The following is a 54,969-nucleotide window of genomic DNA, read 5'->3' on the forward strand; positions in this document are numbered from 1 at the left end:
CTGCGCCGCATATGCATGCGCAGAAGTGCCGTTTTTTTACTTAATCGCTGCGCAGCGAACATTTTCAGCTAGCGATCAACTCGGAATGACCCCCACTGTTCTGAAAAACTTCATTTCCACTCGTGGGATTCCAGCCAAGGCTGCTGCACATGTTGTGGATCCAGAAATATGAAACATTTCATTTTCTCAATAAACGCTCCGTAAGTTCTCCCATACATTGCACAGCGAGGACACGTCTGAGCCTCTGCTTTCAATTTGCTTGCTGGAACTTAGTGGAAAAACATGTGTTCCGTTATGACCAGTTAATGAAACTTTTGCAAGAACTTTTTTTTTTATATTGCAAAAAAATCCAAGCCAATTAGTTTGGATGAAAAAGCCAAGCGAGCTCTCTATGGAATTACACAGCCCACGTTCTGTATGCACAGTGTCAAGTGCTAGTAACCTGCAAACGCTGATCAACGGTGAGGCATGAGATTCTGAGGCTCAGTTACTGGCAGTGTCAGCGTGGGCCATGAAGGGACCACGGGGGGAATTCAGTGGTAGGGGCCCATGCATAAGGTGTGTGTCCAGTTACCAAAGGGTGAGACCAGCTCGCAAAGTGGCTAAGACAGTCATTAGAGACCGTTTAATAGAGTAATAACGTATAATTTGAGTGCACTGTCTCAGACCTAACATTAGTGGAAGGGGTGGGGCCCTTTGGCAGTGAGGCCCACAGGAGATTTCCCCTGTATCCCTATGGACCAGTCGGACACTGGTTACTGCCAGTAAAATTAGTGGGCTTAGGCACAACCCCTTTAGCACCTAAAGTCATCCCTGCCCTGTTTGAAACGGGTAGTAGTTATATTGCCGGCACCTACCATAGGCAAACGCAGGGGGGTTTCCGGTTGCCCGGAAACCCCCCTTCTCTTGGCAAGTGGCTCACATTTTGACAATAGCAACGGTATATAATAAGATTACTAGAGCTGCTGCCACATCACGTAAGTTAAGAGACAAAGCAGAGCTGCTGCACATGCCCAGTGGTAGCAGCTTCTTCTACCACGTTTGCTGTGTGTGGATCTGAGGCCTCAATCAGTGCACTGGACCAGAGAGTAGCTACCAGGAAGAAGAGACAGGAGCCTTACCATGAGGTGGGAGAATGTGTGCTTATAAAGTGCAGTACCGTACAGGCTCCATTATTATGTTTGTGTATTTCTTTATTATGGTATGTTTAACCTATTCCTGACTACTTATTTATATTATTTAAATGTTTGATACATTCTATATTATAGACCATCTATAGTGTTACATATTAATACTGTATTCCATGTTCTGCAGAGTAGTAGACTGTGGATTACATTTGGAAACCCCCCTCTAGAAATCCTACGTTTGCCACTGCCTACATCCCGCTCCCCCCTAATCCCGACAGCCGGCATGCCGACTAGCAGTGACTATTCCCACTCATGGGTGTCCACGACGCCCATAGAGTGGGACTAGAACTTGTGGCGACCACAGCTCGCCACCGTGCCCGCAAGGGGACTCATTGCGCTCGTCCCCCCAGCTGGCATTCCGAGGCCAGGATCCCATACCCAACCCGTTTGAAACACCCCCTTATATTAATTGCAACTTTTAAAATGGTTTCCCTAAAAATACTGCAGATTCCATATTCATGTGTTACATAAAGCGTGAGACTTAGGTAACTCCGGGACTGTCTTTTTTATATGTGCAGCATTTGTGTGTATTATATAAGTAGCTTTCCCGTATAAACTGCACCTGGGTGGTGTAAAAGGTGTCCCATTTATAGCATAGGGGTAACTGCACCTGGGTGGTGTAAAAGGTGTCCCATTTATAGTATAGGGGTAACTGCACCTGGGTGGTGTAAAAGGTGTCCCATTTATAGTATAGGGGTAACTGCACCTGGGTGGTGTAAAAGGTGTCCCATTTATAGTATAGGGGTAACTGCACCTGGGTGGTGTAAAAGGTGTCCCATGTATAGTATAGGGGTAACTGCACCTGGGTGGTGTAAAAGGTGTCCCATTTATAGTATAGGGGTAACTGCACCTGGGTGGTGTAAAAGGTGTCCCATTTATAGTATAGGGGTAACTGCACCTGGGTGGTGTAAAAGGTGTCCCATTTATAGTATAGGGGTAACTGCACCTGGGTGGTGTAAAAGGTGTCCCATGTATAGTATAGGGGTAACTGCACCTGGGTGGTGTAAAAGGTGTCCCATTTATAGTATAGGGGTAACTGCACCTGGGTGGTGTAAAAGGTGTCCCATTTATAGTATAGGGGTAACTGCACCTGGGTGGTGTAAAAGGTGTCCCATTTATAGTATAGGGGTAACTGCACCTGGGTGGTGTAAAAGGTGTCCCATTTATAGTATAGGGGTAACTGCCCCTGGGTGGTGTAAAAGGTGTCCCATTTATAGTATAGGGGTAACTGCACCTGGGTGGTGTAAAAGGTGTCCCATTTATAGTATAGGGGTAACTGCACCTGGGTGGTGTAAAAGGTGTCCCATTTATAGTATAGGGGTAACTGCACCTGGGTGGTGTAAAAGGTGTCCCATTTATAGTATAGGGGTAACTGCACCTGGGTGGTGTAAAAGGTGTCCCATTTATAGTATAGGGGTAACTGCACCTGGGTGGTGTAAAAGGTGTCCCATTTATAGTATAGGGGTAACTGCACCTGGGTGGTGTAAAAGGTGTCCCATTTATAGTATAGGGGTAACTGCCCCTGGGTGGTGTAAAAGGTGTCCCATTTATAGTATAGGGGTAACTGCCCCTGGGTGGTGTAAAAGGTGTCCCATTTATAGTATAGGGGTAACTGCACCTGGGTGGTGTAAAAGGTGTCCCATTTATAGTATAGGGGTAACTGCACCTGGGTGGTGTAAAAGGTGTCCCATTTATAGTATAGGGGTACGATCTTCATCACCTTGAAGTTTGTGTAAATGGTTGTGAACGGGGATCCGACCAGATCTCTTTACTCGTGTCGGCTCACTCACTGCGCCTGTGTGAACTCCGGTCAAGCTTGAGCACTAACACCCGGCAGTGTAAAGTAACACTGCAACTAATCAGCGGAGTGACTGTCAGAGATAGGGATCGCGGGGACAGCTGCTTATTGGAGACACTGTTCCCACACCAGAGCAAACTTGATTGGCTTTAGTAATATGGAGGTCTATGTAGTAACCTTGGAGAGAGATAAAGTACCAGCCAATCAGCTCCAAAATGCCATATTACAGGCTGTGTGTGAAATAAGACAGTTACATACCTCCCAACTTTTCAAGAACAGGGGTCAGGACCCTCGCACAGAGGAAGGGGGCATGGCCTCTGGGTGGGGCTTCTGTTTAGTGGGCGGGGCCTCGTGACGTGGCCCCCTACTTACCTCCCAGCACCGAATACATGCCATCCACATGCGCACGGCATCTATTCAGCGATCACGGCTGCTTTGCAGAGCAGAGCAGTGGGTGATCAAAGGCTCCCCCAACTGCCCCCCCACCCGCGTGACGCTGAGACCCACGGGTGGGACAGCGGGACAGTGTCCGAATAGCGTGACTGTCCCTCTGGAATCGGGACAGTTGGGAGGTACGCAGTTAGGAGCTGGTTGGCTGGAACTTTATCTCTGTCCTCTTTATCTCTCTCCAAGGCTTAGTAAATAGACACCCATGATATCCGAAGCTGCAATTCTCCTTGAGTTAGATACCAAAGTATCAAGGGGCATTAGAGGCATGTTTATGACCCAAACTGATGACACCAGATTGTGTTGGTCACATATTATTCTACACATTTATACAGTTAACAACGCTAAAAAATAACAATTATCAAGCATGAACCCCAACAATTAATACAATGAGAGTAAAATAGAGAAAACCCGCAGTCACAGAAAAGGCTGGAAAAGAGCTAAAAAACAAGCGATCACTGATGCTGCTTACAGAAAGAAAAGAAACATTTGCGGCAGGAAATTAAAAAATTCTAAATGCAAACACTGGAGGCAAATAGAAAGATAAGGAATCCAGCATGAAATGTTCTCATATATTTCAAGAAAAGGAAATCTCATAATAAAAATGAAAACTTGTGGAACAAAACAAGTCTCGGTCATCTGGAAGAGGACTTGAGACGGCTAAAAACTTCCCTGGAAGCAGAAAGAGCAGCACTTAGAAATAGACTAATCCCCCTTTTCCACCTACAAGCACGGGTCGCAGCCGAGAGCCTGACCCGTGCTCAGCCCCTTTGCCATCAGCAGTCACCAACCCAGCATATTGCCGGGTAGGTGACGCTGCTAGTGACGCGGCAGGGGCGGCGCTGGGAGATCACATGATCTCCCAGCGCCGCCCTTCCATACAGTGTAAACGGGAGCCGTGTCCTACCCGGATCATTCCCGTGTCCTACCCAGGTAGATAGCCGGGTAGAATTCACGGGTCACTTGATCAGGGTTTTTGCAGGTGGACCCTTTTCCACTTGCAAAAAACACAGATAAAGCACCCCCGTGCATTTACCCGTGTTTTTTGAGCTAGTGGAAAAGGGGTATAAGAAGCTAATGCCACAGAAAGAATTTGAAAGTGGAACAAGGAAAGATAGTTAAATTATCAGAAATAATTGTGACTCTCACAAATACTCTAGGGCAGGGCTGGCCAAACCGGTCCTCCAGACCTACCAGCAGTTCATGTTTTCCAGGCCTCCCGGAGATCAGTAGAATTGTCAGTTAGGAATGAAAGCAGGGTTGGACTGGCCCACAGGGGTACAGGGGAAACCACTGGTGGGCCCCACTGCCTGGGGCCCACCCCCTCCTCTAGGAATCAGGTTCCAGACTGTGCTGTTACTAATCTAGTACATTATCTTGCATGCAATACTACAGTATTCACTGTATATATTTTTTCTAGGGGACCAACACTTGCAAAATGGTTAGGCAAACCAATGTGGCAGCTGGGCACCCCCCCTATAGAGACTAGCCACACCCCTAAACATGGTACCCTACCACTGTATTCCCCCGGTGGGCCCTACATGCCCCAGTCCGGCACTGAATGAATGCAGAACGTCTTAATTAGTAATGACTACACCTGTGCACCAGCTAGGTGGTCTGGAAAATGTGAACTGTTGGTAGATCTTGAGGACCGGTTCGGCCAGCCCTGCTCTAGGGGATGGGAGGCAATTCAGAAGGACAGCTGGGCAACCTCTGTGGCTTCAAACAAGAGTTCGGTGAACGTAACAAAGGGCCTAATTCAGATCTGATTGCTGGACTGCATTTTTTGCTGTCCTGCAATCAGATAGTCGCTGCCTACAGGGGGAGTGTAAATTCACCTGCGATCGCATGTGTAGCTGAGTTGCAAAAATCCACTTTGTGCAGACTCCTCCAGTGCGATGAGAACGGGATGATTAGGTCCGGAGCCGACGTCAGACACACTGCCTGAAACGCTTGGGAACGCCTACGTTTTCTCGAACACTCCCAGTAAACGCTCAGTTTCCACACACAAACGGCCTCTTCCTGTCAATCACCTTGCGAACGCCCGTGCGATCGGATTTTTCGCACCATCCCGTCGCTGACCGGCAATGCCTATTGTTGCTGTCCAACGCGAGTGCGCATTGCGGTGCATACGCATGCACAGTTAGGATCTGATCGCCCGCTGTGCGAAAACGTACAGCACCGATCAGATCTGAAGAAGGCCCAAAGTCCTTTTCTGGACAGAGATACAGGCGTGATACTGCAGCGGCTGAATGTACTGACAGTACAGTTAAAAGATAGGGAGACTTTACAGACTGACATGTTCAGTTTGCAGAGCTGGAAGCACAGTTTGCAGAACTGAAGGAGGAGACTATGAGAGTTTGAGAAACGGGGGGTCTACGATGTACCCACATCACCAAGATAATGAGCAGCAGTTGGGAGATAACAGTATCATTAGCGTTTAGAATTTACAGGCCCAAGCATGACACTAGCCGAGGCAAGAAAATGCAGCGTGTTAGTGCCATAAACGGGAAGCCACTGGCTCACTGCTATCCACTTACACATCTCAGTCACCTGTCATCATACGTCTATGACTCAATTCCCCGTTCTGCTGATCCGATGATCGGCGGACATCGATGATTGGCGATCCGTCTTGGAATCGGCAAAAAACAGCATGTTAAACATCCCAGACTCGCCGATCCCGATCAGTTTTGGCCGGAATAGGCAAATCAAGGATTTCCAACATGTTGGATTTCCCCAATCATCACCAAGGACCAAGACATCAGCAGAATGGAGAATTGCCCGATACCTGCCTGATGTATGAGCTCCTTTAGTTGCACTGATTCTGATGTCTGTTTTAGCTGCAAATTAACAGGTGGAAACTGTGGAATATTGGGACGTGGCTACACCTTTTGTTTTACTCATGTGCTCCATTCTTACGATTATTTTATTTCTGTGGTTTATATTGTTCAAATACATACTAAATGAAAACAGAAAACGCAGTTCAGTCTCCAATTGCTGTAGAACAATCCCTTTCATTAAATTTAATTAAACAAATTACATTTTTGTTTATAAAATACTACTTGGCTCAGCCTGATTTCTGCCTTGAGTTAATTATGTAAGCAAGGGGACTTTGTGACTTTATTTATTACATGTGGCAATAATAATAGAATAACAATAATATAAAAAAGCTTAAAAAACACAAAGGGCCTGAAATAGCCACAGAATGTGCAGAATTTGGGGTGTAAAACTGTGTGTGTGTGTGTGTGTGTGTGTGTGTGTGTGTGTGTGTGTGTGTGTGTGTGTGTGTGTGTGTGTGTGTGTGTGTGTGTGTGTGTGTGTGTGTGTGTGTGTGTGTGTGTGTGTGTGTGTGTGTGTGTGTGTGTGTGTCCTGTGATCCCCTCAAAACTGTAAGTTTGGTTCTGCATATTACATTTCTCCTCCATTTTATTGACATCACAGTTTTTTCCCCCACCTGTACCACAAATACTGGAGTGCAGTGGGTATATTTACTAAAGTGTCGGTTTACAGAAGTGGAGATGTTTTCCATAGTAACCAATCAGATTTTACCGCAGCGCTGGCTATGCCCCCCACAGTGATGGAAAATGGGGGCGTGGCTAACGATCGCAGCATTTCATTAAGCCCATGCCAACTAGCCGTGAAGCCGCAACCTCCTAATTTTGTTAGACAAAATAGTTTTGGACAGGTAAGCAATCTTGTACAGGAAAACATTTCTTTATCAAACACATTAAGGTTGTATTAATTACGTGATGTATTGTTTTACGTCTTTTTTAACTTGTACATATTATTAAAATATTTTTTTTTCCTTTCAGAACAAAATAGGTTCAGTGATGATCTCCCTGATACTCCTAGTTTGGGCTGCCCAGTGTGCCGCTGAGAACCTGCTTACCAGTGCTGCTAAAGGAGAAACCCACTACGACAAAGACAATTCTCAGCTTTTCTGCAGCTTACCGGGTCCCCCAGGGCCGCCAGGAGTTCCGGGACATCCTGGAAATACTGGCACCATAGGAAGGATGGGCTTTCCGGGAAAAGATGGGAAAGATGGAAAAGATGGCGATAAAGGAGAACAAGGAGAGGAAGGTAACTGACCTGTAGCGGAAGCATGAATGTATGAGGTGTACCTTGTGAGGTATCACTGGCATCCAGAGTATGTCTGAATTGTGTTCAGCTGACAAAATGGCTACCTCTACCTCATGTAGAAAGCATGAGGTCGGAGGCAGCCATTTTGTCAGTTGAAAAATTACTATTCATTAGATTGCACCCAATTCTACAGTGATATCCGTGAGACATCAGGGCTTCTGCCTCTGCAAGTGGGAAGCTGTGCCACCCATTTATTCTACCCCAGCTGCTGCAATCATCATCATTAGTAATGGCACTTGCACCAGCCTCATGATAGGTACAAGTGATCCATCAGAAACAGGCTTCTCTTCCCCATACGCGCTACTCAGAGCAAGTCAGGATAAATACATGAGCCTGCATTGTTGCCGCCTTGAAACGCCCAATTTTACAGAAAGACAGATCCATCCAAGTTCCGCCAGACCTGGACAGATACACAGACGTGTAAGTTCGCATCTGCACCTGTGCTGCGTGCAGAACTATCCATTTGTGTCTGTGCACAGAGATCCGCAGCAATCAGAATAAGTCCCAAGTTACCACTGTGGCAGTGCTACAGGTCAGTATTGAAAAAAGGAAAGATGACAAATAATCTAAGAAACAGAGCAGAAACTGTCTCTGTGAATCATTACAGATAGATAAGCAAAGAAATATAAAGTCAAAACAAATGCAGGAACCTACAGTATCTGAGACTAGTAGATCAGTGATATCAGAAGCGAATCCAAGCGCAGCGTTTTCCTTTTTGACCAACATAAACATTAAACTTGTACCTTCATCAGGCAGCTAATAAGGGAGTGATGCAGCTGCTGCAAGATGGCCATAGATCTGATTGGCTATAATAAATTGTAATTTTTTACAGTGATCACAGACATATTTCCTTTGTCTATTTCCTAATTATAGCATATTTTCTATCAGCTACCCTTGTTTAGTAGACTTGGAAATGTAATGCTATTTTTGTTGTTGTTGTCGTTTTAAATAAGACTAAAGAACTGGGAGGTAACAGAGGGGTGGCTAAACAGACGCAGACCTGTCGCTGATACGCCCAAGATGCACAACCGATTATATGGGAGACCATACTCAAATGAAGAAACTGCACCTATCCTAGGGCTGGTGCAAATTCCAATAGTGTGTCCGATGGTGTACTGATGGTGTGCCCGGTGGTGCACTGATGGTACACAGAGATGGGACGGCGCAGCAGCAAGCTGCTTAGTATTAATAAAATCAGCTGCGTCATTAGTATAAGACCTTTCGTGGCTCAGAATTAGCCCCAGTGTGTGCAAAATACCAGTGATATCACTTAAACAGTAATAACCATTACTTTCAAAGGGTCATTACTGGTACAATTAAGTTTAGTTTTACCCAATCTATATATATGAGATGTCTCTGGTATCAGTAGACTCATTGGCAGACATAAAGTTAATATGTCACTGGTGAGGTCTGTCTGTCTAGTCTATACATTAATGCTATAGCAACTCACTTCTCTGTGATGTGCCACCTGGAGAACATTGTGGTTACGTGCAGTGGCACACCGCCAATAATTGAGTTATACCTTAATGTCCTCTTTACACTAAAGATAGATCATTGAAGTACATACCCAACATGTGAATATATTTCTTCCATAGGTACACATGGCAGAGTTGGAAATCCTGGAAAACAAGGTTTCAAGGGGAAGCTAGGTGCGATAGGAAGAGCTGGGCCAAGGGGTCCAAAAGGTATTCGCGGTGACACTGGCAAGGCAGGGGAAGGAGGAACTAAGGGGCCAAAAGGAAAGAAAGGTGACACAGGACTGCCAGGGCCATGCAGTTGCGGCTCCAAGAAAGCAAAGTCAGCGTTTTCTGTCGCCATCACCAAAAGTTACCCCAAAGAGCGCTTGCCTATCAAGTTTGACAAAGTCCTTATGAATGAAGGAAGACATTACAATACGTCAAGTGGGAAATACATATGTAGCATACCCGGTATTTATTTCTTCACGTATGATATCACGCTGGCCAACAAACACTTGGCCATTGGTCTGGTTCACAACGGTCAGTACAGGATAAAGACTTTTGACGCCAACACTGGGAACCATGACATTGCCTCAGGCTCCACCATTCTTCCTCTGAAGGCCGGAGACGAAGTGTGGCTGCAGATTTTTTACTCGGAACAGAACGGGCTTTTTTACGATCCATACTGGACAGACAGTATATTTACCGGCTTCCTCATCTACCCTGAGCAAGAGTATATCGATGAAATGAAGGAGAAGATGATCAAGGTCAAGGAAACAACAGGTGTGAGTTGAGAAGTGTAGAGTGGACATTTGTTGACCTCTAGAACTCCAGAGGTACGCTCACACTGACCTCCTGTAAAAAAGCAAAAACCTAAGAGTAATATGACATTTTATAAATCTGTATTACACGTCTAGGATACCTGTGGATCTGATGTTTTTAACCCACAAGGTCCACCATGCTTTGGTAATTCAGGGACCTTTGGGCCTTCCCTGAAGTGAAAGTGGACCCTTTCACCCTCATGTAAATCCATCTTGGTGTCTAGATGATTGTGTGCTAATAACAGAGAAGAACGGTGTTATTTACACTGTGCTGTAATAGTAATAAATAAATAATGCTGAGTATGTTTACCACTGCTATTGAGTATGTCGGTATTATCTGCAAGATCGGAAGGTCCATTTCCTCCCCAATCAGTCCTCATGAGCTTTGATTACCGTTATCAAACAGAAAAAAAGAGAAAATGTAGATGCACACTTTAAATACTAAACTCTGCTAATCAGAACAATTATAATAAACTCTTCAATATAACAGAGTAAATTTGAGGTGCTTAGCATAATTTCGGCCAAAATATGGTCATACCATCCGCGACCAGGTGACCTCACCTAGAGGGTCCCTATCACTAAGGTTCAAGTTCAGAGCACGGTACCCCCCCAGGCCAGCACAAGCCAACCGCCCCAATGCATCACACTAGTGAGAGTTTAAGTGTTAAAAGGTATTATATTAGTAAGAAGCAGAAGCTATGTGTTGAGAGTGTTACATAGGTGAGAGGTAATAATTACAGTGCTAAAAAAGTGTTACGTAGGTGAAAACAATTTAGGTGCTAAAAAAGTGATAATTATAAATCTAGCACTTTTTTTTTAGCGCCTAAATTGTTTAACTTAAATTGATGCAACTTCGGCACAGTCTGATTATGTTCCATCTATAACAACCCTTTGTGTTCTATCCATCTTTTAAGGCTTTACCAATGTACATAGGGGGTCATTCTGACCTGCTCGCACTCTGCCGTTCATCGCAGCGCAGCAATCAGGTCAGAAGTGCGCATGGCTGACAGCCGACGGCTGTCGTTGCCTAGCGATCGCCTCTGCCTGATTGACAGGCAGAGGCGGTCACTGCAGCCGTTTTGTGGGCGCGGTCCGGCCAACGCAGGCATGGCCGGACCGTGCGGGGGGCGGGCTGCAGCGGCTGCATGAGGTCACACGCAGCCACTGCGACTCGGGCAGCGACAAGTAACTCCCGGCCAGCATGCAAAAGCTGCGCATGTCAGTGTGCCTGATCGTAGCCCTGCAAAATTTTGCAGGGCTACGATCAGGTCTGAATTAGGCCCATATTTCACAGATGCCACTGAAACACAATGCTGTGTCACCTCCTAAGAGTCTTATGGGGGTAATTCAGAGTTGATCGTAGATGTGCTAAAGTTACTTGGGGTGACGCCCAGCACAGGGCTAGTCCGCCCCGCATGTCAGGCCCTGCCCCCCCCCCCCCTACCAGGTACAAAAGCATTGCACGGCGGCAATGCTGTTGTACCTGACAAGTAGCTCCCTGCCGGCGCAGCCCCTGTGCACTGGCAGGGAGCTACTGGCCGCGTCCCAGGTCGCAGCAGCAGCTGCGTGTGACATCACGCAGCCGTCGCGGCCAGCCCAGCAGTCTAGACATCCCTCCGTTGTCCTGACCGCGCCCCACCAACGGCGTTCTAATGCCGTTGGCATGCCCCTTCCCGCCCTGCCTCTGCCTGTCAATCAGGCAGAGGTGATCGCAGCCCAGAGATGTTCATAGCATCTCACTGGGGTCCTGGGGTGCGCACGTGCAGTGCGGCCACTGTGCGTGCACACTCCACAAAAAGATTCAGACTGCGATCGCTGCCGCCATCCAGTCTGAATTAGCCCCTAAGGGTATTCCTTGATTCTGTCATTGCACTTAATGGTCATGTTTGCGAGTCGGGCACAATGGCGAATTGAGACGCAGTGGAGCGATGCTTTTCTGTGCGTGCCTCTGAGTTGCACATATTTAGATGCATGGTAGTAGAAATGTAAGGGGTATTCCTAGACAGTGACAGAGAGGTAACTGGGGGGCTACAAAGGCACCCGGAAATGCATATTTTAGGAGTGTCACTGAAAGAAGTTACGCACAGAGATGCTCAACCGCTTACATAGGCTATTCTGTGACTATTAGATGGTGCATCTTCTAGGGAAGGGCTTTGCAGCAGTAATAGCATAAAGTCGCAACTGCGGCATTACACGCCATTGAATTCGACTCAAATGCTCCAAATCAGGCCATTGGGTATAAAATGTGCCCAAGCTATAGTACGTTGGAGAGTAAACGCTCAGAATATCATCTCACCCACGTCTGAAGCCAAGTTTACAACCTACGATGTACTTGTTCCAATTAGGGGGGGTCATTCTGAGTTGTTCGCTCACTAGCTGTTTTTAGCAGCCGTGCAAACGCTAGGCCGCCGCCCTCTGGGAGTGTATCTTAGCTTAGCAGAAGTGCGAACGAAAGGATCGCAGAGCGGCTACAAAAAAAAAAAAATTGTGCAGTTTCAGAGTAGCTCCAGACCTACTCCTAGCTTGCGATCACTTCAGACTGTTTAGTTCCGGATTTGACGTCACAAACACGCCCTGCGTTCGCCCAGCCACACCTGCGTTTTTTCGATCACTCCCTGAAAACGGACACCCAGAAACGCCCACTTCATGTCAATCACCCTGCCAACAGTGCGACTGAAAAGCTTTGCTAGACCTTGTGTAAAACTACTTTGGCCGTTGTGAAAGTATGTTGCACGTGTGCATTGTGCCGCATGCGCAGAACTGCCTTTTTTTTTTTGTATCATCGCTGCACAGCGAACATTTTCAGCTAGCGATCAACTTGGAATGACCCCCTAGGTCTACTCCTAAAAAAACGGCACAACGGCTGGTTCCAAGCACTCTGGCGTAACTTACGTCGTTGTGAGGAGCTCCATAACTAGAAGCAGCGGTCTATCAATGTCTGAGCTTAGGGGTCTACATACTAAGCCTCGGAGAGATACAGTGGACGGAGGCAAAGTACCAGCCAATCCGCTCCTAACTGCCATGTTACAGGCTGTGTTTGAATAATGACAGTTAGGAGCTGGTTGGTTGGTACTTTATCTCTCTCCAATGCATAGTACATAGAAACCCCCAAAACACGTGTCGACCATTGTTGTGTCAAGCTCTTGTACCTGTCGACCTTTTGACCATACGGTGTCAACCCACTGACCATCTATCCAGTGTAGATCTTTTATACCCACCCTTGCCACCTCCCAAATAAGTAACATTATTTTCTGAAATTTTTCCCTACATTTTTTAACTAAAAAATATAAAGCATTTATATGTTCAGCTTTCTCTTCAATTGTTTCCCCAGTTCATGATTAAGGACCACGGTTATCAGTGTTCATTTTAATACAGTTTAGGTACCTGTGGTTATATTTGCTAAAGCTTCTACAACCGACAAAGGGGGTAATTCCAAGTTGATCGCAGCAGGATTTTTGTTAGCAATTGGGCAAAACCATGTGCACTGCAGGGGAGGCAGATATAACATGTGCAGAGAGAGATAGATTTGGGTGGGGTGTGTTCAATCTGCAATCTAATTTGCAGTGTAAAAATAAAGCAGCCAGTATTTACCCTGCACAGCAACAAAATAACCCACCCAAATCTTACTCTCTCTACACGTTATATCTGCCTCCCCTGCAGTGCACATGGTTTTTCCCAATTGCTATCAAAAATTTTGCTGCGATCAACTTGGAATTACCCCCAAAGCCCATAGCAACCAGATTCTGCCTATCGTTTTCTAGGATGTAATAGATAAATGATAGGTAAACAGCACCACTTGTCTGTTGTAGAAGCTTTAGTAAATCTACATGCTGATGTTTTCTGTACGGGCACTTTTACTACTTACCACCTTCTTCCACAATATGCCAAACCCCAGCCCCTGGAGACAGCAGTTGCCGACATTCCTGGTCCTGGCCACAGGCCACTTCCTAATAATTACACCCTTTGGCAACAGATGAAGCAGTGTAGTCCGCATGTGGCCCCAAACCTACCACGTTGTCCCAACGTGGACCCTGGCTCCTCCCGGCTTTATTGTCAGATTTGTTTGTTATAGCTGTGGCACTTGTGTAACGCCTGCCGATACGTAATTACACATAGGCGTCTTTTTCTTTAATTAAATGTAGTTTTAATATATTATTGCGATTATGTGCAGCCGTTATACAGGGCTCAGTATGATTTACCGACGGACACAGTACCAACGATCAAAATCCCAAATGCCATTAACCTACAGTTCAAAATACCAACATTCATTATGCCCACACAGTCAAAATACCGACATAGTCAGAATACCGACATTTGAAGTGCCAACACAAGCTTTTCTGGGGGGTTTTGTGTCAATGTTGACTTGGACACAGTCTAAAGGGCCCCATACACTAGAACGATAATGCCCGATTTCATCCGATTTCGACCTTTCGGGCCGGTAAATCGGATGAAAAGTGGCAAATCGGATGTTTTATATTCGATCCAATTTCCTGTGAGCATCAGATCGGAGCCCCTAGGTCGTTAGTGCAGCACTCGTGATATGTCGGATCCCACAGGCATGGCTGGGATCGCATACGATACATTGTATTCAAAAGGACCGCATACAATGTATCGTATGTGATCCTGCCGCACGGGAGGCTGCCGGGCGGTTCAAGGGATATTGCCTCCAACTTCAGCCTCAGACACATCGTTGTAGTGTATGGGGCCCTTAAGTGTATCGCGTCCCCTGCATGGCTCGCGCTTTGGGCACGGTACCTCGCTGCGCTCGGCACACTATTATATTCCCCCTACAGGCCCACTGGGATGGTAAAGTATCAACAAGTCTGTTTTGGGGCAAAAATTCCCTAAAAATGCATGTCAGCATCACATGTCGGTATTCTGACTGTCGGCATTTTGAACACGTCAGTATTTTGACCATAGCGGTATTGTGTCCGTCAGTCAATCAACTGCTAGCCCTTATACAGTGCCTAATACTGACCTTGCTCCTCACACTACACCCCTGTTCCCAGCAGTCACTGCTAGAGAAAGCATCCCGCTGCAGCAATACTGCAAATCTCTACCATTTATTAGGGTGTATTAGAGCTGGACAAACCTCGGGGACACCATACACCTTCTGTTACCCAGCTTATGGTGAATAAGAATAATTATATGCATATATCTCAGAAGGAAATTATGTATTTCATGCTCATGTCCATAACTTGGGTTGAGTAAATGAAAAAGTGAAGAGCCCATTATCAAGCAAAACACCACAAGGGTGGAACAATACATTTTCATTTACACAGCATTTCTTTGTTTTCAAGAAACTACAGCATCAGACTATGCAAGCTAGCTATTGTGCCCAGCATTGCAGGATGTTATTATTCTCTCCACCTCCTTCCCCGTCTCTCTCTCATATATGTCCCTCCTTTCTCTGTCTGTCCATCTCTGTCGCCAGCTCCAGCAGCAGCCCGGAGGGAGCAGTCACAACCATCCAATCAGCACTCAAAAGAAGACAGGCTGTATCCAGGAGTCAGGCAGCCATTGAGAGCTGTGAGGGGAGGGGGTGGGGCCTCTGTCCAGCTCTCACTGCACTTGTGCAAGACAGACATTTAGTGGGATTATAAAACAGATAAGATCATAATGAAAGTATATTTGCCTATTAGAGAAAAAACAAAAAACAAAACATGCAACTTGTACAGCAGGGTCATATTTATATTGCATTTGCCCGAAGGCGATATTTATCATGTCCCAAGCTTGTAAGGTTGGCAACTGTAGATAATCTGAATAGTAAGTGGACGCGGTCATTGCTTTAGAGGCCACAGTCACAAATAAAAACAATGGGCCTAATTCAGACCTGATCACTTTTGTGCAAAATTGCAAGGCGGCTGCTTATCGAACGACTGCGCATGAGTACGGATTGTAATGCGCAGGCACGAGGCCAAACTGAAAAAAATCTGCGTCTTTTTTTCATCGCTAGGCGAACGCAGGCTGATTGGCAGGAAGCGAATGTTTGGGGGTGGTAACTGGTCATTTTTTCTGGGAGTGTCAGGAAAAACGCAGGCGTTCCCAAGCGTTTTCAGGGAGGATGTGTGACGTCAGCACCGGCCCCGGTCAGCCTGTTTCCTTCGCACTGTAGGAGTAAATCCTGGGCTACGCACAGACTGGAAAAATAATTTGTTGGTGAATGATTTGCGAATGGATTTGCAGCTGACCAGCGTTTGCAAAGATTTTTTGCAGAGCCTACGGGGCGGATATTCAGTCTATGTGGGCGGCGACTATCCGATCGCAAACCTCTGCAAATTCGTAGAAGAGCGATCAGGTCTTAATTAAATGCGTGTCACTGGATTAACGTCTTACTTCGGAGCTCTTTATCCTGCATTTGCCTACAGAATAATCGCTTTATTTGATTTTTGCTCTTATTTTTTTATTGTATTTTTTTTTTTGAAATTCTTTATTTATACGTGGTCAGGTACATAGAGAAGGCATTCTAGAAATACATGGGACAAGCGGCCAACATAGCCAGTATCCAAGATAGACCACACTTTTTCAGATAAATAGCAGGGTTAATTGGTGTGGGGAATTTATTGTATTTTTTTCTAATCAACCTAAATAAAAATATATAGAACACATTTACAATTGTAACCAAATTTATTTAAAAATAACAGAATTATTCCAATAAAATAAAGGTGCAGTTTCCACAGCAAAGGCGATACAAACTCTCAAATATTCCGATGGTGAAACCAGATTCCATCATCTAAAATCACTCAACTGCAATATTTTAGTGCTTTCACTGTATATAAAAAGTTAGCCAGCGTTATCTTCAGGTTCCTGTGAGAAACTAAGCATTTAACTTGAATTCCAAGTAGGAACAGGATATGGTCTTGGTTTCCTTCATAGCCAGTAGTGGCTCAGAAATCGTGGATCGGTTACGTTTTCCATAGGTCTGTAGCAGCAGTGGGTAAACACATTAAAGTGCAGAGTGGAGGGAAACCATTCTGTGGGATGAACCATGAATGGCCACAGTAGTGTCATGGGTCCTTGTGAAATTATAGGCTGCAATCTCCAGGAACTCTGGCCCGGCAAACAAGATGGCTGCCTGTAATGTATGTATGTGACAGGTATAATTTAAGACAGTTACTATGGGAGGAGGGGGGGGGGGGATACCAAAACATGAATAAGAACACTAGGGTGGTAATTGGTAAATAGAATAATTTGATACTATGTACCAACCAACTGCATAGCAATACTTGACGACACCTATTAAACCGGCTTCCTAACACTCCTGGTTAACACTGTCCGCGGTGCGGTCTGTTGGTGTGTCATCTTCTGAAGGCAGAGTATCCTGAGGTAAATTTCGAGCTTCTGCAATCAAACGTTTTACTCCCACCATCCACTGCCCGACTTCATTGACGTGATCTACCATAAGAGACCTGTGGATTTCGTCGGCGGAATCCCAGTTCTGACACTTCAGCTCTGAAAAATAGCGAGATATTTACTGGAGTGCTACTTATAATACACAAAGAACAAGCGTTCCACCAACCTAGGCAAAAATGGCAGAATGTGCACCACCGTTTTCCCTATTCCAGCCGTTTGTAACACCTGTACGTTCACGGGCATGGCTCGGGGCATTGGGGGAAACCAAAGTACCTCCACCTTCCAACACTGTACAGGACTACGGCCATGTGATACAAAGCACTGCTAGCATTGGGTGGACTGCACAGTACTTCATGCTGACATCCATCTCCGAAACAGCTGGTGCACCCAGGTGGGCAATCAAAAAATGATGCAAAATTTACTCAATTCAAACAGGCGCTCTTCCTATGCTCACCACAGGGGACACCACATGAAAAACCCAACCTGCAGTCACCAAGAGATGGACTCAGTGGCCCAGACATGATAAGTGACAGCTATGGCTGAGGCCTTGTGTTGGGATTTCCATAGGTTCAAAAGATAGATTTTGTTTCTCAAAGACAAAAGCAGCAAGTGCTCTATTCATAGCACGCAGGAGGTTCGCTTACCTCTCACTAATACACCCATTCTCTTGCACACAGAAGGAGACAGCTTCTCACTGGTCCACATTTCCTCCAGCAAGGTCAGCCTCCGCCCAATGTCAGCATACACTTGTTTCTGGAAAACATATAGAAACATAGAATTTGACGGCAGATAAGAACCACTTGGCTCATCTAGTCTGCCCCTTTTTTTTATCCTTTAGGTAATCTAAACCCTTTTTGAACCTTAATTCTTTGTAAGGATATTCATATGCCTATCCCAAGCATGTCTAAAATTGCTCTACAGTCTTAGCCTCTACCACCTCTGATGGGAGACTATTCCACTTATCCACTACCCTTTCTGTGAAGTAATTTTTCCTTAAATTTCCCCTGAACCTCCCCCCCTCCAGTTTCAGTGTATGTCCTCGAGTTCTAATATTTCTCCTTTGAAGAATGTTTCCCTCCTGAACTTTGTTAAGACCCTTGATATATTTGAAAGTTTCTATTATGTCCCCCCTTTCCCTTCTCTCCTCCAAACTATACATGTTAAGATCTTTTAGCCTTTCCGGGTACGTTTTGTGATGTAGGCCATGCACCATTTTAGTTGCCCTTCTTTGTACACTCTCTAATGTATTTATATCCTTCTGGAGATATGGTCTCCAGAACTGGACACAGTATTCCAGATGGGGCCGTACCAATGACCTATACAGTGGCATTATCACTTCTTTTTTCCTACTACTGATTCCTCTCCCTATGCAACCAAGCATCTGACTTGCCTTTCTCATTGCTTTGTTGCATTGCTTTCCTGCCTTCAAGTCACTTGAAAGTGAAATAGTGACTCCTAAATCCCTTTCCTCCTCAGTAGTTTCCATTATAGTACCCTTGATACTATATTTAGCCTTCCAACACTCCAGTCATTAAATGTACAGTGAAGGGGGGGGGGGACAACAATGACATGGTGACATTTACAACACTCCCTGGTGGTTGCCCAATTGCATTCTACAGGGAAAGCACAAGAAAATAGTTATTTTTATGTATCTTGTGCTAAAAGATAAGCGACACATTGGTTGTTTATCCTGTCTATTTATACACTGTGGCTCAACTCGCGCCAAATGGGGATCTCTGCTGCAGCATGCAAAATTTGTGAAAAAGTCACGGGTAGGTGCCCTAAAACACAAGTGTCCACACCCTACAGTACACAACTTGACCACTAGGTGGCCGGTGCCCCTCTGATGAGAACTACAATACCGTATCCAGGTAGCAGTATGATTTACCGACGGACACAATACAGACTGTCATAATCCCGACACCCATTGACAGTCGAAATATTAACATTCATTATGCCGACATGTTCAAAAAGCAGACCGTCAGCATACCTACATTTGAAATGCCGCATATGAAAATGCAGACATGCGTTTTTAAGGAATTTTTGCCCAAAAACAGACTTGTTCATACTTTATCATCCCAGTGGACCTGGAGGGGGAATATAATAGTGTGCCCGAAGCACCGCGAGGGGACGCGGTACACTTAGACGATGTCCATGTTGACCTATGTCGACATTGACACACACACAAAAAAACACAGAAAAACTCATGTCGGTATTTTGACATATCGGCATGTCAAATGTTAGTATTCTAACCATGTCGGCATAATGAATGTCGGTATTTTGGCGGTAGGCCAATGGCTGTCAGGATTATGACAGTCGGTAAATCCTACTGAACCCCTGTATACAACAGCACAGCGGCCCTGACTGGCGGACAATCCTGTAGGACAGTAATCAGTCGCAGAGGTGAACATGCAGTAATCCAAATAACTAATGTGCAAGACCCTGTATAATAAATGGGCAGACAAGAGTGTCTGTGGGGAGTATTTGTCCCGCCATGTTTAACTTTATTTAGAAGTCAACGGGAAGCCTGCGGCAATGTACAATTAAGCTGGGGGGGGGGGTGGGGGGGGTGCAATTTTTTTTTTTATTACTGTCATCATCCTCAGAATTCATTCATTTTAAATTGTTTTATTATTTTTAATTCTTTTTTTTTTTTACAGCAGCTATATACTGGACGTGTACTGCATGTGCGACACTTTCAGCAGCGAAGGGTGACACATACTGTAAGTGTGTAGTGACAATCTGTGAATACTGAACACACTACGGACATTCTCTATAAAATGAATAGGGGGGGGCTAACATTTTACAATATTATACATTACTTTTTTTATTTTACTAATAATTTCTTTTAGATTTAGTTATTTTTTATTTTCTTATACAGACTGTACAGAAGCTAAATCAATGTACTGCATGTGCGACAATGCATTTTTCTTTCTAAGCGCTGCGCGTCAATTTCTGAGTGAGGATTGAACACACACACACACACACACACACACACACACACACACACTCTCTCCATAGAAATAAACAGGGGGCCTGCGACAATTTACATGAAGTTGTGCCACAATTTACAATTAAGTGGGGGCAATCCATCATTACTATTATTAATATTAGTATCATCATTATAATTTTATTTGCACTTTTATTTACTGTACAGTGGCTAAATAAATGGGGTGTGGATCATTAGATCGACAGTGTCTAGGTCGACAATGTTTAGGTCGACAGGGTTTGAAGGTCGACAGGGTTTATAGGGTGACATGTTCTAGGTCGACAGGTCAAAAGGTCGACATGAGTTTTTCATGGTTTTTTGGTGTCGTTTCCTCCGTACAGTGACCGGGAAGCCTAATTAGCGCACCGTGTCCCCTCGCATGCCTCGCTCCGCTACCCCTGCGCTCGGCACAGGTTACTAATACAAATCATAGTCTGCGTGGATCGTTAAGTAAGAAAAAGTTCACAAAAAATAATTTTTTTTTTTAAAAACTCATGTCGACCTGTCGACCTAGAACATGTCGACCTAGAAACCCTGTCGACCTAGAAACCCTGTCGACCTAAACATTGTCGATCTTCAGACCGGATCCCAAATAAATGTACTGTATGTGCGTCAATTTCAGCAAGGTTGAACAAACTAGAGAAATGAACGAATGGTCTCCGAAAATTTACAGAATTATGCGAGGCAATTTCTGAGTGATGGTTGGACTCCTTGCAGATACTCTACATAGTAAGGAATGGGGACGCGCTGATTGGTCAGTTAGCCGGCAGGTCCCATGTCCTGACCAATCAGCGTAGCCACATTCATTCCTACAGAGAGTGTCTAAGTGACCTCTAAGTTGCAGCGGGGGCCCAAAAGGGACACGTTACATCGGGATACAGTTACACTGCCGGGAGTCGGGATCCCGAGGGTCAGGATACCTACGCCGGAATCCTGACCTCTGACAATGCGATCCCAGCGTCCGTATGGTGACCGCCGTGATCCCATACCCAACGCGTTACATCGCCTGTTTTTTTTTTTTGCCAGAACCCCATGGGTCAAATAACAAACATGAGAGACCCCAAAGTCTACACTGAAGTAATAATGTATAAAACTAATAAAACAGCAGCATTATATTAATTACCTACGATTTTGAGCAGATTCTTAAACTCGCAAACCAATTAAATAATATATAAACACATATCTGTCCAATAGTGGTTTAACGGACCAGCTTAACTGATCTCTCACATGACGAGAGGAACATTAGTAATTACCGCCTTTTTCCTGTACACAAAATTAATGTAAGCCACCAGACAGTCTGCTACGCCTGTCATTTCCATACGTTTTATAAAGAACATCCCTATCATTACAGAGTAGCGGCAAGAACATGGAGAGAAAAACAGACAACAGAAAAAGATCTATAGTCAAATGTTAATAAAGAATGTATAGCATGATTTTTCTTCCTAGGTGATGAAATAACAAAAGTAACTGGCGATGAATGATATACTGTACTTGGAACAGAATTAGAATCACCTTGATTAAATCTTTGCAGGCCCCCAAGGTCTGGTTCAGTGGAGACAAAACGTCCAATAGATCTACAGGAACGTCGGAGTCTGTGTGACCGGAACACTGCTTGGTGCCATCTGTTCTCAGCGGTGACATCACCTGTCCTGCAGGAGAGGGACCAGTGCCACCCACAGGGCACAAAGGAGGCATCTTTGGTGGGGTGGAAGCTGAAAGGGACTGCGGCGCCGGAGGACCTAAAGCGGAAAGGAAACATGTTGCAATGGCTAATAAAGCAACATATAAAATCTGGCTGGTTACTTTGTATTAAAGCTCACTTCAGCTGGGCAAAGACTGACAGAAATAGTGCAGCTGACACGGACATAGCTGCCCCATCCGGAGATTCTCTTAAAGGGGCCCTACACACTTGGCGATGATTCCGATTTGGATTATGCTCGTATTCAACGATTAACGACCATCGTCCAAAATGGCTTGTTATGCTAAACGAGGGAAAACCAACGATGAACGACCGCGGGGACACACCTCATTCATCGTTGGTGCATACACTCTGAGCAATATGAATGATTTATCGTTCATTACTGAACGAGATCGTTCATATCGCTCATACACATCGGCAAGTGTGTAGAGCCCATTAGTGGAAAGCTATCCCCAATCACAGCCTGAAGTTGGTGGAAAGACGCTTGGGTGCACTGAACAGGTGTGATAACCAAATCACACAATCTAGGCTGTGATGATGATCATTCAGGCCGTACGCAGGACAATAATCATTCAATCCACTCATTTGGTTGGCTGGTTTATACGATCCTTGTGCAGTGTGTGGCCAGCGTAATACTTAGCTTAGTAATTAACCTCCGATGTGAGGAAAATATGACTTCAAGGTACTGCTGTGGGTCTTCCTTGACTGAACGATGACTCACTCGGCAATCACATTGCGTTGCACTGGGATTACGATTCACAATGTTTACTCTGAGTCAGCGCTGGAGAGTCTACTACTGACTACTGAGGGCCTCCTACCTGAGAGAGGACCTTGTAACGGAGCAGGCACTCTCTTATTCAGAGGTGTGCGTTTTCCACTTCCCGAGGTCTGCAAGCCGTATGAGAACTGGGGAGGGTCATTCCAACCCCTCTCTTTGTTGCCTGTTGGGGGGGGGAAAAACACAAAATACAAAGATAATTTAATTACTCTGCAGGTACAGTCAATATTTTTTGCAATCACTGTAGCTCCTGCGGGAAGGGGGGGGGGGGGGGGGGGGGGGGAGGGGAATTCAATACGGAGCAATGCTCCACCTGACATCATCAAAACGTCCAGCTGCGCACTTTATGGTCTCCCACGGTGGCCAATCTCATCTGCCCTTTTCTGAGGCACTGCATGGCCATCGCACAGAATTCCACCAGATTTTCATAAACCTCAGAAACGACATCTCATCCTCGCCAGCCTAAAAGCACTTACAGGCCCGATTCTGAGTCACATACCGAAACTTATGTGGCCGCGTTCAGGATACGGATATGCCGATGTGACTATACACACGCCTTCACAGGTTGCGTCCTGCTGCTAACATTCACAACCTGTCATCCCTAATATTGGCTCTAGCACGTACCCTATGCTGGCTGCAAGGAATCCATACTAAATAGGTGTCTCTTGGCATATCTACGACTCAGAATCGAATGCAACTGTCATTCATCTAACTCTGAATCGCAAAGATGAACAGTTTGCTAAAAGGAGCTATAAGCAGCTGCATAGGGGCTGCGTGTGACCAAGAGCCATGCCCAATACTTCCTACACTAAAGCCAAGTACACACTGAAGCTATGTCGGCTTATCTTGCGGTCTCGTAATGACAAATTGCCTACATCGCTCAGCGTGTGACCCACGGTAACATGTGACGTCGTCAGGTTAGATGTAACCTAGTAATATCACTAGCCATTTGGCATCTACCATGCAGTGTGTACAGCAAACCGGACGACGAACCATATACCGAAACGCTTTGACATCACTTGCATGCCAATCCCTAGAACGGAGTGGCAGGAAGGTTGTTCTAGTGTGTACAGGAGCAACGATAAATCGCATGTGACCAAACAATGCGATAGATCGATCAGCTGTTAGGAAGACTGCAGTGTGTGGACGCACAAATCCCACTTGTTCTGGACGCAAGGGAAATCGTCAGTAAAACCGGAACGGTTGCTGGTCCTTCCAGTGTGTAGCCAGCCGAAAGCAGACCATACAGTCATGCAACGTAGTACAAGAAGGCAGATGATCATCAAACTGAAAGTACGCCGGGCACTAAAATGGAACATGGGTTAGAGTGCAAGCTCTTCAGAGTTACTTGACTTCTGAAGATGCAGAACTCCAATCGTCTCTCATTACTATGTTAAATAATAAGATTTTAAACCTACCGGTAAATCTTTTTCTCCTAGTCCGTAGAGGATGCTGGGGACTCCATAAGGACCATGGGGTATAGACGGGCTCCGCAGGAGACATGGGCACTATAAAGAACTTTTAGTATGGGTGTGCACTGGCTCCTCCCTCTATGCCCCTCCTCCAGACCTCAGTTAAAGAACTGTGCCCAGAGGAGATGGACAATACGAGGAAAGGATTTTGTTAATCTAAGGGCAAGATTCATACCAGCCCACACCAATCATACCATATAACCTGGAATATACACAACCAGTCAACAGTATGAACAAAAAACAGTATCAGTTAAATACCGATTCCAACTGCAACATAACCCTTATGAAAGCAATAACTATATACAAGTCTTGCAGATTTAGTCCGCACTGGGACGGGCGCCCAGCATCCTCTACGGACTAGGAGAAAAAGATTTACCGGTAGGTTTAAAATCTTATTTTCTCTTACGTCCTAGAGGATGCTGGGGACTCCGTAAGGACCATGGGGTTTATACCAAAGCTCCAAACCGGGCGGGAGAGTGCGGATGACTCTGCAGCACCGACTGAGCAAACGGAAGGTCCTCCTCAGCCAGGGTATCAAACTTGTAGCACTTTGCAAAAGTGTTTGAACCCGACCAAGTTGCTGCTCGGCAAAGTTGTAATGCCGAGACGCCTCGGGCAGCCGCCCAAGAAGAGCCCACCTTCCTAGTGGAATGGGCCTTTACTGAATTTGGTAACGGCAATCCAGCCGAAGAATGAGCCTGCTGAATCGTGTTACAGATCCAGCGAGCAATAGTCTGCTTAGAAGCAGGAGCGCCAACCTTGTTGGCTGCATACAGGACAAACAGATCCTCTGTTTTCCTAACCCTAGCCGTCCTGGCTACATAAATCTTTAAGGCCCTGACTACATCCAGGGACTTGGGAGTCCTCCCAGTCCCCCGTAGCCACAGGCACCACAATAGGTTGGTTCATATGAAATGAAGAAACCACCTTAGGCAAAAACTGAGGACGCGTCCTCAACTCAGCTCTATCCACATGGAAAATCAAATAGGGGCTCTTGTGGGACAAGGCCGCCAATTCGGACACCCGCCTTGCAGATGCCAAGGCCAATAACACGACCACCTTCCATGTGAGAAATTTTAATTCAACTGTTTGAAGAGGTTCAAACCAGTGAGACTTCAGGAAGTTTAAGACCACGTTAAGGTCCCACGGTGCCACTGGGGGCACAAAAGGTGGCTGGATGTGCAGCACTCCCTTCACAAACGTCTGAACCTCTGGGAGAGAAGCCAATTCTCTCTGAAAGAAGATAGACAGGGCCGAAATCTGAACCTTAATAGAGCCTAACTTCAGGCCCATATCCACTCCTGTCTGTAGAAAGTGGAGAAAACGTCCCAGATGGAAATCTTCCATAGGAGCATTCTTGGCTTCACACCAAGATACATACTTCCTCCAGATACGGTGATAATGCTTTGCCGTCACCTCCTTCCTAGCCTTGAGGAGAGTAGGGATGAATTCCTCCGGAATACCTTTCTCAGCTAGGATCCGGTGTTCAACCGCCATGCCGTCAAACGTAACCGCGGTAAGTCTTGGAACACACATGGCCCCTGCTGTAACAGGTCCTCCCTGAGAGGAAGAGGCCACGGATCTTCTGTGAGCATTTCCTGAAGATCTGAGTACCAGGCCCTTCGAGGCCAATCTGGGACAATGAGTATTGCCTGCACTCTCTTTTGTCTTATGAGTCTCAATATTTTTGAGATGAGAGGAAGAGGAGGAAACACATAGACCGACCGAAACACCCATGGTGTCACTAGGGCGTCACAATACCTCCGAAGCTTCTTGTTGAGGCGTGACGCCATCATGTCTATTTGAGGAATTCCCCAAAGACCTGTTATCTCTGCAAAAACTTCTTGATGAAGTCCCCACTCTCCTGGATGGAGATCGTGTCTGCTGAGGAAGTCTGCTTCCCAGTTGTCCACTCCCGGAATGAAGACCGCCGACAGAGCGCTTACGTGATTTTCCGCCCAGCGAAGAATCCTGGTGGCTTCCGCCATCGCCACTCTGCTCCTTGTCCCGCCTTGGCGGTTTACATGAGCCACGGCTGTGACGTTGTCTGATTGAATCAGAACCGGGAGGCCCCGAAGAAGATCCTTCGCTTGTCGTAGGCCGTTGTATATGGCCCTTAATTCCAGTATGTTGATGTGCAGGCAAGCCTCTTGGCTTGACCATATTCCTTGAAAATTTCTTCCTTGTGTGACTGCTCCCCATCCTCGGAGGCTCGCGTCCGTGGTCACCAGAACCCAGTCTTGAATGCCAAACCTGCAACCCTCTAGAAGGTGAGCACTCTGCAGCCACCACAGGAGAGACACCCTGGCCCTGGGGGACAGGGTTATTTTCTGATGTATTTGTAGATGAGACGCGGACCACTTGTCCAGAAGGTCCCACTGAAAAGTCCTCGCATGAAACCTGCCGAAGGGGATGGCCTCGTAGGCTGCCACCATTTTTCCCAGAACTTGAGTGCATTGATGAACAGACACTCTTTTTGGTTTTAGCAGGTCTCTGACCATGTTCTGGAGATCCTGGGCTTTTTCCAATGGAAGAAAAACCCGCTTTTGTTCCGTGTCCAGAATCATGCCTAGGAACGATAGCCGAGTCGTTGGAACCAACTGCGACTTTGGCAGATTGAGAATCCAACCGTGCTGTTGCAGCACTTTCAAGGAGAGCGACACGCTCTCCAGCAATTTGTCTCTCGATCTCGCCTTTATCAGGAGATCGTCCAAGTACGGGATAATTGTGACTCCCTGCCTGCGCAGGAGCACCCTCATCTCTGCCATCACCTTGGTGAAAATCCTCGGCGCCGTGGAAAGCCCAAACGGCAACGTCTGAAACTGGTAATGACAGTCCTGTACAGCGAATCTCAGGTATTCCTGATGAGGAGGGTATATGGGGACATGAAGGTATGCATCCTTTATGTCTAGTGACACCATAAAATCCCCCGCTTCCAGGCTGGATATGACCTCTCGGAGTGATTCCATCTTGAATTTGAACTTTTTCAAGTACAGGTTTAGGGATTTCAGATTTAAAATGGGTCTGACCGAACCATCCGGCTTCGGGACCACAAACAGGGTTGAATAATACCCTTTTCCCTGTTGAACCAGGGGAACCTTGACCACCACTTGCTGTTGACACAGCTTTTGAATTGCAGCTAACACTACCTCCCTTTCCGGCGGCGAAGCTGGCAAGGCCGACTTGAAAAATCGTCGGGGGGGGGCACCTCTTCGAATTCCAGCTTGTAGCCCTGGGAAACAATTTCAATTGCCCAAGGATCCACTTCTGAAAGAACCCAGATTCGGCTGAAAAGTCGAAGACGTGCCCCCACCGGTGCGGATTCCCTTAGGGGAGCCCCAGCGTCATGCGGTGGATTTAGTAGAAGCCGGGGAGGACTTTTGCTCCTGGGAGCTAGCCAACGCTGGCGTTCTTTTGCCTTTACCCTTACCTCTGGCAAGGAAAGAGGAGCCCCGACCTCTTCTGGCCTTATGCGACCGAAAAGAATGCATCTGATACTGTGGAGTTTTCTTTTGCTGTTGGGGAACAAAAGGTAAAAAGGTAAATTTACCCGCGGTAGCTGTGGCAACCAGGTCCGTGAGCCCTTCCCCAAACAACACTTCACCCTTGTAAGGTAAAACCTCCATATGTTTCTTGGAGTCTGCGTCACCCGTCCATTGGCGGGTCCATAGAGCTCGCCTCGCAGAAATAGCCATGGCATTGGCTCTGGAACCCAGCAGCCCAACGTCTCTTTGAGCGTCCCTCATAAATAAGACCGCGTCTTTAATGTGAGCTAATGTTAATAAAATGGTATCCCTGTCTAGGGTATCACGGCTATCTGACAAGGTATCCGTCCATGCTGCAACTGCGCTACATACCCATGCCGATGCTATTGCCGGTCTGAGCAAAACACCTGTATGCGCATAAATAGACTTTAAAGTAGTCTCCTGTCTGCGATCAGCAGGATCCTTGAGGGCTGCCGTGTCTGGAGACGGTAGCGCCACCTTCTTGGACATGCGCGTCAAAGCCTTGTCCACCCTGGGAGAGGATTCCCAACGCACCCTGTCCTGAGCAGGGAAAGGATACGCCATAAGAATCCTTTTGGGAATCTGCCGTTTCTTATCTGGAGTTTCCCAAGCTTTTTCAAACAACTCGTTCAGCTCATGAGAAGGGGGAAAGGTGACCTCAGGTTTCTTTTCATTATACATGCGTACCCTCGTGTCAGGGACAGAGGGGTCATCTGTGATATGCAAAACCTCTTTCATTGCAATAATCATACACTGAATACCTTTAGCCACCCTTGGGTGCAATCTTGCATCATCGTAGTCGACACTGGAATCAGAATCCGTGTCAGTATCAGTGTCAGCTATTTGGGATAGGGGACGTTTTTGCGACCCAGATGGGCCCTGTGACCTAGACCAATCTGTGGATTGACTCCCAGCTTTTTCCCTGGACTCTGCCAGGTCCAGTCTCTTAAGTAATGAGGCCACACTTGCATTTAACATATGCCACATGTCCATCCATTCATGAGTCGGCGTTGCCGACGGAGACACACCACTCATTCGCTCCACCTCCTCCTTGGACGAGCCTTCAGCCTCAGACATGCCGACACGTACGTACCGACACCCCCACACACACAGGGATATATCTATAAGGGGACAATTCCCCAACAAGGCCCTTTGAAGAGACAGAGAGAGAGTATGCCAGCAGACACCCAGCGCCTAGCCTAGTTAACACTGGAAAATCACCAGATAGCGCTTTTCTTATGCACAAACAATGTGTAAAACTCACTGCGCCTAGAAAATTGCCCCCCCCTCTTTTTCAGCCCTCTGTCACCGAGTTCAGCAGGGGAGAGACCGGGGAGCCAGCTTCTCTGCAGCGTTCTGTGGAGAAAATGGCGCTGTTAGTGCTGAGGGATCAAGCTCCGGCCCCTCCAGCGGCGGGCTTCGGTCCCGCTTCAATATGTAAAAAATGGCGGGGGATCTTTACATTTACTGTCTCCGCAGCCTAATGTACCCAGAAAAGCCCTACCCGAGGTTTATTGCTGCCCAGGGCTCCCCCCCTGCGTCCTGCACCCATCAGTGCCTGTTCCGTGTGTGTGTCTTGTGTGGGAGCAATGGCGCGCAACGTTAACGCTGCGCGCTTACCTCAGTGAAGATCTGAAGTCTTCTGCCGCCTTGAAGCCTTCTTTTCTTCTTATACTCACCCAGCTTCTATCTTCTGGCTCTGCGAGGACGGCGGCGCGGCTCCGGGACGAACTGCGGGGTGAGACCTGCGTTCTGACTCCCTCTGGAGCTAATGGTGTCCAGTAGCCTAAGAAGCAGAGCCTATCACTTAAGTAGGTCTGCTTCTCTCTCCTCAGTCCCACGATGCAGGGAGCCTGTTGCCAGCAGTGCTCCCTGAAAATAAAAAACTAACAAAATTCTTTATTTAGAGAAACTCTGGAGAGCTCCCCTGTAATGCACCCAGTCTCCTCTGGGCACAGTTCTCTAACTGAGGTCTGGAGGAGGGGCATAGAGGGAGGAGCCAGTGCACACCCATACTAAAAGTTCTTTATAGTGCCCATGTCTCCTGCGGAGCCCGTCTATACCCCATGGTCCTTACGGAGTCCCCAGCATCCTCTAGGACGTAAGAGAAAAATTGTTTATGATGCACTTCTCTCTCATATGTAGCTTATAACCACTATATATATATATATATATATATATATATATATATATAATAAGAATTTACTTACCGATAATTCTATTTCTCGGAGTCCGTAGTGGATGCTGGGGTTCCTGAAAGGACCATGGGGAATAGCGGCTCCGCAGGAGACAGGGCACAAAAAAGTAAAGCTTTTACCAGATCAGGTGGTGTGCACTGGCTCCTCCCCCTATGACCCTCCTCCAGACTCCAGTTAGGTACTGTGCCCGGACGAGCGTACACAATAAGGGAGGCAATTTGAATCCCGGGTAAGACTCATACCAGCCACACCAATCACACCGTACAACTTGTGATCTAAACCCAGTTAACAGTATGATAACAGAAAGAGCCTCTTAAAGATGGCTCCTTAACAATATAACCCGAATTTGTTAACAATAACTATGTACAGTATTGCAGATAATCCGCACTTGGGATGGGCGCCCAGCATCCACTACGGACTCCGAGAAATAGAATTATCGGTAAGTAAATTCTTATTTTCTCTATCGTCCTAAGTGGATGCTGGGGTTCCTGAAAGGACCATGGGGATTATACCAAAGCTCCCAAACGGGCGGGAGAGTGCGGATGACTCTGCAGCACCGAATGAGAGAATTCCAAGTCCTCTTTTGCCAGGGTATCAAATTTGTAGAATTTTACAAACGTGTTTTCCCCCGACCACGTAGCTGCTCGGCAGAATTGTAATGCCGAGACCCCTCGGGCAGCCGCCCAAGATGAGCCCACCTTCCTTGTGGAATGGGCCTTAACAGATTTAGGCTGTGGCAGGCCTGCCACAGAATGAGCAAGTTGAATTGTGTTACAAATCCAACGAGCAATCGTCTGCTTAGAAGCAGGGGCACCCAACTTGTTGTGTGCATATAGTATCAACAGCGAGTCAGATTTTCTGACTTCAGCCGTCCTTGAAATGTATATTTTTAAGGCTCTGACAACGTCCAACAACTTGGAGTCCTCCAAGTCGCCAGTGGCCGCAGGCACCACAATAGGTTGGTTCAGGTGAAACGCTGATACCACCTTAGGGAGAAAATGCGGACGAGTCCTCAGTTCTGCCCTATCCGAATGGAAGATTAGATAAGGGCTTTTATAAGATAAAGCCGCCAATTCAGATACTTTCCTGGCGGAAGCCAGGGCCAGTAACATAGTCACTTTCCATGTGAGATATTTAAAATCCACCTTTTTCAATGGTTCAAACCAATGGGATTTGAGGAAATCTAAAACTACATTTAGATCCCACGGTGCCACCGGAGGCACCACAGGAGGCTGTATATGCAGTACTCCTTTAACAAAAGTCTGTACCTCAGGAACTGAGGCCAATTCTTTTTGGAAGAATATTGACAGGGCCGAAATTTGAACCTTAATAGATCTCAATTTGAGACCCATAGACAATCCTGATTGTAGGAAATGTAGGAAACGACCCAGTTGAAATTCCTCCGTCGGAACACTCCGATCCTCGCACCACGCGACATATTTTCGCCAAATGCGGTGATAATGTTTCGCGGTGACTTCCTTCCTTGCCTTAATCAAGGTAGGAATGACTTCTTCTGGAATGCCTTTCCCTTTTAGGATCTGGCGTTCAACCGCCATGCCGTCAAACGCAGCCGCGGTAAGTCTTGAAAGAGACAGGGACCCTGTTGTAGCAGGTCCCTTCTCAGAAGTAGAGGGCACGGGTCGTCCGTGACCAACTCTTGAAGTTCCGGGTACCAAGTCCTTCTTGGCCAATCCGGAGCCACTAGTATTGTTCTTACTCCTCTTCACCGTATAATCTTCAATACCTTTGGTATGAGAGGCAGAGGAGGAAACACATATACTGATTTGTACACCCAAGGTGTTACCAGTGCGTCCACAGCTATTGCCTGTGGATCTCTTGACCTGGCGCAATACTTGTCCAGTTTCTTGTTGAGGCGAGACGCCATCATGTCTACCATTGGTCTTTCCCAACAGTTTATTAGCATGTGGAAGACTTCTGGATGAAGACCCCCCTCTCCCGGGTGAATATCGTGTCTGCTGAGGAAGTCTGCTTCCCAGTTGTCCACGCCCGGGAAGAACACTGCTGACAGTGCTATTACGTGATTCTCCGCCCAGCGAAGAATCTTGGCAGCTTCTGCCATTGCACTCCTGCTTCTTGTGCCGCCCTGTCTGTTTACATGGGCGACCGCCGTGATGTTGTCCGACTGAATCAACACCGGTTTTCCTTGCAGGAGTGGTTCCGCCTGGCTTAGAGCATTTTAGATTGCTCTTAGTACCAGAATGTTTATGTGAAGAGACTTTTCCAGGTTCGTCCATACCCCCTGGAAGTTTCTTCCTTGTGTGACTGCTCCCCAACCTCTCAGGCTGGCGTCCGTGGTCACCAGGATCAAATCCTGTATGCCGAATCTGCGGCCCTCCAATAGATGAGCCTTTTGCAACCACCACAGAAGATATACCCTTGTCCTTGGCGACAGGGTTATTCGCAGGTGCATCTGAGGATGCGACCCTGACCATTTGTCCAACAGATCCCTTTGGAAAATTGTTGCATGGAATCTGCCGAATGGAATTGCTTCGTAAAAAGCCACCATTTTTCCCAGGACTCTTGTGCATTGATGTACAGACACCTTTCCTGGTTTTAGGAGGTTCCTGACAGGTCGGATAACTCCTTGGCTTTTTTCTCGGGAAGAAAAACCTTTTTCTGAACCGTGTCCAGAATCATCCCTAGGAACAGCAGACGTATCGTCGGAAAACAGCTGCGATTCTTGGAATATTTAGAATCCAGTCGTGCCGTCGAAGAACTACTTTAGATAGTGCTCTTCCGACCTCCAACTGTTCTCTGGAACTTGCCCTTTTTAGGTCGTGCAAGTAAGGGATAATTTAGATGCCTTTTTTCTTTGAAGAAACATCTTTTCGGCCATTACCTTGGTAAAAAGGCCCGGGGTGCCGTGGATAATTCAAACGGCATCGTCTGAAACTGATATTGACAGTTCTGTACCACGAACCAGAGGTACCCTTGATGAGAAGGACAAAATTTGGACATGGAGGTAATCCTTGATGTCCAGGGACACCATATAGTCCCCTTTTTTCCGGTTCGCTATCACTGCTCTGAGTGACTTTATCTCGATTTGAACCTTTTATGTAAGTGTTCAAAACATATTAGATTTAGACTATGTGTCACCAAGCCGTCTGGCTTCAGTACCACAATATAGTGTGGAAAAATAATACCCTTTTCCTTGTCGTAGGAGGGGTACTTTGATTATCACCTGCTGGATATACAGCTTGTGAATTGTTTCCAATGCTGCCTCCCTGTCGGAGGGAGCCGTTGGTAAAGCAGACTTCAGGAACCTGCGAGGAGAAGATGTCTCGACTCTCCAATCTTTACCCCTGGGATAATACTCGTACGATCTAGGGGTCAACTTGCGAGTGATCCCACTGCGCCCTGAGACTCTTGAGACTACCCCCCCACCTTGAGTCCGCTTGCACGGCCCCAGCGTCATGCTGAGGACTTGGCAGACGCGGTGGAGGGCTTCTTTCCCTGGGAAAGGGCTGCCTGCTGCAGTCTACTTCCCTTACCTCTATGTCTGGGCAGATATGACTGGCCTTTTGCCTGCATGCCCTCATGGGAAAGGAAAGATTGAGGCTGAAAAGACGGTGTCTTTTTTAGCTGAGATGTAACTTGGGGTAAAAAAGGTTGGATTTCCCAGCTGTTGCTGTGGTCCCCAGGTCCGATGGACCGACCCCCAAATAACTCCTTCCCTTTATACAGCAATACTTCCATCTGCCGTATGGGATCTGTATCACCTGACCACTGTCGTGTCCCTGACATCTTCTGGGAGATATGGACAACGCACTTATCTTGATGCCAGAGAGCAAATATTCCTCTGTGCATCTCACATACATATATATAGAATGCATCCTATTAAATGCTCTACATGAATAAAATATTTTCAGTCAGGGAAACCGACCAAGCCAACCCAGCACTGCATCTCCAGGCTGATGGCGATCGCTGGTCGCAGTATAACCACCGTATGTGTGTATATACTTTTTAGGATATTTTTCCAGCTTCCTATCAGCTGGCTCCTTGAGGGCGGCCGTATCTGGAGACGGTAACGCCACTTGATAAGCGTGTGAGCGCCTTATCACCCTAAGGGGTGTTTCCCAACGTACCCTAATTTCTGGCGGGAAAGGGTATAACGCCAATATTTGCTATCGGGGTAACCCTACGCATCATCACACACTTCATTTTATTTTATCTGATTCAGGAAAAACTACAGGTAGTTTTTTCACTCCCACATAATACCCTTTCTTGTGGTACTTGTAGTATCAGAAACACGTAACACCTCCTTCATTGCCCTTAACGTGTGGCCCTAATGAGAAATACGTTTGTTTATTCACCGTCGACACTGTATTCAGTGTCCGTGTCTGTGTCTGTGTCGACCGACTGAGGTAAATGGGCGTTTTTAAAACCCCTGACGGTGTTTCTGAGACGCCTGGACCGGTCCTAATAGATTGTCGGCCGTCTCATGTCGTCAACCGACCTTGCAGCGTGTTGACATTCTCACGTAATTCTCTAAATAAGCCATCCATTCCGGTGTCGACTCCCTAGAGAGTGACATCACCATTACAGGCAATTTCTCCGCCTCCTCACCAACATCGTCCTCATACATGTCGACACACACGTACCGACACACAGCACACACACCGGGAATGCTCTGACAGAGGACAGGACCCACTAGCCCTTTGGGGAGACAGAGGGAGAGTCTGCCAGCACACACCAAAAACGCTATAATTATATAGGGACAACCTTATATAAGTGTTTCTCCCTTATAGCATCTTTTATATATATACAATATCGCCAAAATCAGTGCCCCCCCTCTCTGTTTTAACCCTGTATCTGTAGTGCAGTGCAGGGGAGAGCCTGGGAGCCTTCTCTCCAGCTTTTCTGTGAGAGAAAATGGCGCTGTGTGCTGAGGAGATAGGCCCCGCCCCTTTTACGGCGGGCTCGTCTCCCGCTATTTTTGAAGTTAGGCAGGGGTTAAATATCTCCATATAGCCTCTGTGGGCTATATGTGAGGTATTTTTTGCCTCTAATAAGGTTTTTATTTGCCTCTCAGAGCGCCCCCCCCAGCGCTCTGCACCCTCAGTGACTGTTGTGTGAAGTGTGCTGAGAGGAAAATGGCGCACAGCTGCAGTGCTGTGCGCTACCTTTATGAAGACTCAGGAGTCTTCAGCCGCCGATTTTGGACCTCTTCTCTCTTCAGCGTCTGCAAGGGGGCCGGCGGCGCGGCTCCGGTGACCATCCAGGCTGTACCTGTGATCGTCCCTCTGGAGCTAGTGTCCAGTAGCCAAGCAGCAAATCCACTCTGCACGCAGGTGAGTTCACTACTTCTCCCCTAAGTCCCTCGTTGCAGTGATCCTGTTGCCAGCAGGACTCACTGTAAAGTAAAAAACCTAAGCTAAACTTTCTCTAAGCAGCTCTTTAGGAGAGCCACCTAGATTGCACCCTTCTCGTTCGGGCACAAAATCTAACTGGAGTCTGGAGGAGGGTCATAGGGGGAGGAGCCAGTGCACACCACCTGATCTGGTAAAAGCTTTACTTTTTTGTGCCCTGTCTCCTGCGGAGCCGCTATTCCCCATGGTCCTTTCAGGAACCCCAGCATCCACTTAGGACGATAGAGAAATATATATATATACACACACACTTATATCGCCCCAGGAAGAACCACTGGCTGAGTTAATCCTAAAGTTATCTGAGTCCCCATATACAGCTATAAATCACATTACCACTATTATTCTCCCTCTATCACCCCTCTCACCCGTGTCTGGCCCTGTGGAGGTGTGCTGCTGTCTCACCCCCAGCCCACTGTCCCCATTCCACGGCTTGGTTCTCACCTGGTTTGACATACAGCTCAGCCATGTCTCCCTCCTCCTCCTCCCCGGCTGCTGCGCATGCGCAGATGATGATGGGCTGCCGGGCAGGAAGCTGCGTGCAGCTGCTGTCACTACTGCTTCGTGGCTGTTTTTTTTTTTTTTTTGTACTCAAAGCTTTATTTGTATCATAGACAAAAAAAAAACCCACTGCTGAGTTCTGAGGAGGTTTTGCAGTGTACAGTATATTTTAATTTTACTACTGTGTGCGACGGGCGCTGTCTGCAGCCGCAGGTTGCTGTGCATGCTGTTTGGAAGCATATATTAACACTGTACATGATAAAAAGAAAACTAAAGCACATTTGCTGCTCATTTAAGTATAAGTGGGCAAGACAATACAGCTTGTGTGGCTTGGGATGCTAAACCCAATAATCTGAGTCAGCACTGCCACTTGACATTGTGTATTGGCAGCAACTGATATCTGGCCCTGTACACCAATTGGGTTTTTGTCGTCAGTGCTTTCAATCAGTACTATAGGGATGGTCCATTAATGGTTAGCAACCATCGATGGTTTGCTACCGATGGTCAATGGTTTTGCCATTGATGGCGGAGGTCTGATGATGATGCAGTTATTTTTTCCCCCTGTTGCACATCTCTCAGCCACACCCTCCTGTCACGTATCACACAACCCCGCTCTTTCTGCAGCGGGGTACACTGGGATTCCACAGGGAATACATTGGGGTGTAGAGTTGGATCTTGATCCGAGGCACCAACAGGCTAAAGCTTTGACTGTTCCCTGGATGCATTGCACCACCCCCTCTATAACCCCGCCTCCAGGCACGGGAGCTCAGTTTGTCACAAACAGGTGGAGTTACACTAGGCAGCCCTGAAAAGAGCTGTTTAAGAAGACTTCAAGGGCCGCAGTACTGTTTATGTCATTCTGACATTCTGTGCTGCTGCTCCATCACCTCCCCTGCAGCGCTGTATACTCCTGCGGCCGGGTTCCCGGGTACTTGCAGCAGAGGCGCAGCGGTCATCAGGCACACCACCGCTGACGCTATCCTGGGTCGCGTGGCTGCACATCAGGGAGGAGGTAAGAGGGTCCCCCAGGTGGGACCCGCCGGTAAATCGCAGTCCGGGCGTGGTCCCAGGAGACGGACCGCGCCACTGGCGTGGACACTGTACTGCACAGGGACCCCACTATATCCACCAGGGCAGGGAGCACAGGTCGGATTTACTAAAATTAGTGATGAGCGGGTGCGGTTCGTCGGAATCCGAACCCCCCGGAACTTCACCCTTTTTACACGGGTCCGAGGCAGACTAACCCGAGCGCGCCCGAACGTCATCATCCCGCGGTCGGATTCTCGCAAGATTCGTATTCTATATAAGGAGCCGCGCGTCGCCGCCATTTTTCAGTCGTGCATTGGAAATGATAGTGAGAGGACGTGGCTGCCGTCCTCAGTGGCAAACGCAGGATTTAGCGAGGGGGGTTTCCGTGGGTGGGTGTGTATGTATATGCGCAGGTATGTGTAATAAATATATATATAGATATATACACACACACAAACATAAATACATATATTTCTCTAACGTCCTAGTGGATGCTGGGACTCCGTCAGGACCATGGGGAATAGCGGGCTCCGCAGGAGACAGGGCACATCTAAAAAAGCTTTTAGGTCACATGGTGCGTACTGGCTCCTCCCCCTATGACCCTCCTCCAAGCCTCAGTTAGGTTTTTGTGCCCGTCCGAGAGGGTGCAATCTAGGTGGCTCTCCTAAAGAGCTGTTTAGAAAAGTTTTTTTTTTTTTTTTTTAGGTTTCAATCTCAGTGATTCCTGCTGGCAACAGGATCACTGCATCGAGGGACTTAGGGGAGAGATTTCCAACTCACCTGCGTGCAGGATGGATTGGAGTCTTAGGCTACTGGACACTTAGCTCCAGAGGGAGTCGGAACACAGGTCAGCCTGGGGTTCGTCCCGGAGCCGCGCCGCCGATCCCCCTTACAGACGCTGAAGAGACGGCAGAACGGAGGTCCGGAAAGCAGGCGGCAGAAGACTCCTCAGTCTTCTTGAAGGTAGCGCACAGCACGGCAGCTGTGCGCCATTGTTGTCACACGGCTCACTGACTCAGTCACGGAGGGTGCAGGGCGCTGCTGGGGGCGCCCTTGCAGCAATATAATTACCTTTAGTGGCAAAATAAATACATCACATATAGCCATTAAGGCTATATGTATGTATTTTAACCCAGGCCAGTTTCTTAAAAACCGGGGAAAAGCCCGCCGAAAAAGGGGCGGAGCTTATTCTCCTCAGCACTCAGCGCCATTTTCCTGCTCAGCTCCGCTGGTGAGGAAGGCTCCCAGGTCTCTCCCCTGCACTGCACTACAGAAACAGGGTAACAAAGAGAAGGGGGGCATAAATTGGCGATATTTATATATTAAGAGCGCATATATAGTAAACAACACCTTCTAGGGTTGTTTATATACATTTATAGCGCTTTTGGTGTGTGCTGGCAAACTCTCCCTCTGTCTCCCCAAAGGGCTAGGGGGTCCTGTCTTCGATTAGAGCATTCCCTGTGTGGCTGCTGTGTGTCGGTACGTGTGTGTCGACATGTATGAGGACGATGTTGGTGTGGAGGCAGAGCAATTGCCGATGATGGTAATGTCACCCCCTAGGGAGTCGACACCGGAATGGATGGCTTTAGTTATGGAATTACGTGATAATGTCAGCACATTACAAAAGTCAGTTGACGAAATAAGACGCCCGGCAAACCAGTTAGTACCGGTTCAGGCGTCTCAGACACCGTCAGGGGCTGTAAAACGTCCTTTACCTCAGTCAGTCGACACGGGTACCGACACAGATGAATCTAGTGTCGACGGTGAAGAAACAAACGTATTTTCCAATAGGGCCACACGTTATATGATCACGGCAATGAAGGAGGCTTTGCAGATCTCTGATACTGCTGGTACCTCAAAAAGGGGTATTATGTGGGGGGTGAAAAAACTACCTGTATTTTTTCCAGAATCAGAGGAATTGAATGACGTGTGTGATGAAGCGTGGGTTAACCCCGATAGAAAACTGCTAATTTCCAAGAAGTTATTGGCATTATACCCTTTCCCACCAGAGGTTAGGGCGCGCTGGGAAACACCCCCTAGGGTGGATAAGGCGCTCACACGTTTATCAAAGCAAGTGGCGTTGCCGTCTCCTGATACGGCCGCCCTCAAGGATCCAGCAGATAGGAGGCTGGAAACTACACTGAAGAGTATATACACACATACTGGTGTTATACTGCGACCGGCAATAGCCTCAGCCTGGATGTGCAGTGCTGGGGTAGTGTGGTTGGATTCTCTGACTGAAAATATTGAGACCCTGGATAGGGACAGTATTTTATTGACTCTAGAGCAATTAAAGGATGCTTTCCTTTATATGCGAGATGCTCAGAGGGATGTTTGTACTCTAGCATCAAGAGTAAGCGCGATGTCCATATCTGCCAGAAGAAGTTTATGGACGCGACAGTGGTCAGGTGATGCGGATTCCAAGAGGCATATGGAAGTATTGCCATATAAAGGAGAGGAATTGTTTGGGGTCGGTCTTTCGGACCTGGTGGCCACGGCAACTGCCGGCAAATCCACTTTTTTACCTCAGACCCCCTCCCAACAGAAAAAGACACCGTCTTTTCAGCCGCAGTCCTTTCGCTCCTATAAAAAGCGACCAAAAGGACAGTCTTATCTGCCGCGAGGCAGAGGAAAGGGTAAGAAAGGGCAGCAAGCAGCCCCTGCCCAGGAACAGAAGCCCGCCCCGGCTTCTACAAAGCCATCAGCATGACGCTGGGGCTTTACAAGCGGACTCAGGAACGGTGGGGGGTCGACTCAAGATTTTCAGCAATCAATGGGTTCACTCACAAGTGGACCCGTGGGTCCTGCAGATAGTATCTCAGGGTTACATGCTGGAGTTCGAAAGGTCTCCCCCTCGCCAGTTCCTAAAGTCTGCTTTACCAACGTCTCCCTCAGAAAGGACGTCGGTTTTAGAAGCCATTCACAAGCTGTATTCTCAGCAGGTGATAGTCAAGGTACCCCTCCTACAACAGGGAAAGGGGTATTATTCCACACTATTTGTGGTACCGAAACCGGACGGTTCGGTAAGGCCTATTCTAAATCTGAAATCCTTGAACCTGTACATAAAGAAATTCAAGTTCAAGATGGAGTCACTCAGAGCAGTGATAGCGAATCTGGAAGAAGGAGACTTCATGGTGTCCTTGGACATAAAAGATGCTTATCTACATGTCCCGATTTACCCCTCACACCAAGGGTATCTCAGGTTCGTGATACAAGACTGTCATTATCAGTTTCAAACGCTGCCGTTTGGGTTGTCCACGGCCCCTCGGGTCTTTACCAAGGTAATGACCGAAATGATGGTTCTTCTACGAAGAAAAGGCGTATTAATTATCCCTTACTTGGACGATCTCCTGATAAGGGCAAAGTCCAGAGAACAGCTGGAAGTCGGTGTAGCGCTAACACAAGTAGTGCTTCAGCAACACGGGTGGATTCTAAATCTTCCAAAATCTCAATTGACCCCGACAACACATCTGCTGTTCCTGGGCATGATTCTGGACACGGTTCAGAAAAAGGTATTTCTCCCGGAAGAGAAAGCAAGGGAGTTATCCGAACTTGTCAAGAACCTCCTAAAACCAGGAACTGTGTCAGTACATCAATGCACAAGAGTCCTGGGAAAGATGGTGGCTTCGTCGGAAGCGATTCCATTCGGCAGATTCCATGCACGAACATTTCAGTGGGATCTGCTGGACAAATGGTCCGGATCGCATCTGCACATGCATCAGCGGATAACACTGTCACCGAGAACAAGGTTGTCTCTCCTGTGGTGGTTGCAGACTGCCCATCTGTTAGTGGGCCGCAGATTCGGCATACAGGACTGGGTCCTGGTGACTACGGATGCCAGCCTACGAGGTTGGGGAGCAGTCACAAAGGGAAGAAACTTCCAAGGCGTGTGGTCAAACCTGGAGACGTCTCTTCACATAAATATACTGGAGCTAAGAGCGATCTACAATGCTCTAAGCCTGGCAAAATCGCTGCTTCAGGGTCAGCCGGTGTTGATCCAGTCCGACAACATCACGGCAGTCGCCCACGTAAACCGACAAGGCGGCACGAGAAGCAGGAGTGCAATGGCAGAAGCTGCAAGGATTCTGCGCTGGGCGGAGAATCATGTCGTAGCACTGTCAGCAGTGTTCATCCCGGGAGTGGACAACTGGGAAGCAGATTTCCTCAGCAGACACGACCTTCACCCGGGAGAGTGGGGACTTCATCCAGAAGTTTTCCACATGATTGTGAACCGTTGGGAAAAACCAAAGGTGGACATGATGGCGTCTCGCCTCAACAAAAAATTGGACAGGTATTGCGCCAGGTCAAGAGACCCTCAGGCAATAGCTGTGGACGCTCTGGTAACACCGTGGGTGTACCAGTCAGTGTATGTGTTCCCTCCTCTGCCTCTCATACCAAAGGTACTGAGAATTATACGGAAAAGAGGAGTAAGAACAATACTGGTAGCTCCGGACTGGCCAAGAAGAACTTGGTATCTGGAACTTCAAGAGATGCTCACGGAGGATCCGTGGCCTCTACCTCTAAGAAGGGATCTGCTTCAGCAGGGACCTTGTATGTTCCAAGACTTACCGCGGCTGCGTTTGACGGCATGGCGGTTGAACGCCGGATTCTAAAAGAGAAGGGCATTCCTGAGGAAGTTATTCCTACTTTAATTAAAGCCAGGAAAGAAGTGACCGCACAACATTATCACCGCATTTGGAGAAAATATGTTGCGTGGTGTGAGGCCAAGAAGGCTCCAACGGAAGAATTTCAATTGGGTCGATTCTTACATTTCCTGCAAGCAGGATTGTCTATGGGCCTCAAATTGGGGTCCATTAAAGTTCAAATTTCGGCCTTATCAATTTTCTTCCAGAAGGAATTGGCGTCAGTGCCTGAAGTACAAACTTTTGTCAAAGGTGTACTACATATACAACCCCCAATAGTGCCTCCAGTGGCACCGTGGGATTTGAACGTGGTTCTAAATTTTCTCAAATCTCATTGGTTTGAGCCTTTAAAATCGGTAGATTTAAAATACCTTACATGGAAGGTAACCATGCTGTTGGCCCTGGCTTCAGCCAGGAGAGTTTCGGAGTTGGCAGCTTTGTCATACAAAAGCCCATATCTGATATTCCATTCGGACAGGGCAGAATTGAGGACACGTCCTCAATTTCTCCCTAAGGTGGTTTCGGCATTTCACTTGAACCAGCCTATTGTGGTGCCTGCGGCTACTAGCGACTTGGAGGACTCCAAGTTACTGGACGTTGTCAGAGCATTAAAAATATATATTTCAAGGACAGCTGGAGACAGAAAATCTGACTCGTTGTTTACATTGTATGCACCCAACAAGTTGGGTGCTCCTGCGTCTAAACAGACGATTGCACGTTGGATATGTAGTACAATCCAACTTGCACATTCTGTGGCAGGCCTGCCACAGCCTAAATCTGTAATGGCCCATTCCACAAGGAAAGTGGGCTCATCCTGGGCGGCTGCCCGAGGAGTCTCGGCATTACAACTTTGCCGAGCAGCTACGTGGTCAGGGGAGAACACGTTTGTAAAATTTTACAAATTTGATACTCTGGCTAAAGAGGACCTGGAGTTCTCTCATTCGGTGCTGCAGAGTCATCCGCACTCTCCCGCCCGTTTGGGAGCTTTGGTATAATCCCCATGGTCCTGACGGAGTCCCAGCATCCACTAGGACGTTAGAGAAAATAAGAATTTACTTACCGATAATTCTATTTCTCATAGTCCGTAGTGGATGCTGGGCGCCCATCCCAAGTGCGGATTGTCTGCAATGCTTGTACATAGTTATTGTTACAAAAATCGGGTTATTACTGTTGTTGTGAGCCATCTGTTCAGAGGCTACTTCGTTTGTGTTATCATACTGTTAACTGGGTTCAGATCACAAGTTGTACGGTGTGATTGGTGTGGCTGGTATGAGTCTTACCCGGGATTCAAGATCATTCCTTATTGTGTACGCTCGTCCGGGCACAGTACCTAACTGAGGCTTGGAGGAGGGTCATAGGGGGAGGAGCCAGTACGCACCATGTGACCTAAAAGCTTTTTTAGATGTGCCCTGTCTCCTGCGGAGCCCGCTATTCCCCATGGTCCTGACGGAGTCCCAGCATCCACTACGGACTATGAGAAATAGAATTATCGGTAAGTAAATTCTTATTATATATATGTACGGAGGCAGGACGGCACTCATTGAGACTGGTAAACCATAGAAAATCAGCACAGGACGCTGAAGCTGTTTGTCAACGTTTCAGAGTTAGACTCCTTTAAAAGAATCTAACTCTGAAACGTTGACATACAGCTTCAGCGTCCTGTGCTGATTTTCTATGGTTTACTAGTCTCTATGAGTGCCATCCTGCTTCCGTACATTTTATCTGATTCTGACGTGCCATTCATCATTTGCAGATATATATATATATATATATATATATATATATATATATATATATATATATTTGTGTGGTCGTCTGGCACTCTGGATGATAAAAAGCAAAGATGCCAGGGTGGCCTCCTGAAATTAATATATCTGGTAATCCTCCTTGGGTCCTGTGATAGGACCTCTATTGAAGAAAAATAGGTGGCACTCCAAGGACTTAAATAAAGTCAAACTGTATTAAAAAATAATAATTTCATGGATCAAAAAACAACGTTTCAAGGCTCTACAGCCTTTCAATCAGGTTATGCATTATAGGTGAGGTGAAAAAAAACAGAGGTATTTTGTTTATTGATCTCACCTATAATGCATAACCAGATGAAGAGGCCGTAGAGCCTTGAAACGTTGTTTTTTGCACCATGAAATTTATTTTTTGAATACAGTTTGACTTTATTTAAGTCCCTGGAGTGCCGCCTATTTTTCTTCAATCATAGAATTTGGGGGTCATTTTGATCCCAAAGTATTATTAACCTCAATAACCATAATTTCCACTCATTTTCAGTCTATTCTGAACACCTCACACCTCACAATATTATTTTTAGTCCTAAAATTTGCACCGAGGTCGCTGGATGACTAAGCTCAGCGACCCAAGTGGCCGACACAAACACCTGGCCCATCTAGGAGTGGCACTGCAGTGTCACGCAGGATGGCCCTTCAAAAAACTACTCCCCAAACAGCACATGACGCAAAGAAGAAAAAAAAGAGGCGCAATGAGGTAGCTGTGTGAGTAAGCTAAGCGACCCTAGTGGCCGACACAAACACCTGGCCCATCTAGGAGTGGCACTGCAGTGTCACGCAGGATGGCCCTTCCAAAAAACACACCCCAAACAGCACATGACGCAAAGAAAAAAAGAGGCGCAATGAGGTAGCTGTGTGACTAAGCTAAGCGACCCTAGTGGCCGACACAAACACCTGGCCCATCTAGGAGTGACACTGCAGTGTCACGCAGGATGGCCCTTCAAAAAACTACTCCCCAAACAGCACATGACGCAAAGAAGAAAAAAAAGATGCGCAATGAGGTAGCTGTGTGACTAAGATAAGCGACCCTAGTGGCCGACACAAACACCTGGCCCATCTAGGAGTGGCACTGCAGTGTCACGCAGGATGGCCCTTCCAAAAAACACCCCCCAAACAGCACATGACGCAAAGAAAAAAAGAGGCGCAATGAGGTAGCTGTGTGACTAAGATAAGCGACCCAAGTGGCCGACACAAACACCTGGCCCATCTAGGAGTGGCACTGCAGTGTCAAGCAGGATGGCCCTTCCAAAAAACACCCCCCAAACAGCACATGACGCAAAGAAAAAAAGAGGCGCAATGAGGTAGCTGTGTGACTAAGATAAGCGACCCAAGTGGCCGACACAAACACCTGGCCCATCTAGGAGTGGCACTGCAGTGTCACGCAGGATGGCCCTTCCAAAAACTACTCCCCAAACAGCACATGACGCAAAGAAGAAAAAAAAGAGGCGCAATGAGGTAGCTGTGTGAGTAAGCTAAGCGACCCTAGTGGCCGACACAAACACCTGGCCCATCTAGGAGTGGCACTGCAGTGTCACGCAGGATGGCCCTTCCAAAAAACACCCCCCAAACAGCACATGACGCAAAGAAAAAAAGATGCGCAATGAGGTAGCTGTGTGACTAAGCTAAGCGACCCTAGTGGCCGACACAAACACCTGGCCCATCTAGGAGTGGCACTGCAGTGTCACGCAGGATGGCCCTTCAAAAGACTACTCCCCAAACAGCACATGACGCAAAGAAGAAAAAAAAGATGCGCAATGAGGTAGCTGTGTGACTAAGATAAGCGACCCTAGTGGCCGACACAAACACCTGGCCCATCTAGGAGTGGCACTGCAGTGTCACGCAGGATGGCCCTTCCAAAAAACACCCCCCAAACAGCACATGACGCAAAGAAAAAAAGAGGCGCAATGAGGTAGCTGTGTGACTAAGCTAAGCGACCCTAGTGGCCGACACAAACACCTGGCCCATCTAGGAGTGGCACTGCAGTGTCACGCAGGATGGCCCTTCAAAAAACTACTCCCCAAACAGCACATGACGCAAAGAAGAAAAAAAAGATGCGCAATGAGGTAGCTGTGTGACTAAGATAAGCGACCCAAGTGGCCGACACAAACACCTGGCCCATCTAGGAGTGGCACTGCAGTGTCACGCAGGATGGCCCTTCCAAAAACTACTCCCCAAACAGCACATGACGCAAAGAAAAATGAAAGAAAAAAGAGGTGCAAGATGGAATTGTCCTTGGGCCCTCCCACCCACCCTTATGTTGTATAAACAGGACATGCACACTTTAACCAACCCATCATTTCAGTGACAGGGTCTGCCACACGACTGTGACTGAAATGACGGGTTGGTTTGGACCCCCACCAAAAAAAAAGCAATTAATCTCTCCTTGCACAAACTGGCTCTACAGAGGCAAGATGTCCACCTCATCATCATCCTCCGATATATCACCGTGTACATCCCCCTCCTCACAGATTATCAATTCGTCCCCACTGGAATCCACCATCTCAGCTCCCTGTGTACTTTGTGGAGGCAATTGCTGCTGGTGAATGTCTCCACGGAGGAATTGATTATAATTCATTTTAATGAACATCATCTTCTCCACATTTTCTGGATGTAACCTCATACGCCGATTGCTGACAAGGTGAGCGGCGGCACTAAACACTCTTTCGGAGTACACACTTGTGGGAGGGCAACTTAGGTAGAATAAAGCCAGTTTGTGCAAGGGCCTCCAAATTGCCTCTTTTTCCTGCCAGTATAAGTACGGACTGTCTGACGTGCCTACTTGGATGCGGTCACTCATATAATCCTCCACCATTCTTTCAATGGGAAGAGAATCATATGCAGTGACAGTAGACGACATGTCCGTAATCGTTGTCAGGTCCTTCAGTCCGGACCAGATGTCAGCATCAGCAGTCGCTCCAGACTGCCCTGCATCACCGCCAGCGGGTGGGCTCGGAATTCTGAGCCTTTTCCTCGCACCCCCAGTTGCGGGAGAATGTGAAGGAGGAGATGTTGACAGGTCGCGTTCCGCTTGACTTGACAATTTTGTCACCAGCAGTTCTTTGAACCCCAGCAGACTTGTGTCTGCCGGAAAGAGAGATCCAAGGTAGGTTTTAAATCTAGGATCGAGCACGGTGGCCAAAATGTAGTGCTCTGATTTCAACAGATTGACCACCCGTGAATCCTTGTTAAGCGAATTAAGGGCTCCATCCACAAGTCCCACATGCCTAGCGGAATCGCTCTGTGTTAGCTCCTCCTTCAATGTCTCCAGCTTCTTCTGCAAAAGCCTGATGAGGGGAATGACCTGACTCAGGCTGGCAGTGTCTGAACTGACTTCACGTGTGGCAAGTTCAAAAGGTTGCAGAACCTTGCACAACGTTGAAATCATTCTCCACTGCGCTTGAGACAGGTGCATTCCACCTCCTATATCGTGCTCAGTTGTATAGGCTTGAATGGCCTTTTGCTGCTCCTCCAACCTCTGAAGCATATAGAGGGTTGAATTCCACCTCGTTACCACTTCTTGCTTCAGATGATGGCAGGGCAGGTTCAGGCGTTTTTGGTGGTGCTCCAGTCTTCTGTACGTGGTGCCTGTACGCCGAAAGTGTCCCGCAATTCTTCTGGCCACCGACAGCATCTCTTGCACGCCCCTCTCGTTTTTTAAATAATTCTGCACCACCAAATTCAAGGTATGTGCAAAACATGGGACGTGCTGGAATTTGCCCAGATTTAATGCACACACAATATTGCTGGCGTTGTCCGATGCCACAAATCCACAGGAGAGTCCAATTGGGGTAAGCCATTCCGCGATGATCTTCCTCAGTTGCCGTAAGAGGTTTTCAGCTGTGTGCGTATTCTGGAAAGCGGTGATACAAAGCGTAGCCTGCCTAGGAAAGAGTTGCGAGATGCTGCTACTGGTGCCGCCGCTGCTGTTCTTGCGGCGGGAGTCCATACATCTACCCAGTGGGCTGTCACAGTCATATAGTCCTGAGCCTGCCCTGCTCCACTTGTCCACATGTCCGTGGTTAAGTGGACATTGGGTGCAACTGCATTTTTTAGGACACTGGTGAGTCTTTTTCTGAGGTCTGTGTACATTTTCGGTATCGCCTGCCTAGAGAAATGGAACCTAGATGGTATTTGGTACCGGGGACACAGTACCTCCAACAAGTCTCTAGTTGGCTCTGCAGTAATGATGGATACCGGAACCACGTTTCTCACCGCCCAGGATGCCAAGGCCTCAGTTATCCGCTTTGCAGCAGGATGACTGCTGTGATATTTCATCTTCCTCGCAAAGGACTGTTGGACAGTCAATTGCTTGGTGGAAGTAGTAAAAGTGGTCTTACGACTTCCCCTCTGGGATGACCATCGACTCCCAGCAGCAACAACAGCAGCGCCAGCAGCAGTAGGCGTTACACGCAAGGATGCATCGGAGGAATCCCAGGCAGGAGAGGACTCGTCCGAATTGCCAGTGACATGGCCTGCAGGACTATTGGCATTCCTGGGGAAGGAGGAAATTGACACTGAGGGAGTTGGTGGGGTGGTTTGCGTGAGCTTGGTTACAAGAGGAAGGGATTTACTGGTCAGTGGACTGCTTCCGCTGTCGCCCAAAGTTTTTGAACTTGTCACTGACTTATGATGAATGCGCTGCAGGTGACGTATAAGGGAGGATGTTCCGAGGTGGTTAACGTCCTTACCCCTACTTATTACAGCTTGACAAAGGCAACACACGGCTTGACAAATGTTGTCCGCATTTCTGTTGAAATACTTCCACACCGAAGAGCTGATTTTTTTGGTATTTTCACCAGGCATGTCAATGGCCCTATTCCTCCCACGGACAACAGGTGTCTCCCTGGGTGCCTGACTTAAACAAACCACCTCACCATCAGAATCCTCCTGGTCAATTTCCTCCCCAGCGCCAGCAACACCCATATCCTCCTCATCCTGGTGTACTTCAACACCTACCTGTGGTGTTTTTTTTTTCTATCTTCTTGATACTAGTAGCTTACTTTAGGAGTCTGCAGTGCTGACAGTGTCCAGCAGGTCCGTCATTATATAATATATACCTGTCCGGCTGCAGTAGTGATATATATATATATTTTATATCATTATCATCCAGTCTATATTAGCAGCAGATGCAGTACGGTAGTCCACGGCTATAGCTACCTCTGTGTCGGCAGTCGCTCGTCCATCCATAATTGTATACCACCTACCTGTTGTGTTTTTTTTTTTTTCTATCTTCTTGATACTAGTAGCTTACTTTAGGAGTCTGCAGTGCTGACAGTGTCCAGCAGGTCCGTCATTATATAATATATACCTGTCCGGCTGCAGTAGTGATATATATATATTTTTTATATCATTATCATCCAGTCTATATTAGCAGCAGACGCAGTACGGTAGTCCACGGCTGTAGCTACCTCTGTGTCAGCAGTCGCTCGTCCATCCATAAGTATACTAGTATCCATCCATCTCCATTGTTTACCTGAGGTGCCTTTTAGTTGTGCCTATTAAAATATGGAGAACAAAAATGTTGAGGTTCCAAAAATAGGGAAAGATCAAGATCGACTTCCACCTCGTGCTGAAGCTGCTGCCACTAGTCATGGCCGAGACGATAAAATGCCATCAACGTCGTCTGCCAAGGCCGATGCCCAATGTCATAGTACAGAGCATGTAAAATCCAAAACACCAAATATCAGTAAAAAAAGGACTCAAAAATCTAAAATAAAATTGTCGGAGGAGAAGCGTAAACTTGCCAATATGCCATTTACCACACGGAGTGGCAAGGAACGGCTGAGGCCCTGGCCTATGTTCAAGGCTAGTGGTTCAGCTTTACCTGAGGATGGAAGCACTCATCCTCCTGCTAGAAAAATGAAAAGACTCAAGCTGGCAAAAGCACAGCAAAGAACTGTGCGTTCTTCGAAATCACAAATCCACAAGGAGAGTCCAATTGTGTCGTTTGCGATGCCTGACCTTCCCAACACTGGACGTGAAGAGCATGCGCCTTCCACCATTTGCACGCCCCCTGCAAGTGCTGGAAGGAGCACCCGCAGTCCAGTTCCTGATAGTCAAATTGAAGATGTCACTGTTGAAGTACACCAGGATGAGGATATGGGTGTTGCTGGCGCTGGGGAGGAAATTGACAAGGAGGATTCTGATCGTGAGGTGGTTTGTTTAAGTCAGGCACCCGGGGAGACACCTGTTGTCCGTGGGACGAATATGGCCATTGACATGCCTGGTCAAAATACAAAAAAAATCACCTCTTCGGTGTGGAATTATTTCAACAGAAATGTGGACAACTGGTGTCAAGCCGTGTGTTGCCTTTGTCAAGCTGTAATAAGTAGGGGTAAGGACGTTAACCACCTAGGAACATCCTCCCTTATACGTCACCTGGACCGCATTTATTAGAAGTCAGTGACAAGTTCAAAAACTTTGGATGACAGCGGAAGCAGTCCACTGACCACTAAATCCCTTCCTCTTGTAACCAAGCTCCTGCAAACCACACTACCAACTCCCTCAGTGTCAATTTCCTCCTTACACAGGAAAGCCAAAAGTCCTGCAGGCCATGTCACTGTCAAGTCTGACGAGTCCTCTCCTGCCTGGGATTCCTCCGATGCATCCTTGAGTGTAACGCCTACTGCTGCTGGCGCTGCTGTTGTTGCTGCTGGGAGTCGATCGTCATCCCAGAGGGGAAGTCGGAAGACCACTTGTACTACTTCCAGTAAGCAATTGACTGTCCAACAGTCCTTTGCGAGGAAGATGAAATATCACAGCAGTCATCCTGCTGCAAAGCGGATAACTCAGGCCTTGGCAGCCTGGGCGGTGAGAAACGTGTTTCCGGTATCCACCGTTAATTCACAAGCAACTACAGACTTGATTGAGGTACTGTGTCCCCGGTACCAAATATCATCTAGGTTCCATTTCTCTAGGCAGGCGATACCGAAAATGTACACAGACGTCAGAAAAAGAGTCACCAGTGTCCTCAAAAATGCAGTTCTACCCAATGTCCACTTAACCACGGACATGTGGACAAGTGGAGCAGGGCAGACTCAGGACTATATGACTGTGACAGCCCACTGGGTAGATGTATTGCCTCCCGCAGCAAGAACAGCAGCGGCGGCACCAGTAGCAGCATCTCGCAAACGCCAACTCGTTCCTAGGCAGGCTACGCTTTGTATCACCGCTTTCCATAAGAGGCACACAGCTGACAACCTCTTACGGAAACTGAGGAACATCATCGCAGAATGGCTTACCCCAATTGGACTCTCCTGGGGATTTGTGACATCGGACAACGCCACCAATATTGTGCGTGCATTACATCTGGGCAAATTCCAGCACGTCCCATGTTTTGCACATACAATGAATTTGGTGGTGCAGAATTATTTAAAAAACGACAGGGGCGTGCAAGAGATGCTGTCGGTGGCCCGAAGAATTGCGGGCCACTTTCGGCATTCAGCCACCGCATGCCGAAGACTGGAGCACCAGCAAACAGTCCTGAACCTGCCCTGCCATCATCTGAAGCAAGAGGTGGTAACGAGGTGGAATTCAACCCTCTATATGCTTCAGAGGATGGAGGAGCAGCAGAAGGCCATTCAAGCCTATACATCTGCCTACGATATAGGCAAAGGAGGGGGAATGCACCTGACTCAAGCGCAGTGGAGAATGATTTCAACGTTGTGCAAGGTTCTGCAACCCTTTGAACTTGCCACACGTGAAGTCAGTTCAGACACTGCCAGCCTGAGTCAGGTCATTCCCCTCATCAGGCTTTTGCAGAAGAAGCTGGAGACATTGAAGGAGGAGCTAAAACAGAGCAATTCCGCTAGGCATGTGGGACTTGTAGATGGAGCCCTTAATTCGCTTAACCAGGATTCACGGGTGGTCAATCTGTTGAAATCAGAGCACTACATTTTGGCCACCGTGCTCGATCCTAGATTTAAAACCTACGTTGTATCTCTCTTTCCGGCAGACACAAGTCTGCAGAGGTTCAAAGACCTGCTGGTGAGAAAATTGTCAAGTCAAGCGGAACATGACCCGTCAATAGCTCCTCCTTCACATTCTCCCGCAACTAGGGCTGCGAAGAAAAGGCTAAGAATTCCGAGCCCACCCGCTGGCGGTGATGCAGGGCAGTCTGGAGCGAGTGCTGACATCTGGTCCGGACTGAAGGACCTGCCAACGATTACTGACATGTCGTCTACTGTCACTGCATATGATTCTGTCACCATTGAAAGAATGGTGGAGGATTATATGAGTGACCGCATCCAAGTAGGCACGTCAGACAGTCCGTACGTATACTGGCAGGAAAAAGAGGCAATTTGGAGGCCCTTGCAGAAACTGGCTTTATTTTACCTAAGTTGCCCCCCCTCCAGTGTGTACTCCGAAAGAGTGTTTAGTGCAGCCGCTCACCTTGTCAGCAATCGGCGTACGAGGTTACTTCCAGAAAATGTGGAGAAGATGATGTTCATCAAAATGAATTCTAATCAATTCCTCCGTGGAGACATTCACTAGCAGCAATTGCCTCCAGAAAGTACACAGGACCCTGAGATGGTGGATTCCAGTGGGGACGAATTAATAATCTGTGAGGAGGGGGATGTACACAGTGAAAGGGGTGAAGAATCGGACGATGAGGAGGAGGTGGACATCTTGCCTCTGTAGAGCCAGTTTGTGCAAGGAGAGATTGATTGCTTCTTTTTTGGTGGGGGCCCAAACCAACTAGTCATTTCAGTCACAGTCGTGTGGCAAACCCTGTCGCTGAAATGATGGGTTCGTTAAAGTGTGCATGTCCTGTTTATAATATATAAGGGTGGGTGGGAGGGCCCAAGGACAATTCCATCTTGCACCTCTTTTTTCTTTCATTTTTCTTTGCATCATGTGCTGTTTGGGGACTATTTTTTTGAAGTGCCATCCTGCCTGACACTGCAGTGCCACTCCTAGATGGGCCAGGTGTTTGTGTCGGCCACTTGTGATGCTTAGTTTAGTCACACAGCTACCTCATTGCGCCTCTTTTTTTCTTTGCATCATGTGCTGTTTGGGGACTATTTTTTTGAAGTGCCATCCTGTCTGACACTGCAGTGCCACTCCTAGATGGGCCAGGTGTTTGTGTCGGCCACTTGGGTCGCTTAGCTTAATCACACAGCTACCTCATTGCGCCTCTTTTTTTCTTTGCATCATGTGCTGTTTGGGGACTATTTTTTTCAAGTGCCATCCTGTCTGACACTGCAGTGCCACTCCTAGATGGGCCAGGTGTTTGTGTCGGCCACTTGGGTCGTTTAGCTTAGTCACAGAGCTACCTCATTGCACCTCTTTTTTTCTTTGCATCATGTGCTGTTTGGGGACAATTTTTTTAATCTGCCATCCTGTCTGACACTGCAGTGCCACTCCTAGATGGGCCAGGTGTTTGTGTCGGCCACTTGGGTCGCTTAGCTTAGTCATCCAGCGACCTTGGTGCAAATTTTAGGACTAAAAATAATATTGTGAGGTGTGAGGTGTTCAGAATAGACTGGAAATGAGTGTAAATTATGGTTATTGAGGTTAATAATACTATGGGATCAAAATGACCCCCAAATTCTATGATTTAAGCTGTTTTTGAGGGGTTTTTGTAAAAAAACACCCGAATCCAAAACACACCCGAATCCGACAAAAAAATTTCAGGGAGGTTTTGCTAAAACGCGTCCGAATCCAAAACACTGCCACGGAACCGAATCAAAAACCAAAACACAAAACCCGAAAAATGTCCGGTGCACATCACTAACTAAAATCCGTTTTACATAGGCTCGACAGTACCTGGGGGTGAGGCCCAGCATAGGGGATAAGGCACTGACCTGTAGCCCCTCCCCCAGCTTCGGGCGCCATCTACTGCTGGTGTTCCCGCCCTGGAGCTGCATTTCACGCCATCTTCACTACTAGCTGGGCTGATCTCTGGGACTGCAGGGCTCTGTCTCCTCTGTAAAGCCGCCTGTCTCATCAGCGCTGTGCTTTTACAGACACTTAAGTATTCTACATGTCATTTTAGACAGTGTTAGTTAAGAACAAGTGTGCTGCTAGTGGAATATTTAGTACAAGTATTCTGTGATATACATCCAGTATCTACTGTGCATTGTTATATCTATATTCATACATATTTATATGTAGTTTTACTAGACCAGTGCAGTTTTATTGTTTATATGTAATAACTTCTGCATTGTACCTGTGACTGAGTGTGCCTGTAGCTGTTGTGTGGATTTCATGCTCCTGTATCACACTTATTGCTATCACTATATTCTGTAGGTGCGTCAGGTTACAAGTGTATGGCACCACGGATTTACCTGAGGGAGAAGTTTTAACTGCTGATTAAGGCGCTGGGTGCCATACACCTCCCAGTCAACCCGCAGCACCCCACCTTGGGCAGCATTCTCCAGTATGCTGAATACACTTGTAACACGTCTTACGCCCCCTGTGGGATCTCCTGTGCCATTACAGCCACATATTGTCCCTGTAGTTAATCTGCCCTGGGCGGATACTCTGTCTACCCAATGACAACAATTAAATTAATCTTTGGTTAGAGTCTATCCCACGCCCCTCTGGGGCCAAGGGGTCATCTAAGCGGGCCATTTCTTCCTCACAATCCACTAATATTTTGGATAATTCGTACGATGAGGATAGGGAATATACTGATCCGTCAGACACTGATACAGTTGCTTCTGATGAGGAATCTACAACCCAGGTTGATGTTCCTGACCTAGTGGAGGCTATTAAGCTGACACTCCAAATAGATGATGAGATCGAGCCTATTACTGCGTCCAAGAAACCTGATAAGTTCAAACGCCAGAAGGTTGCTAAAGTAGTCTTACCACATTCTGACCATTTAATTGACATACGTCAGGAATCCTGGTCATCTCCAGGAAATACATTTTCCCTGTCTAAAAAGATGCAAGCTCGTTATCCTATCCCTGCGGAGTTGAGTAACAAGTGGGAAACTCCACCGCCGGTGGACTCTCATGTCGCCCATCTTGTGCTGTCCGTGTCATCTACTCTGCCTGTCATCACTGTCACCTCACTGAAAGAATTAACGGATAAGCGTGTGGAGGGTTGCCTGAAGTCTATTTACTCTCTTACCGGTGCTGTACATAGACCCACTATGGAAGCCTCCTGGGCTGCGAAAGGAATTGAAGCATGGGTTCAGGCAATTGAGTATGAGCTGCCTCAGAATTTTTCTGACACTGCCAGATAATATCTGTCTTATATTACCACAGCCTCCCACTATATTCAGGAGGCGGCCTCTGATGCAGGTGTAATGGCGGCTAAGGCGTCTACTACGTCTATCCTGGCTCGCTGAATTCTGTGGTTGAGGTCCTGGAAGGTGGACCTGGACTCCAAAAAGACCTTGGAGGTGCTCCCTTTTAAGGGAGACATCCTATTTGGGGAGGATCTGAACAAGATTGTGACTGACTTGGCGACTGCCAAGACTGTGTTTCTCCCAAGTACTAAACCTTCTGCTCCGAAGGCTAAGAGTACTACTTTTCGTTCCTTTCGTTCTTCAGGGAAAGCAAAAGGTCAGGAGTACTCAAGACAGGCTTGTGGTTCCAAAACCACTAAGCCCAAACCTAAACAATCCTGGGCCGCCCGTCAGCCTGCTTCCAAACAAGACAAGCCTGCTGCATGACGGGGCCGGCCTCCCTCTAGGGGACTCCAGCGTGAGAGGCAGACTTCTGCAGTTCGCCCAGGCCTGGTTAAAGACCACTTCGGATGCCTGGGTGCGGGAAGTTGTCTCTCACGGGTACGCAGTCTCTTTCAAGAGATGC

General features: G+C 47.3%; 2 protein-coding genes across 2 annotated transcripts in view; one reads left to right on the plus strand and one right to left on the minus strand.

The window, feature by feature from the left end:
• The window catches only part of C1QTNF2 (C1q and TNF related 2), a 75,562-nt gene extending 65,219 nt beyond the window's left edge, over window positions 1-10,343 (plus strand). The window contains exons 2-3 of the mRNA XM_063928767.1: window positions 7,245-7,512; window positions 9,168-10,343. Coding sequence (XP_063784837.1) covers window positions 7,263-7,512; window positions 9,168-9,823 — 906 coding nt within the window. The 5' untranslated portion in view covers window positions 7,245-7,262 and the 3' untranslated portion in view covers window positions 9,824-10,343. The remainder of the gene's footprint in view (window positions 1-7,244; window positions 7,513-9,167) is intronic.
• A 6,115-nt stretch (window positions 10,344-16,458) lies between these two features.
• On the minus strand, window positions 16,459-35,789 carry SRA1 (steroid receptor RNA activator 1). Its single transcript, XM_063928768.1, has 5 exons — window positions 35,677-35,789; window positions 22,710-22,832; window positions 21,705-21,931; window positions 17,848-17,956; window positions 16,459-17,302 (listed from the first exon to the last, which is right to left on the minus strand). Exons 1-5 carry the CDS (start codon window positions 35,699-35,701, stop codon window positions 17,103-17,105), a joined length of 684 nt encoding a protein of 227 aa, XP_063784838.1. The 5' UTR covers window positions 35,702-35,789; the 3' UTR covers window positions 16,459-17,102.
• Between the last annotated feature and the right edge of the window lie 19,180 nt (window positions 35,790-54,969).

This window comes from Pseudophryne corroboree, chromosome 6 (genome assembly GCF_028390025.1).
Source record: "Pseudophryne corroboree isolate aPseCor3 chromosome 6, aPseCor3.hap2, whole genome shotgun sequence".
Taxonomy (NCBI): Eukaryota; Metazoa; Chordata; class Amphibia; order Anura; family Myobatrachidae; genus Pseudophryne; species Pseudophryne corroboree.

What these genes read in the sequence shown, in the direction of transcription:
- SRA1 (XM_063928768.1), bottom strand. Translation starts at nt 35,701, where the DNA reads ATGGCTGAGCTGTATGTCAAACCAG. An exon ending in GTTACAAGGTCCTCTCTCAG is followed by an intron (nt 21,932 to 22,709) that starts GTAGGAGGCCCT and finishes TTTCCGCTTTAG; the next exon opens with GTCCTCCGGCGCCGCAGTCC. An exon ending in AATGGGTGTATTAGTGAGAG is followed by an intron (nt 17,303 to 17,847) that starts GTAAGCGAACCT and finishes GCTATTTTTCAG; the next exon opens with AGCTGAAGTGTCAGAACTGG.